The sequence below is a fragment of the Oncorhynchus tshawytscha genome, linkage group LG01 (genome assembly GCF_018296145.1).
Source record: "Oncorhynchus tshawytscha isolate Ot180627B linkage group LG01, Otsh_v2.0, whole genome shotgun sequence".
NCBI classification, from domain to species: domain Eukaryota; kingdom Metazoa; phylum Chordata; class Actinopteri; order Salmoniformes; family Salmonidae; genus Oncorhynchus; species Oncorhynchus tshawytscha.
This window is the reverse complement of record NC_056429.1, coordinates 37,143,203-37,214,825: the sequence shown is the minus strand read 5'-3', so window position 1 is coordinate 37,214,825 and position 71,623 is coordinate 37,143,203. Positions and strand designations below refer to the sequence as shown.

Here is a 71,623-nt window from a genome sequence, read left to right as displayed (position 1 = left end):
GCCACTTCTCCCTCATGGCCTCAGCAGCGGACATCTTATGTTTACACTTGATGTCTTCAAACCCGATGTAGGCCTTCTGGGCGGGCTTCAGCCTGGTAGCCATGTCGTTCTCGATGATCCCCTGGCTGGAGGCCTCCTGGATGGACAGGCGCCGTCCATCGGAAGGGTTTACAATGCCTCCGGTGCAAGCCTGGGCCTCCAGTAGTCTCTGGGCAGAAATGCTGTCCACCAGCCCACGTTTGTGAGCCTCGGAGATGGAGATCTTCTCTAGGGCCTCCATGTCAAAGATGGCGCCGACGGGGCTCTGCTCCCCATCCAAGACCACAGCTTCAGCAGGGCAAGCCAGGGAGACAGAGATACTGGCGATATGCTTCAGAGTGCTGGGAGAGGAAGGGTCATCGGGCTGGGTAAAGGAGCTGCTGGTGGTGGATCTGGTGATGGTGGAGCAGTCGCCAATGGAGGAGGGTCCAATGGTAGAGCTGCCAATGATGGAAGTAGATGATGTTGAAGTGATCCGTGGTGAGTAGGTGGTTGATGAAGACAGCAGGGATGAGTATGCTGCTGCTGATGTTGCTGCTGCTCTGGCTTTGGATGATGATGATGTTGATGAGGAGGAGGAAGACGAGGCAGAGGATCTGTTTGCTTTGGTCTTGCTGGTGACGATGTCAGCAAACTGTGTGAGAGTAATCATCTGCGATCTGTACTGGTCGTACAATGATTGGTTGATCACACTCTTCTCCAGCAGCTCTCTGATATCATACTGGATCTCCGTCTTTCTGTCGAAGATGACCAATCTCTTGGATCCATCCTGGGTGGTGATAGTGATTTCCTCCCACTCACACTCTTGCTGCGACAGCTCCAGGAACATCTCGTGGTCGATCAGCCCATTGTCGTACGCTTCCTTCACCGACATATCCTTATTGGTGTCTGGGTCTACAATCACCACCCTCCTCTTCCTTTGAGTGCTCTTCTGGGTGATGGGCTGAGGCGGTTCCTTCTTCTTCTTGATGGAGAGGAGAACCAGGCCAGTCTTCTGGTCTATGATGCAGCGTTTCTTTAGCTGGAGATAAGTTAGGTTGTCCTGGCTGTTTGGATCGAAGAAGCCCTTGGAGTTGTCCCCTTCGCCTGTCAGGATCTGGTTCATTTCCTTGCTGAAGTAGCCCTTCTTATAGGCAGTCACCACCTCGATGCGGTGGCTGTGTCTGGGGTCGATGATGCCCCCGCTGGCAATCTGAGCCTCGAGTAGATGGATCCCATGTCCCTTCTCGATCAGCCCCTTCTCTATGGCCTGGAACAGGGAGATGATCTTGTCCGTGCCTGGGTCTTTATACCCAGTGACGGCCCTCTCTGCAGACAACAGTTTGTCTTTGAACTCCGGCCCAGCCAGGCCCCTCTTGTAGGCATCGACCACGGTCAGACAGAGGTTGTTGACGGGGTCAATCATGAATCCAGAGGCGGCCTGGGCTTCGAGGAGCTCCAGGGTGGTGCTGGGCTTCAGTAACCCTTCCTTCATGGCCTGGTAGATGGACAAGGTCTTGTCGTTTGCCTCGTTGTAGACCCCCGCAATACAGGTGGAGCCACGGAGGTACGACCTCAACCGGTGCTCGATGTCCTGGCAGGTCAGTTTGCCTTCCTTCAGTTGGTCCATGTCAGATTTCTCCAAGAGGTTAGCACTCATCAGGTCTGTGACAGACACCTCTCCCCTGAGACCATTCACTGTCATGGGCTTCTCTGGAGTGGGGAGGATCAGGAGACCTGTGGTGGGTTCGGCCTTGCATCTCTTCTTCAGGGATACGTAGCTGGCTCCCAGCTGGGTGTCTGGGTCCAAGTAACACTCAGGTCGTTGGTTCAAGGCTCGGTACAGATCCTCGTCGATCAGGTCCCGGTCCATGGCTGCATCTTTCGGGAGGAAGACACTGAGGACAGGGTCTATGATTCCCCCTACTGATTCTTGTGCCTGGAGCATCCGCAGAGCTGTGACTCTATCGATCAGGCCCTTCCTCATAGCCTGGCCTGCTGACAAGAGCTTGGTGGTGTTGGGGTCACGGTACCCCAGACATGCAGCCTCAGCAATCAGCAGCCTCTCTCTGTCCTCCTCGTATACCACTCCTCTCTTGCACGCCTCCTGCACTGTCATCTTCTCGTTGGCTCTGGGATCCACAATGTGGCCTGTGGCAGCTTGGGCCTCTAGCAGCAAGATGGCGCTGTCTTCAGAGAGGATGTTCTCTCTCTTGGCCTCTGTGAGGGACATTTTACCTTGAGGTCCCACAGCCACACCAGAGATACTACCATTCCCTTTAAGATTGAGTTTGATGTCCACAGACACCTCGCGGACGGTCTTCTGACCGTTCAGGAGCTGTCCGTAAGTCACTTTGTTGATGACCCCACAGTCCAGCAGCTGCTTGGCAGTCACCATTTTGCAGACACCATCGAAGACCAGCGTGGCGGGGTCCAGGTCTTTCTTTCCACTCTCGTCCGTCTGTGTGTGTTTGGCGAAGGCGTAGGGCCGCTCCCTGAGTTTACTCAACTCTGCCTCCAGGGAGTCTCTGACGGAGGTGAGTTCAGAGAACTGGGTCTGGGTGATCAGCAGCCTGCTCTTATAACGCTCCTCCACCTCCCTCAGCTCTCTCATCAACCGCTCTATCTCAGTCTTCAGAGAGCTCCTCTCCCGCTCCAGCTTCTCCTTCTCTGAGTTAAACTGCCTCACCTCGCCCTCCTTGGACTCGTACTGGCCCTTCCAGTACAGGAAGTCCTTCTTGACCTGAATGGATGAATAAATGTATTAATTGATGGATGAATAAATAATATAAAATATGATAATAATACAACATTTTAAAAAATATGATAATAATACAAATTCATTTAATATGAATCATAAATGAATGAATCAATGGATGGATGGATAGATAGATAAATAAAGGAATTAATTAATTAATCAAATTTAAAATACATATATAAGATTGACTCCAGACAGCAAAGTGAAATCAACAATACACACCTTCTCATTCTCCTCCTGCAGGCACAGCTTGATGCGTGACTCGGACTCAAGAGAGACTTTCATGTGGTTCAGCTCTTCCTCTAGCTTTTGAGAGCGAGCTCTGTCCTGGTTTGTCTGCTTTAGCTTCAACAGCAGAGCATCTCTCTCCATCTCTATCTCGTTGTACTGGGTCTCAGTGGACTGAATCAGACAGGATGTCTGGATGGGGAGAGACGGGGGGTGGTCACTAACTGGCACAGTTTTTTAAAACCTAACCTTAACCTTAACCATACTGCTAACCCGAATGCCTAGTGGTTCCCCTAACCTTGAATTAAGCTTAGTTTTCATAAATATAGCCCATTTTGATTTTGCAGCTGGCCTATCTAAGGGGAAATCGCTCAGTTCTGCCTCCAGGACAAGATTCATGACAATAAATGTCCACCTGCAAAATATTAGTTGAGTGATTAGTTTTAGAATAATTATGAATTATTTTGTTAGAAAATGTCACAGAATTCGATGATTTGGCATTTACAATAAGAACAGCATGCTCTGTTATTGAAAAACAAAACACAGCTCCAATAACTTACCCACACATTGACAATAAGCAGTTATTATTGGTCAATTAAAATTATATGACTAAAGGAATAAATTACCAGAATTGCCCAACATGGAAACAAGAGTGCAATTGGTTTCCTGTACATTCAAAGGAAATAGACAGATACTGTCAGAGACCAATTACCAGTTTCCTAGACTAGACAAACGAGAATCTATCTACTAATATTACTAGATACATGAACACGACAATAATTACAAGGACAGAGACTAAATTAAGACCAGAGGACAAGATCAGTGATGATGTAGACACTGTGGATCAGTGGAGACAAAACAAGGCAAAGGCAAAAAGCATGATGATTGGTAAATCAACAGAGGAAGTATCTAGTTGTGGGCAGGGGTGTGAGAAAGCAGTATGGTGAAGGCAACCACATTGGATGCACAGATTGCATTTGCATTCGTTTTTTTCTTCTTCAATCTTTCAATTGAAAATGCAAATCACAACACATACAAGGATGCATGCCTTGCATGGGTTTCACAATAAACAAGCAAAGGCAGGCATCTACATGAGGTTTGCCAGCATGCAAGATAAACAGATTGTCTGCAGCCAGCTAAAGCTATTCCACCAACTAACTAAATCAGTATAGTCTGATTTGAAGAAACACAAAACAGTCCGACATGAACCTCTGAGGTTCAAGACAAGTACCTCAAAGACCTGACTCTGGAGTTGCCCTATCTCCATCCTGAGTTTCTCCCTCTCCGAAGAGAGCTCTGCCACCAGGCTCTGGGTATCCAGGCTGCTTCCCGAGCTGCTCTTCAGCTGCAGCTCCAGGACAGTGATCTGGGCCACCAGCTCGTCATCAGCCCCCTGTCTGGTCCTCAGCAGCTCCTCCCTCTCATGTTTCACCCTCCTCAACTCCTCCTCGAGCCGCAGTCGCTCTTTGGTCAGGGTCTGGGTCAGGGTCTGGAGACGCTCGTGTTCTATCGAGTTCTCGTTGAGCACTCGGCTCTTCTCCTCGATGGTCTTGTAGAGTGTTTCGTTACGGAGATTAGCCTCGCGGACCTTGGCCTGCTCCTGGAGGAGATGCTGTTGGAGTGACTTCAGCTCGGAGCTCAGAGACGCCAGACACTCCGTGGAGGCTTTGAACTCCTTCAACCTCCTCTCTAGCTCCTCCTGGAGTTTCCTGTGCTCCTCTTCTCTCCTCCTCCCCACGGTTTTGGCCTCCTCCTGACTGCGGCGTAGGGCGGTGATGGTGCTGGTGTACTCCCGCATGGTGTGGTTGGTTTTCTGGAGCTCTGTCTCCATGTGCCTCCTCTTGATCACCTCCTCCTGGCTGGTTCTCCTCAAAGCCTCCACCTCCCCATCTTTCCTTTCAAGAGTAGCCTGCAGCTCCTTGATGCATCCCTGTAACCTGGCTACACTCTGCTCTGCCTTGTTCTTCTCACCGCTCACCTTCTTAAACTCTGTACAGATACTAACCAGCTCCTCCTCCACCTCCCTCAGCCGGGTCACAACCTGGGAGGAGGAGGCCTGCTTGCCCTGAATCTCCCCCAGGAGCAGCTCCATCCTGGTCCTCTCCTCCTCCAATGCTCTCCTCCTCCTCTGCTCCTCGTCCAGGCTGTGTGTGAGGAGGACCAGCTGGCCGCTACTGTCCTGCAGGGCCTTGGTGAGCTCTGACACCTCATCTCTATACTGACTACTGTCCTCCCCTCTCTGCCTGACTAATATCTCCACCTGCGCCTCCAGCTCCCTTCTCCTCCGCGCCTCCTCTGTGACCACAGATCTCTGAGAATGGGCCTCCTCCTCCGCCATATTCCTCTGCTCCTCGGCCTGACTCAGAGACACATTCAGCCTCCTGAGCTGGTCCTCCTGGTCCCTCCTATCAGCCTCTAGCCGTTCACACTGCAACTTGATGCCCTGGTCCACCTCCTCCCTCTGGGAAGACAGGTGCTGGATGTCCGTCCTGCAGATGGTAATCTGGGACTCGTAGCTGAGCTTTAGGTTACTGATCTCCACACTGCATTGTCTCCTTACCTTAGACAGCTCTTGCTCCAGCTCTTTGAAGCGCTGCTCCTCCTCCTCCAGCTGCTTCCTTAACCGCTCTGCCTCCATCTCCTGGGTCCCCACGCTCTTCTCCACCTCCATCTTTGCCCAGTTGGCCTGCTCCAACTCCTTCTGCCTCCTCCTCAGCACCTGCTCGTGCTCATCCTGCTGCTCCCCGTAGCGCTCATCCGCCATCCTCCTCTTCCTCTTCTCCTCCTCGACGAGGGAGTTGAGGCGGGTCACCTGCTCCTGCAGCTCCTTCAGTTGGCCGCGGGTGGAGGCAAGGGAGTCCTGAGTGGCGCTGCACTGCAGGGCCATGCTCCTCTTCACCTCCTCCACAGAGAGGAGCTGCTCCTGCGACTGGGACAGCTCCAGCCGGTAGCGGACTAACGCCTCCTCCAGAGAACTGTTCTTAGCGTTGTGGTCCTCAATGTCCTCTTTGAGCAGCCGTAGCTCCTCCTCCAACAGGTTGATCCTGGTGTTACGCATCTACAGGTGGAGAAGGAAGGATTAGGGTCAAGTAGAGTGGATAATAATATTTGCAACTTGGCAAATAAACTTGAATCTATAATGAAAGCCCTACTACAAGGTCTAAAACAGGGGTGTCAAACTCAATCAGCACAAGGGCCATATTGAAAAAACACAACAAATTTGCAGGTCAGACATGGCCTATTATGTTTTTGTTTTTTTAAATACAACTGTGACACAAAATATGGCCCTTCATAATGTCCACTTATGTACCATCGTGGCACCCTTGCCCTTTTTTCAAGTAACTCACAATTTTCACAAAAAATATGTTGAAATTTACCAAAATATTTGGTCTCCACAATTCTTTATTTCCCTGTTAATATTACAGAACCTTTTTTTTTACAGAACTTAATATGTCCATTTAAATCAGAAAATAAACAGAAATGGCATTGATAAAATTATTGACACCCTAGACTTAATATTTGGTAGCACATAGTTCTGGACTGGACATCAGAACAGTCCAGTGTTTTATCTTGAACCATCTTGAACAATTCCTGGGTGCTTTTTGAAGTGTGTTTGGGGTCATTGTCCTGCTGGAAGACCTATGACCTTCAATGAGGACCCAGTTTTCTGAAATTGGGTCTGACATCACGCTCTAAAATGCCTTGGTATTCTCCTGATTTCATGATGCCATGCACACGTTCAAGGCACCCAGTGCCAGACAGAGGCAGCAAAGCAACCCCAAAACATCACAGATGTTTGACTGAGGGGAAGGTGATATTTTCTTTGAAGGCTTCATGTTGTTTTCTGTACACATAGAGATGGTGTGCTTTACCAAAAAGCTTTGGTCTCATCGGTCCACAGGACATTCTCCCAGAAGGATTTTGGCATGTTCAGGTGTGTTTGGGCAAATCAGGCTTTATTACGTCTCTTACTCAGCAGTGGGATCCTCTTGTGTCTCCTACCATTTAATTGCCTTTCATTGAGTTAGCGACTGATGGTGCGAGTTGAAACTGTCGTACCTTGTGTCTGAAGGTCAGCTTGAATCTGTGTGGCAGTTGATCGAGGTGTTTTCTCCACCACTCAAACAATCCTTCGCTGCAATCTTCCATCAAGTTCTCTTGCGGCCACGTCCAGGGTGGTTGGCTGGTCCAGGCACAGGCCTTAAACGTCTTGATAACATTACATACGGTGGAAACAGGAACATCAAGGACTCTGGAGATGGACTTGTAGCCTTGAAATTGTCCATCCTTGGCTACAATCTTGTGTCGGACCTCCTCAGATAATTCTCTGGTTTTCTTTCTTTTCTCCATGCTCAGTGCGGTACACACAGTGACACAAAACAGGAGAATGAGTCCTTTTCTCTATACAAACTGTTTGAATGAGTGATATTTATATTGGAGGCACCTGCAACTCACCACAGGTGAGTTCAATTCCAAAGTAAAGAAGAATCACTTGTTCGAAATCAAATTATTTTCTAAATACTTCTAGAAGGTGCTAATAATATTTCCCAGGCCATTTTAGGATTTCATTGCGGAATAAGCTAATAAGCGGTAAACGGGACACACTAAAGCAGCACACTAAAGCAGCACAATTGACCTTGAATTCACCAATGGGAGCACATCAGGCCGTAATTTCATGAAGTAGATCACTCAACTGTTGTTTCATTTATACTCGCTTGTGTATCCTATTGTCCTTTAGTAGTAATTTATACCCGCGTGTAAATCCTTTATCTTATTACGTTTTGACACCCAACATGACATTTTCTGTAGGCTACAGCAATGACGGGTCGGAACCGAAACCTGGCATGGTCATTTAGCCTATAACACCTTCGAACTTTCAGTCCGGGTCAGTGCCATTAGTGATGATAAGATACAGTGCACTGGCTAGCTTGTGTGTAGGTATGTGTGTGTTTGGGAGGAGGGGTGTGTGAATGGCAATGCTATTTGGCATGCAGGACGTTGGTAGTGGTTGCTGTGACATAGTAGTGCGGCGCATCGCGGGCTGTATGGAAGCGGGCCAAAAATGAATTGACAACCCCAAATCATTGTGCGGGGCCGGATGAGACCCCGTGTCACGGGGCGGATTTGGCCACGCGGGCTTTGTGTTTGACACGTGGTCTAAAAGCTCATCGTTGTAAAAACACGAGCGGAACAGATTAAATCTCCAGTTCCGTGTGGTTCCTCTCAGTACCTTGAGCGTCTCCATGTTATTGTGTAGTTCTCCCAGGTATTTGTTGTAGTCACCAGACAGGGTGAGCAGCTCTATGTAACGGGTCTGCAGCAACGTAGTCTGGGAAAGAAAGTCAACAATGCAGCGTTAAATAATAGAGACACACAATGACACGAACCACTAAGAGACAGAGACATACAGTGCCTTCGGAACGTATTCACACCCCTTGAACTTCGAATGGATTACATTGAGATTTTGTGTCACTGTAATATAACAAATCTTCCCGGCGTGAAAATGTTCCCGGTTCAGTAATTGGACATGCATCTCTTTACGTGGATGGCTGAGCTCGTGCGGATGAATCCCTCTCACACTCCCTCGACCTCAAAAAACTATTCTGTGGGCAAGCGCATACGCTTCACACATCTGCCAATCAATGTTGGCCAGGAGACACTGACCAATCAGAAGCTTGTTGAGGCATAAGGTCAGCGATTAAATACCCAGATTTGTGCATCAAAGTGCTGAGGGTTGATGTGAGAAGAGATTTTTTGCGATTGCAAAGACTTGGGCGCTACTTTTTCGATTTACAGTGCATATATTTGTTAGTTAGTTAGATAGCTAAAACAAGGGCGAGGGAGGGTGTGAGAGAAACATCCGCATGAGCTCAGCCATCCACATAAAGAGACGCACATGCAATTATTGAACAGGGAACATTTTCACGCTGTGGAAATTTTACAACATGAAGTCACTATTTCACTCTGGGAAGATTTTTACTTGACACCCGACACACAATACCCCATTCTGTCAAAGTGGAATTGTTTTTCTTTTGTTTTTCTCAAAGGGTTATGTTTAGGGCAGATCCAACCCAACACATCACCGAGTACCACTCTTCATATTTTCAAGCATGGTAGTGTCTACATCATGTCATGGGTATGCTTGTCATTGGCAAGGACTAAGGATTTTTTGGGGATAAAAAATAAACTGAATAGTACTAAACACAGAAAATCAGTTCAGTCTACTTTTTAACAGACACTGGGAGACAAATTCCCCTGTCAGCAGGACAATTACCTAAAACACAAGGCCAACTGGAGTTGCTTACCAAGATGACATTGGTTGCATCACCGCCTGGTATGTCAACTGTTCGGCATCTGACCGTAAAGCGCTATAGAGGGTAGTGAATATGGCCCAGTACATCACTGGGGCCAAGCTTCCTGCCATCCAGGACCTATATAATAGGTGGTGTTAGAGGAAAGCCCATAAAATTGTCAGAGACTCCAGTCACCCAAGTTATAGACTGTTCTCTCTGCTATCGCACGAGAGAGAAGGATTATCACCACAGCAAGTAAGGTACTTGGATTCAAACAGACAGGCCTGGATGAGATCTTTAAGGTCAGGGCCCCCCGCAAGGCGCACAAAATAATTTTAGACCCAAGCCACCCCCTGTACCCGGACTTTGAACTACTCCAGGAAAAACAGAACTAGACAATAATTTGTGCCAGGTGTGATATCCCTCCTAAATAGCTCGGGCTAAATTTCCTAAGGACTCAGTAAGAACAGCAGGTTAGTCTTTAAAAAAAAAATGAAATGGTGTGTGACTGTTCTGAAAGTTTTATTGTCAATTTAGTTTTGTATTTAAACGCCACTTTAAACATGTACATGACACTGCAACAACATGTCCCCATGGGGACAATAAAGTCAGTAAGTAAGTAAGTAAGCAGTACCGGAGCACCAAGTCTAGGACCAAAAGGCTCCTTAACAGCTTCTACTCTGTTGTTGTTTATTATCTATGGATAGTCACTTCACCACTACCTACATGTACAAATTACCTCAACTAACCTGTACCCCCACACACTGACTCGATACCTCAATACATAGCTCGATACATAGCCTCGTTATTGTTATTGTATTACTATTTTTGTTTATTTGGTCATTATTTTCTTAACTCTTCTTGAACTGCACTGTTGGTTAAGGGCTTGTAAGTCAGCATTTCACGGTAAAGTCTACACTTGTCGTATTCGGCGCATGTGACAAATAAAGTTTGATTTGATTTGACATGGAATGTGCCCGAGTGGCCTAGTTTCAGTATTGACTTAAATTGTCTTGAAAATCTATGGCAATGATCAATGATCAACATCCAACTTGACAGAACTTAAATAATTGTTTTAAGAATAATGTGAAAATATTGTACAATACAGGTGTGCAAAGCTTTTAGACACTTACCCAGAAAGGCTCACAGCTGTAATCGCTGCCAAAGGTGATTCTAACATGTATTGTCTTAGGAGGTTGAATACTTATGTAATCAAGATATATGGGTGTTTTATTTTTTTATATTAGATTTTATTTTTAATTTTTTACAAATGTTAAAAATTTTCTTCCACTTTGACGTTACAGAGTATTTTGTTTAGATCGTTAACAAAATAGGAGAATAAAATCCATTTTAATCCCAACTTATAACACAACAAAATGTGTAAAAAGTCAAGGGGTGTGAATACTTTCTGAAGTCACTGTAGATACTGAGTGGGCTGTGTGTGGTTGTGTAACAGAGATATAAACTCAGCAAAAAAATAAACATCCCTTTTTCAGGACCCTGTCTTTCTAAGATAATTCATAAAAATCCAAATAACTTCACAGATCTTCATTGTAAAGGGTTTAAACACTGTTTCCCATGCTTGTTCAATGAACCATAAACAATTAATGAACATGCACCTGTGGAACGGTCGTTAAGACACTAACAGCTTACAGATGGTAGGCAATTAAGGTCACAGTTATGAAAACTTAGGACACTAAAGAGGCCTTTCTACTGACTCTGAAAAACACCAACAGAAAGATGCCCAGGGTCCCTGCTCATCTGTGTGAATGTGCCTTAGACATGCAGCAAGGAGGCATGAGAACTGCAGATGTGGCCAGGGCAATAACTTGCAATGTCCGTACTGTGAGATGCCTAAGACAGCGCTACAGGGAGACAGGACGGACAGTTGATCGTCCTCGCAGTGGCAGACCACGTGTAACAACACCTGCACAGGATTGGTACATCCGAACATCACACCTGCGGGACAGGTACAGTATGGCAGGGACAACTGCCCGAGTTACACCAGGAAAGCACAATCCCTCCAGCAGTGCTCTGACTGTCCGCAATAGGCTGAGAGAGGCTGGATTGAGGGCTTGTAGGCCTGTTGTAAGGCAGGTTCTCACCAGACATCACCGGCACAATGTCGCCTACGGGCACAAACCCACCGTCGCTGGACCAGACAGTAATGGCAAAAAGTGCTCTTATCTGACGAGTCGTGGTTTTGTCTCATCAGGCGTGATGGTCGGATTTGTGTTTATCTTCGAAGGAATGAGTGTTACACCGAGGCCTGTACTCTGGAGCGGGATCAATTTGGAGGTGGAGGGTCCATCATGGTCTGGGGCGGTGTGTCACAGCATCATTGGACTGAGCTTGTTGTCATTGCAGGCAATCTCAAAGCTGTGCATTACAGGGAAGACATCCTCCTCCCTCATGTGGTACCCTTCCTGCAGGCTCATCCTGACCTGACCCTCCAGCATGACAATGCCACCAGCCATACTGCTCGTTCTGTGCATGATTTCCTGCAAGACAGGAATGTCAGTGTTCTGCCATGGCCAGCGAAAAGTCTGGGCCCTTTTGGATTGGAGCGTGAGTGCTAGGGCCATTCCCCCCCAGAAATGTCCGGGAACTTGCAGATGCCTTGGTGGAAGAGTGGGGTAACATCTCACAGCAAGAACTGGCAAATCTGGTGCAGTCCATGAGAAGGAGATGCACTGCAGTATTTAATGCAGCTGGTGGCCACACCAGATACTGACTGTTACTTTTGATTTTGACCCTCCTTTATTCAGGGACACATTATTCAATTTCTGTTAGTCACATGTCTGTGGAACTTGTTCAGTTCATGTCTCAGTTGTTGAATCTTGTTGTGTTCATACAAATATTTACACATGTTAAGTTTGCTGAAAATAAACGCAGTTGACAGTGAGAGGACATTTCTTTTTTTGCTGAGTTTAGACACACATTTTAAAGTATCTTTGTTGACTGGATATTATGATTACTGTTTACCTCCTCAGTGAGTTTAGTAGAAGGAGATTGTAGCATGGTCCTCTTCATAGGGATGTTTAGTAGAGTCTCCAGACCAGCACTGTATGAGGCCAACTCCAGCTCATAGTCCTAAAAACATAAAGTCACATTAAAACAAATGTACAATACAAACATATTTTATTACATCACAGAAATGTTAAAACAGACAGGTACTGTTAGATATAATTTGTCAGAAATGGTCTGTACCTTGATGGAGTTGACGCAGGCGTCAGTGTCTCCAAGAACACTCACCACACTCTCCCTCTTCCCCTTGATCTCAGAGTTCAGCACCTAGACAGACACATACATTCATATGTTGGGTTAAATTGACTCCAATAGACACTGAACAACTGGACTGTTTTTTTTTATTGATTAACCTTCTGCTGGTTGAGGTGTTCATCCAGGGCTGTGATGCTGTCTATCTTGGTGGCCTGCAGCGCGTCATGTTTCTGACGAGTAGCACCAATCCACTCACTGAGGACTGAGCTCGTGGTTGTGTACTGCTGGAGCAGATGGAGGTACCCCTCCAGGTCCCGCAGTCTGAGAGACAGGGGAAGCGAGATACAGTTTTTGTAAATAGATTATTTAAAAGTATGTATTTTTAAGTAATCGAAATGTAAAGGAAGGGCAGATAAAAAAAAGGTGTATTGGTGTGGAGAACAGGAAGTCTGTAAACAAGAATCAGAGGGACGACACACAACAAAACAGATCAAGCTACGGAGTGAGATATACACTATATTTACAAAAGTATGTGGACACCCCTTCAAATGAGTGGATTCGGCTATTTCAGCCACACCCGTTGCTGACAGGTGTATAAAATCTAGCACACAGCCATGCAATCTACATAGACAAACATTAGCAGTAGAAATGCCTTACTGAGGAGCTGAGTGACTTTTAACATGGCACCGTCATAGGATGGCACCTTTCCAACAAGTCAGTTCGTAACATTTCTGCCCTGCTAGAGCTGCCCCGGTCAAGTGCTGTTTTTGTGAAGTGAAAACGTCTAAGAGCAACAACTGCTCAGCCGCGAAGTGGTAGGCCACACATGATCACAGAACGGGACACTTCAGCACTTCAAGTGCTGAAGTGTGTAAAAATCGCTTGTCCTTGGTTGCAGCACTCACTACAGAGTTCCAAACTGCCTCTGGAAGCAACGTTAGCACAAAAAACTCATCAAGAGCTTCATGAAATGGGTGTCCATGGCCGAGCAGCCGCACACAATCCTAATGTCACAATGTGCAATGCTAAGTGTTGGCTGGAGGTGTGTAAAGCTCACCACCATTGGACTCTGGAGCAGTGGAAACGTCTCTGGAGTGATGTATCATTCTTCACCATCTGGCAGTACAACGGACGAATCTGGGTTTGGCGGATGCCAGGAGAACGCTACCTTACACAATGCATTGTGCCAACTGTAAAGCTTGGTGGAGGAGGAATAATGGTCTGGGCTGTTTTTCATGGTTTGGGATATGTCTATTGCAGGTCTATTGTAGTGGGAATGAGATAAGGAACCGAAAAGGTGTAGATAGATAAGGTAAAGATAGGTCCATACCTAGAGTCTAGCTGGCTCTGGATGCGTCTCCAGCGGTCAGACAGCTGGTTGACCTGTTCGCTGTATATGGACAGGTCCACGTCACACCTGTGGAAGGCTCCGCCCACCTGGCCATTCCAGTGGACCGCCTTCCCCAGCTCCGTCTCCATGGAGACCAGGACGGCACTCTTCCCCTCCAGCTCCGCCCTCATACTCTACACACACACACACACACACACACACACACACACACACACACACACACACACACACACACACACACACACACACACACACACACACACACAGACACACACAACAGAACAACCTAGATTTTAATCAGAAAGTTAACTGTCCATTTTAGAGTACATACCGAGAACCCAAATAACCACAAAACTCACAGACTCACAAAACATTTACAAGGGCCCTATAAAATCTATTTTATTTATTGGCAAATTCCGTTTAGTTTTTTCCCAAATTCCGTTTTCTCAGTTTTGTTTTTCCAAGTTTCTTTTTTTTGTCCTGCACTGTAAGAGCTCAGAGCATAAACATTTCACTTAAGCCTGAGATAACATCAGTGACCCTGTGCATGTGACTAATAAACTCATCTAATACAAAAAAATACAACAAATAATCACTTTTTTTTTTTTTTACAGAAAAACAATAAAATTGGATGTTCTAAGTTCACAACAGTGCTTAAACCACATCAGGAGAGCACTTTTGAGGTGTGGGAAAGATCTAAGAAATTATACCCTTTAATTCAAGTGCACACCAGCAAGAGACTTGCTTGGTTAGCAGTGTTTCTGTAGCACACATGTGAGTGCAGAGTTTGCTAAACAAATCACCACTGGATTGATGCAAATAATCATGATATCATTCTGCCAGATAGGCATAGACTACTTTGTAATTGACATTTAATTGAGATCATTTTTTGGAAAGCCTTTCCATCTACCAGAAGACGGTTGTCATTAGTTTCATCGCTTGGGGGTACATCAATAAAATAAAACATAAATTGTTCAATTCCGTTTTAATGTCTGGATTCCGTACTCGTTTTCCACATCACGGATTTCATTGGGCCCTAATTTACAAACAGACCATTTTATCCTAGAAGTACCACATACAGCTAACTGACAGGCTGAATAATTGATGTGACAGACACTGCCATTCCCACATTCTTTGGGCTTGTGTGTCATACAGCAACTGTTACCTTCAGAGTGGACCTGTAGTCCCCCACCTCTGCAGGATTCAAGGATGTGGTCTCCTTCTCTGTCAGTCTGGCCTCATGGACCTTAATGATGTCCTCAGCCCTGGACACACTTTCCAGGAGGACCCTGAGAGCCCGCAGCCTGGGAGGGAGAGAGGGGCGGAGGACAGAGGAGAGAGAGAGAAGAAGGGGGAGAGATGCAAAGAAAGAATGAGAGAGAGATGGAGAGAGAGAATTTGTCAAAACAAATTAGTTACACTTGAGCAATGAGTGGTGAGTGTGTATGGACGAGTTTGTCTGTTATTAGAGCACCACTATGGGTATACTGGCAAGGTAACTTTTTCAGGCTGTGGGTGTATGCTCATACACTACAGTATAATGTTTACCTCTGTAGGTATGCTGCGAAGCACTCGTCCAGACTGCCCAGTCTCTCGTTGATGAGGCCGAGTTGGCTGTGTAGGAACGTGGCTTTGTCAGAGTCAGTCATGTTCTCCAGTTCCTTCAGAACACGCTCATTTAGACGCAGGTACTCCTCACGGATAGAGTCCACGTCCCGCTGTACAGACTGTGGAAAACACACACACTTAGTCACATGCACAAACCCAAACCTACATACGCAGTAGTACTCCTAGTAAAGTACACTCCTAGGTATATTCTATCTGTGTGTGTGTGTGTGTGTGTGAGTACCTCTAGCTGTGTGATCCTCAGGCCACAGTCGTGTGCTCCATCCTCTGCCAGACAGATGTGGATGTGCTGAGTAAGCCCCGCCTCTGCCCCCTCCAGTCTCAGTCTGAGCTCGTGCAGCTCCATCAGGCTCTGTGATGTCACCGACGCCACCTTCTTCTTCACCACTACCTTCCTCACATGATCTTGCTTAGTCCCCACTACCTTGGCTTCCTCTTTCTCGGCCACCAGTATCCTGGCTTCCTCCTCTGCTTTGATCTTCTCCTCGTTGCCGGTCTGCTGTGCAGCTAGGGACAGAGAGATGAAATGCTGGTGTCATTTACTGTGAGGTACAGATCCAATTCAGGCTATTGACATGCACTCAGAGTAGACAGGTGTACATCTTCTCACTGTAAACAGGTAGCTGGACCAGCAGGCGGTCGTAGTGAGCATGGGCTCCAGTGTACTGGCTCTCGATGCTCCGCTTGTCCTCGTCCTTGAACATCTCGGAGCCATGGCAACAGTGGGTGAACTCTGAGTAGTGTGCCTCCAGACTCTTCAGGATGCTGCGGTACTCCTCGGGACGCATACGGGACAGCTGAAAGGACACAATAATGCAGTTATCGTAAAAAAAAATTTCAAAGGGCATACTTATTGAGGTTATATATTGTTATTATCATTTTTAGGTATTTTTGTTGTAATCTTAGTATAAGTAAACCGTGGGCTGTATAGCAAAGTGCAACCCTGACACTTGAGCTAGTGGTCTTCTAAGTAGTTACAAGGATGTGTTTACGGAGATGATGGTGGTGACAATGATAGTGGTTACCGCAGTGACTTATAGACTTACCATGGTGACGGTGAGTGAGTTGATACGTGTGAGGTCCTGGACATAGTACTGCCAGGAGATGAGACTCTTGATGTTGATGTAGAGCTGATTCCACACAGACAGGATGGCCTCATAGTACTGCTCATTCCTGATGGACCACACAACACAGATGGTGATTTAATTCTCACATTGTGTGTGTGTGTGTGTGTGTGTGTGTGTGTGTGTGTGTGTGTGTGTGTGTGTGTGTGTGTGTGTGTGTGTGTGTGTGTGTGTGTGTGTGTGTGTGTGTGTGCGTGTGTGCGCACTGCGTGTCTGCATGTGTGTGTTCTTACTTGTTGGCCATGTTGATGCCAAGGGAGTTGGGTGGTGGCACCAGCAGACAGACAGAGGGCACCAGCATGTCCAGTCCTCCTGGTCCTGTTACCTGCCACTTACTGCGCTGGGAGTTGTCTTTCAGTATGCCCTCGTTGCCCTTCAGAATCACCTTCTATAGAGGGACATGCACAATGTTAGACAGGAGTGTGTGTGTGTGCATGCATGTAAGAGAGAGAGAGCTTGTGTGTGTGTATGTTCATGTCTCGGACCTGGTCTTGTTTGAAGTCACACAGGGCCTGTACCATAACAGGACTACAGCTCTTCTCCTCTTCAGGGTTACGTGGTCTGAGCCTCACGATGCTCTTGGACTTGTTGACCAGGTGCTGCACCTGCCTCTTATTCTCCATGATTCGCTCCTTCTCTTTCTGTTGGAGGTTAAGGGTCAGAGGTCAATATCCCTACCAGAGGAAAGGGGGAGCAATTCTATTCTATCTTCACAAATTACTTCGTATTCCACACGTAGTGAACTAGTCCTTCACCAGAGTGACTACACTCTTAGAAGAAATATGTGATATATAGAACCCTAAAGGGTTCTTTAGCTGTCCCCATTGGAGAACTCTTTGAAGAACCCTTTTTGGTTGCAGGTAGAACCTTTTGTTCCAGGAAGAACCCCTTTGGGTTCCATGTAGAACCCTTTCTACAGAGGGAACCCAAAAATGGTTCTACCTGGAACCAAAAATGGTTATCTTATGGGGACAGCCAAAGAACCCTTTTGGAACCCTTTTTTCCAAGAGTGTACAGTACAGTCTGTAAGTAGTGCACTATAAGCAGAATTGGGTGTTTGAGATATAACATTGTACAGTATATCTGTGGTACCTTCAAAGATGTACATGTCTTACCTCCAGGCCTTTGAGTAGTTCCAGCAAGTTTTCAAGGGGCGTGTTTCTGTCGCTGGTGAACTTCTTACGGATGTTCTCATGCGCCTTCTGCAGCTTATTGTACATCTCATTGGCCTCCTTGAAGAACTCGCTGTAGGCAGCATTCTCCTTCAGGTGGACATGGATACACTTGGTGATCTGGAGGAGCCAGCTCCACTGGGTCTGCAGAGTGTCCATGTAAGCCTGTAAGAAATTTAAAAAGAAGGATAGAGGGATTAAAGAACAAATAAAAGGGGGATTGAAAGGAAGATGAGAACTCATATCAAAATAACCATCCCAGCAAATTAGATAGCTAGACATTGCTAGATATCATGGGCCCCAGGAAGAGTAGCTTTTGCGACTGTAACAGCTAATGGCGATCCAAATAATCAAGTAGATATTCTTCTAGACAGACATCTCCTAACCTCGATCTTGTCAGAGGCAGGGTGGGGGTTCTTCAGAAGGCTGTCCACTTTCAGCTTCAGTTTATTTAGGTCCTTATCCTTCTCCTCCAGGGCACTCATCAGTTTCTGACAGAGAAAAACAACACAGTTTACAGACAACACAGTTAGGGCAAAACTGGAGAGATAGAATGACTGTTTGGCCCTGGGGAACCATTGGGACTGAAAAATGATATGTGGTTTCATTGCACAAGTTTCAGAGGTTTGGCAATTGGCATTATACTTCCCCAGGGTACATAATGCAAAACAGATTAACAACACATAATGATATACAGACACACAATACACTAGACGTCACGGGACTAGAGACTGCCAAACATCACCAATGAACAGGAACAATTACAGCTAGTCTGCGTCCCAAATGTCACCCTATTCCCTACATTAGTGCAGAGCCCTGGTTAAAAGTAGTGCACTATATAGGGAATAGGGTTCCATTTGGGATGCAGTCAGCCTGTATTGCCTCTATGGGAATCATCAATTAGCCTCTCCACCCTCCCACTGTGACACTTCCCCCTCTGACGCTTGATCTTTAACCCTTGACCCAGTCCTTACCGAGTAGCTCTCCTGCTTCTTGGGGATGTAGAGGTCGATGTTCTTGTCCCCCCAGTCGAACACCAGCTCCTCCTCCTCTCTCACGTTCACCCACATGATCTGTCTACTGATTGCCTCAATGATCTGCTGCATCTCCCTCAGCTGGTTGCTACGACCATGAGACATTTTCTGACAGAGCGATAAACATGGTGAGACGCATCAGTAGTTAGGTACAATCAATAAAGTCACAAATCCATTGTGGCATGACGAACATAGACAGACAAATGAAAACAAACATGTTCAGTACAACACAAACCTAAAGAAAGATGATATAATAGTACAACAACCGTATTATACAGTAATGCAGGGGTGTGTATGTGTGTTTTCCCCAGAGCCTCTGTCACCTGCAGCGTGTCCCATTCCTGATCCAGAGCATACTGGTTGGCCTTGTTTCCTTTCTTAATCTGTAGGGAGGAACACACAAACACTGAGAGAGAATCAGACACACTTAGTCAGAATCAGACACAAACACAATCCCAGAAATAGAATGTGTATGAGAGACAGTGTGAAAGTAACTGTGTCTGTGTTTGTGACAGGTGTGTGTGTGTGTGTGTGTGTGTGTGTGTGTGTGTGTGTGTGTGTGTGTATATGTGGGTACCCACCAGTTCAACCTTGGCCTTGTCCACCTCGGGGCTTCTCTGTATCGAGCTGTGGAACTTGCTGTGGCTGATCAGCTGCTGCTCAATGTCTGCAGAGTTATCTCTCCACTGAGCGGTCTCTATCAGATGCTGGAATACAAACACATTACGATCACATTATAACTGCATCTCAAATACATTAGAACTACATTTCAAATATATTATAACTGCATGTCAAATACATTATAACTACATGTCAAATACATTATAACTACATGTCAAATACATTATAACTACATGTCAAATACATAACTACATGTTAAATACATTATAACTACATGTCAAATACATTATAACTACATGTCAAATACATTATAACTACATGTCAAATACATTATAACTATGTGTCAAATACATTATAACTACATTATAACTACATGTCAACTACATTATAACTACATGTCAAATACATTATAACTACATGTCAAATACATTATAACTACATGTCAACTACATTATAACTACATGTCAAATACATTATAACTACATGTCAAATACATTATAACGACATTTCAAATACATCATAACTACATGTCAAATACATTGTAATTACATTTCAAATACATTATAACTACATTTCAAATACATTATAACTACATGTCAAATACTTTTTAAACTACATGTCAAATACATTATAACTACATTTCAAATACATTTTAAACTACATGTCAAATACATTAAAACTACATGTCAAATACATTATAACTACATGTCAAATACATTTTAAACTACATGTCAAATACATTATAACTACATGTCAAATACATTTTAAACTACATGTCAAATACATTAAAACTACATGTCAAATACATTTTAAACTACATCTCAAATACATTATAACTACATGTCAAATACATTTTAAACTACATCTCAAATACATTATAGCTACATCTCAAATACATTATAACTACATCTCAAATACATTATAACTACATCTCAAATACATTGTAACCTCACAACCACAACACACACCTTAACCTTAACACAAATACACATCTTTAACCACACACACACACACACACACACACACACACACATAGCTCAACCACAACACGCACCTTAACCATAACACAAATACACATCTCAACACACACCTTAACCATAACACAAATACACCTTCGACCACAACACACACTCACACACAGATCAACCATAGGGAGTAGGCTCCCATGCTAGAACACTGCCACTAGGTGGTGATAGAGTAGTGTGAAGTACGGTAAACGCTTACCCTCTGTAAGCCTAACACTAAAAACCAACCAAGAAGAAAATGTGGTATGTCAGGAATTCACCAATAGACAGGGAGTCTGGGCCACTAACACCAGAACATAGCCTAGCTTTCACCTAGGTTTGTGCAAAGGGGGTGCATAGTATGAGTGTGTGTGTGTACAAAGTATTCTACTTGGTACAATGCTTAACATACAGTTACACTACGTCTAGCCTCTAGCGTGACTTCTGCATGTGTGTACAAGTGTCAAAGCAGGCATAACCGCCAACACAACCTGCTCTATCCTTTCTGTTCGTTCTCCAGTTTGCAAAAAAGCTGGAGAAAGTTCAGCACTGTTGCTACTCTCCCCAGGTGTGGCCGTCCTGCAAAGATGACTGCAAGAGCAGCGAGCAGAATGCTCAATGAGCTTAAGAAGAATCCTAGAGTGTCAGCTAAAGCCTTACAGAAATCTCTGGAACATGCTAACATCTCTGTTGACGAGTCGACGACACGTAAATCACTAAACAAGAATAGTGTTTATGGGAGGACACCACGGAAGAAGCCACTACTGTCCAAAAAAGAAAATGCAGCACGTCTGAAGTTTGCAAAAGAGCATCCGAATGTCCCACTGTATTACTGGCAAAATATTCTGTGGACAGATGAAACTACAGTTGAGTTGTTTGGAAGGAACACACAACACTATGTGTGGAGAAAAAAAGGCACAGCACACCAACATCAAAACTTCCTCCCAACTGTAAAGTACGGTGGAGGGAGCATCATGGTTTGGGGCTGCTTTGCTGCCTCAGGGCCTGGACAGCTTGCTATCATCAATGGAAAAATGAATTTACAAGTTCATCAAGACATTTAGCATAATAATGTTAGGCTATCTGTCTGCCAATTGAAGCTCAACAGAAGTTGGGTGATGCAACAGGACAACGACCTAAAACACAGAAGTAAATCAACAACAGAATGGCTTCAATAGAAGAAAATACGCCTTCTGGAGTGGCCCAGTCAGTCCTGACCTCAACCCAATTGAGATGCTGTGACCTCAAGAGAGCGGTTCACAACAGACATCCCAAGAATCTTGCTGAACTGAAACAGCTTTGTAAAGTGGAATGGTCCAAAATTCCTCCTGACCATTGGGCAGGTCTGATCCGCAACTACAGAAAACATTTGGTTGAGGTTATTGCTGCCAAAGGAGAGTCAACCAGTTAAATCCAAGGGTTCACATACTTTTTTCCACCCTGCACTGTGAATGTTTACACTGTGTGTTCAATAAAGACATGGAAAGGTATAATCGTTTGTGTGTTATTAGTTTAAGCAGACTGTGTTTGTCTATTGTTGTGACTTAAATGACGATCGGAACAAATTTTATGACCAATTTATGCAGAAGTCCAGGTAATTCCAAAGGGTTTACATACTTTTTCTTGCCACTGTAAGTGTGGGGGAATGGAGAAAATTCCCAAAAGTGTCAAAGGTTCAAGTGTTTCAAAATGATGACTTTAATACTATATGAACTGGGGGTGTTTTGCAACACATTGTCAGAACCCTTTTTGGCTCACACTAAAAAATATATCTACCGGTAAATGCAACATGTAATATGTTAATGTCCATATAGAGTATTGAAAAATACTAAAAACAAATATATTACATCTTCCTGGCAGGTTGCAGGTACACAACATTGACGTTGTGCAATCATATGTAACTCATATGTATCATACGCTTTCCTGCACTGGCATTACACATTTACTGCAGGCAGTTCATCTGAAGGGGAACAGGTGGCAGCAATAATATTATGCAATCCTGTAGCATATGCCTTCCTACACGGGCGTGACACATCTGTCCTGTAGGGTGTGGTTCTCCTTACCTTCTGGTGTCCAATCCAGGCCATGGCCTCGTTGAAGCTCCACCCAGCTTCCTCCCAAGCGCCACTCCCTCTGCTCCCCCGGCTCCGCCTCTGCATGGTTCCGTTTATGGCCATGTGGACTCCCATCAACTGGTCCCGACACATCTCCACACTATGGGGGGGGTAGGGGGAGCGGGGGGAGAAGGGGGAGCGAATGTCAATGTTAAACTCTTCCCGAAACTCTTCCCCAGGTCGTTGCTGTAAAATACAATTTGTCCTCGGTCAACTTACCTGGTAAAATAAGATGACATAAATAATAAACGAAACACACGAACACCTGCGTAACCATAACAGTGTAGAGGAAAAAGGGAAAGAGAGAGAAGTGAAGGAGAGGTATATTGTGCGGAGCAATATTAGTCATCTGTTTTGCATGTCTGACCTCAAACAGTGAGAGGGAACGGGCAATAGAGAGAGAAACAAGGAGAATGGATATTGGTTTATCTGTATGCGGTAGTGGTGGTCATCTCATAGTGTGTCTAACCTTCGGACCACGTTGTCATTGGGTTGTCCCATCTGTCTGAGGTCCAGAGCACAGGCCTTCAGCTGCTCTATGGTCTCTCTGGCAAGGGCCATGTAGTGATCTGCCTCCACTGTGCCGCGCCCAGAATCGCTGCCCTGCAGGACACACGGGGAAATGTCAGACACACGTTATGACTTTGTACATCAGGTTCAGTCTAGCCTCAACTTGCCGTTCTGGGTTTCTCAAACGGGAATACGGTAGACCATATTCAGTCAGGTAAATCCTTCAGTTCAAGACCCAGTCAAAGATAGGACCATAATGTATAGATCATGAGGATGCCATGCATGATCTTTCTGTCCAGATAGCTTCTATTTGTAGGCTAACTGACTGTTGGTACAGTAGTGTACTTTAATAGTTAAAAGAGTACATTCTGTGACAGGTCACGGCCAAATGAACACTTTCCCTGGGTTTGTTTTCATTGTTGGTGTGTGTTTAAAGATAATTCCTGGGTTTACTGCTGACTGTGTGCCAGACACACGCTGAGATGCACTTCTTGTTTTCACTTCATGCGTGACCAAAACGCACACACATGCTGAGTCGACGATGCCTGCAACGAACATGCTGAACATGCCAAATATGGCAGAGACAGGTGAGAAATATAATCTGACAGGACGTGGCTTGACAGGCTGAAAGTATTTAAAAGCTGTTTGAAGATCTTTTGCGCGCATGAAGCGGAAGGGCGGAGTCACACCTGACAGAGCATATTTCACAAATGCCTCAGCCAACCACAGACACACAGTTGCGAGGACTCGTCATCAGAGTGAGTGTGTCCAGTCTAATGACCTGTTATGGATCATCTCATTATTATAAGATAATAGACCTGACATTTAAAGGGATAGCGCGAGACTTTGGCCATACTACCTGTACCGGTAGACTTCCCAGTCATTTCGCTAACTCTAGTTAGCTTTGGCTCACAAAACGACCTGTAACCTCTTTCAATGCTGCACGTAGAGACATGCAAATGACATCCTCGAGTTCATCTGATTCTGGGTAACGAGGCAAATGCCTAAGTTGAAAATCTCGCAGTTGAAGAAACCTAACAGTCATGTTCCTTTGCTAATTAAATGCATAGGCCTACTTGTACTAACACACCACAATTCCCCTAAAGCAAGTCAGGGGGGGGGCTTGGTTGCAGGACTGGTATAGTAATCTCAGCGTTCATACCTCAGTCTACAGGTGCAGTACATGTCTTAGTCAGAGTGTCTGATTACATTTACTGTTGCCAGACATGAGACTAAGTGTACTTAGACTAACATCATGACCAAAGCCAGTATCTCAAAGCAGACAGGACATGAAGTGACTCAGACTGTAGGTAGTACAGAATGAAACAGAACACTGCTGTTATATATCTACGGTGGGTAGTGACTTACAGCCTGTAGGTAGTGTTCTGCTTTCCTCAGGTTGTCCTGACACTGGCCCTGCAGGATGTACGCCTTCTGGTGGAGGCCACTGAGGGGGAACTGTCTGTAGGAGACATGGAGGGGAGGGTTATAATCAACATCTTCCTGTAATCCAACCGGTCAATGTTAGGGTACCAGTCTATGCAGAGTTCACATTCAACAGGCTTCCACCAAAATCAAAATCGATCAAAGAATATTTAGCAAACCGGTCGTGTTGTTGCTGTTGCGTTATAGGCTACCTGAGGCCTAGGACCTGCATGTAACAGGGTTTAGCCTGGAGCAGTTTAAGTCAGAGGTAGAAGCATATCAAATATGGCCGTTTCTGTTGCATTCTCAGATACTGGTCCCCTCATTCTCAGATACTGGTCCCCTCATTCTCAGATACTGGTCCCCTCATTCTCAGATACTGGTCCCCTCATTCTTAGATACTGGTCCCCTCATTCTCAGATACTGGTCCCCTCATTCTCAGATACTGGTCCCCTCATTCTCAGATACTGGTCCCCTCATTCTCAGATACTGGTCCCCTCATTCTCAGATACTGGTCCCCTCATTCTCAGATACTGGTCCCCTCATTCTCAGATACTGGTCCCCTCATTCTCAGATACTGGTCCCCTCATTCTCAGATACTGGTCCCCTCATTCTCAGATACTGGTCCCCTCATTCTCAGATACTGGTCTCCTCATTCTCAGAGACTGCTCCCCTTAGGTGTTTTTAAAACAAAAACTTTGTTAACTGTTACTTGTTATCTTGGCATTTAAAGTAGTTTCATGACTATCATTATTGTTCTCAGTATATATGTCAACATCATCGATAATATAAACATCGTTATCATGATCATCTTCATCCTCAAACAACAACATTGTAGTCAGCATCATCATCAATATCCCCATCATCAATTACACTTTCTGCTATGTACATCAATGATCCCAAAGGTTTACTCTAATGAGTTATTATCTTAGTGTAGCAATTAGCAAGTCGTTAGTTATCCGAGGATGATTCCGCTATGCCCTAGTTGAATTGAGCATGAGTGCAGGGATAGACAAATGGGAAATGTGAGTCAAGAGAACTGTCACATTTTCCCTATGCCAGTTGCAACACAACAACACACAGGCTGCATTTACACAGGGAGCCCAATTCTGATCTTTTTTTCCCCCACTAATTGGTCTTTTGACCAATCAGATCAGCTCTGAAAAAAATCTGATGTGAAGAGCTGATGTGACTGTCAAAAAGACCAATTAGTGGGGGAAAATATCAGAATTGGGCTGCCTGTGTCATCACAGACATATTCACCATTCATATTCATATTCAACTGTAACCATGACCTCCATACTGTAGACTCTATAGAATTGTATAGGTTGATATCAATAAAACGTCACAATACGGTGCAGAGTGTTCAATTTGGCTGCTGGGGGGAGCAAGGAGACGACCCCCTAGGTCCACTAAAACCATTGACAATTACTTGGTTTTAATATCACCTCTTGAAGAGCATAGTCAAAAACACATTACCGATTATTCCACATTTAGCTCTGTCATTAGAGTTATTCAGCAAGTAACTGCACGCTGTTTATGATCATAGCCCGTTAACTAGCCATATTGACGTGATCTGTTATTTGTTTGCTAGCCAATTTGACATGCAATATTTATGCATTAGTTCTAACATTATATGACATGTATTTATTTAATGGGCGAAATTTCAGTCCATAGGACTGGAAATGTATGAATTCAACAAGCATGTCTCTGTCACTAACAAATACAGTCATGGGGTGGTAAAATCAACAATTCACTCAAAAAGGCAAGGCACACCGGGGAAATTATATTGGAGCTGTGGCTTGGTGGGGATGTGACTTTCAATTCATTGTTTTTGACCACATGCAAGTCGAAGTGTTGTAGCAGTTGAAGGGCTCTTTAGTTATGCTAATTCAAGTTTGAGCATGTCCGCTACCAAGTCTTTGCACATGCTTATATAAGAGTGTGTGGCACTAAAGACTCGTAAACATTATTGTAATGTCCTTAATCCAACACGGGTGACCTTGTCAAGAGATACAGACCTACATTGTCTTCAGAAGGTATTCATATCCTGGGATTTATTCCACATTTTGTTGTGTTACAGCCGGAGTAGAAAAATGTATTAAATCTATGTTTTGTCTCACCCATCTTTCACACAGTACCCAATAATGACAAAGTGAAAACATGTTTTTAGAAATGTTTGCTCATTTATTCAAAATGAAGTACAGAGGTATCTAATTTGCATACAGTACCAGTCAAAAGTTTGGACACATACTCGTTCAAGGGTTTTTCTTTGTTTTTACTAAGACATCACAATTATGACATAACACATATGTAATCAATTAGTAACCAAAAAAAGTGTTAAACAAATCAAAATATGTTTTATATTTGAGATTCTACAAAGCAGCCACCCTTTGCCTTGATGACAGCTTTGGACATTCTTCACATTCTCTCAACCAGCTTCACCTGGAATGCATTTCCAACAGTCTTGAAGGAGTTCCCACATACTGAGCACTTGTTGGCTGCTTTTCCTTCACTCTGCAGTCCAACTCTTCCCAAACCATCTCAATTGGGTGGTCAGGTGATTGTGGAGGCCAGGTAATCTGATGCAGCACTCCATCACTCTCCTTCTTGGTAAATCTGCCCTTACACAGCCTGGAGGTGCATTGGGTCAGTGTCCTGTTGAAAAACAAATTATAGTCCCACTAAGCCCAAACTAGATGGGATAGCGTATCGCTGCAAAATGTTGTGGTAGCCATGCTGCTTAAGTGTGCCTTGAATTCTAAATACATCACAGACAGTGATACCAGCAAACACACCCCCACACACCCCCCAACCCTACTCTGCGTCTCACAAAGACATGGTGGTTGGAACCAAAAATCTCCAATTTGGACTCATCAGACCAAAGGACAGATTTCCACCGGGTCTAATGTCCATTGCACGTGTATCTTGGCCAAAACAAGTCTCTTCTTTCTATTGATGTCGTTTAGTAGAGGTTTCTTTGAAGCAATTCGACCATGAAGGCCTGATTAACGGAGTCTCCTCTGAACAGTTGATGTTGAGATGTGTATGTTACTTGAACTCCGTGAAGCATTTATTTGGTGTGCAATATTTTCTGAGGTTGGTAACTCTAATGAACTTACCCTCTGCAGCAGAGGTAACTCTGGGCCTTCCATTCCTGTGGCGGCCCTCATAAGAGCCAGTTTCATCATAGCGCTTAATGGTTTTTGCGACTGCACTTGAAGAAACGTTCAAAGTTCTTGAGATTTTCTTCATAGACTGACCTTTATAACCTCAATAGAGTAGGGGGCACTATTTTCACCTCCGGATGAAAAGCATGCCCAAAGTAAACTGCCTGTTTCTCAGGTCCAGAAGCTAGGATATGCATATAATTGGTAGATTTGGATAGAAAACCCTCTAAAGTTTCCACAACTGTTACAACAATGTCTGTGAGTATAACAGAACTGATATGGCAGGTGAAAACCTGAGAAAAGTCCATCCAGGAAGTGGGATTTTTATTTTATTTGTAGTTTTCCATTGACTGCCTATTCAGATTCCATTGATTTAGGACTCAAGTTGCACTTCCTATGGCTTCCACTAGATGTCAACAGTCTTTAGAAATTGTTTCAGGCTTGTATTCTGAAGAATGAGGGAGTAAGACCTCAATGAGTAAGTGGACCCTGCAGTGTCCCATAGGTTTTTCATGCGCACGACCGAGGATGCGCCTTTCTTGTTTTCCTTTTATATTGATGAAACTTTTGTCCGGTTGAAATATTATTGATTATTATGACTAAAAACAACCTGAGGATTGATTATAAACATTGTTTGACATGTTTCTACAAACTTTACTGATACTTTTCGGATTTTTCGTCTGCCTGTTGTGACTGCCTTTGAGCCAGTGGATTACTGAACAAAACGTGCAAACAAAAGAGGTTTTTGGATATAAAGAGGGACTTTAACAAACAAAACAAACATTTCCTGAGTAAATGGGAGTCTTGTGAGTGCAACCATATGAAGATCATCAAAGGTAAGTGATTAATTTTAGCGCTATTTCTGACTTGTGTAACTCCTCTACTTGGCTGGTAACTGTTTGTAATTTTTTGTCTGCTGGGCGCTGTTCTCAGATAATCGCATGGTATGCTTTCGCCGTAAAGCCTATTTGAAATCTGACACCGTGGTTGGATTAACAAGAAGTTCATCTTTAAACCGACGTATAACACTTTCTTTTTGCTTATTTGAGCTGTTCTTGCCATAATAAGGACTTGGTCTTTTACCAAATAGGGTTATTTGCTGTATACCACCCCTACCTTGTCATGACACATCTGATTGGCTCAAACACATTAAAAAGGAAAGAAACTCCAGAAATGTACATTTTACAAGGCACACCTTGTAAAATTTAAATGCATTCCAGATGACTACCTCATGAAGCTGGTTAAGAGAATGCCAAGAGTGTGCAAAGCTGTCATCAAGGCAAAGGGTGGCTTCTTTGAAGAATCTCAAATATAAAATATTTTTAACTTTCTTGGTTACTACATGATTTCATATTTTTTTATTTCCTAGTTTTGACTTCTTCACTATTATTCTACAATGCAGAAAATAGTGAAAATAAAGAAAAACCCCGGAATGAGTAGGTGTGTCCAAACTTTTGACTGGTACTGTAAGTATTCACACCCCAGAGTCAATACATCTTAGAATCACCTTGCAGCGATTACAGCTGTAAGTCTTTCTGGTAAGACTCACAGAGCTTTGCACACTTGGATTGTACAATATTTGCACTTTATTCTTTTTTAAATTCTTCAAGCTCTGTCAAGTTGATAGTTTATCATTGCTAGACAGACATTTTCAGGTCTTGCCATAGATTTGAGCAGATTTAAGTCAAAACTGTAACTAGGCCACTCAGGAACATTCAGTGTTGTCTTGGTGAGCAACTCAGTGTTTATTTGGCCTTGAGTTTAAGGTTGTTGCCCTGCTAAAATGTGAATTTGTCTCCCACTGTCTGTTGGAAAGCAGACCACCAAGTTTTCCTCCTGGATTTTGCCTGTGCTTAACTTTATTCTGTTTATTTTTATCCTAAAAAAACAACCTAGTCCTTACCGATGACAAGCATACCCAGAACATGATGCAGCCACCACCATGCTTGAAAATATGAAGAGCGTTATTCAGTGATGTGTTGTGTTGGATTTGCTCCCAACATAACACATTGTATTCAGGACTTTAAGCTCATTTCTTTGTCACATTTTTTGTACTTTTACTTCAGTGCCTTGTTGCAAACAGGATGGATGTTTTGGAAAAAATATATTGTGTACAGACTTCCTTCTGTTCACTTTGTCATTTAGGTTAGTATTGTGGAGTAACTACAATGTTGTTGATCCATCCTGAATTTTCTCCTATAACAGCCATTCAAATCTGCATGTCTCAACATGCAATTGGCCTCCCCCGGCAACTGAGTTAGGAAGTACGCCTGTATCTTTGTAGTGATTAGGTGTATCGATACACCCTCCCAAGTGTAATTAATAACTTCACCATGCTCAAAGGTATATTAAATGTCTGCTTTTTTATGTGGGAAAAGTCAAGGGGTACTTTCTGAAGGCACTGCATTTGCATAATGGTTCAAATACTATGAGGTGTTATTGCACAACACCATTGGTGCAAACTATACACACATCCTAGTGTTATTTTGTAAAATTAAGTTATGTAATGTGTATTATGTTGATTACGTTCTGTAAAAAACATATTAATTGCATAACACCATTGGTGTAAACTATATACACTTCCTAGTGTTACAAATACTATATGAGGTGGTATTGCATAACCCTAAAAGTGTTCATTCCTTAACACTGAAAAAGTGTAACAGTGTCAGCTCTAAGCACCGTTTTAATTTAACACTGAAAAGGGTGGACCCATTTAGACACTGGCCCATAGTTCAATGTAACACTAAATGTCAGTGTTGATTTAACGCTGAAGAATTTGCTGTGTGGTTCATTTTCTGTATTTTTTGGGGTTGTCACATGGTTCAAGACAGCAGGTCGTTATTCTTGGAAACAAAGACCTCTCAATGATGCCTAATAAATTATTAACTGGGTCGGCACTCACAGATAATATTCGCCCCTGCCATAGCCTAGGCTATATATATACGACAACGACACATAGGCCTATAATTATCCCCCCGACAAAATCAAGACCTTGACATAAAAAAATAATGAACTAGATTGAAATAATGTGTTAGATGACACGGTTATATAGTGCATTGTATTTATCTTCAGTGGCAATGGAGTTGTAGCGTAGTTCAAATGTATACGGGCAAGTGAACGCAATTGCGTAACACAGTACCCTACAGCAGAATAGGGGCCTTTTGAAGAAAAACAATTCTTACCCCTGTCCTCCACCTCCACCTCGCATGGAAGCGTTTGAGTAGCTGTAAGTATTATCGTCCATGTACTCCTGTCCGTATCCACTACCACCGTGCACTTCGCTCTGGGCATATTGTCCAGTTCCGCAGCTCAGGTCGGGCCTGGACCCGATACTGCGGCTGACATAAACCACCTTCTGGGACCCGTATAGACTCATCTCTGGATCCAAAAAGTTATAAAACTCCGCTGGAGAAAAATGGTGGACGAAGAGTTTGCAATCCTGGCTGCAGTGCGCAAAAGCTGTCAGAGGGGACTGTCTGAAGCGGTTGATGTGATCCCTCCTGCACCTGTCTGCGGAGCAGAGTCCCAAGGCAGCACCGACTTGATCTGCAACACGGAAAAGTGTCGTTTTTGGTCAAACAAAACAGACCACACCTTTCATCAACCTACTTGCCTAGAAAAATATTTTAATTTAGTGTTTTTTTCTTTCCACGTCCCCGGCCCTCCTCTATCTCAACCTGTACTCAGGGGGAGATGTATCATAGTAAACGTAAATCTGTTGTCTTCCATTTAGTATGATATGTATGTTCTGTAGCCCAGCCTAGGTGGATAAGTGGTATGTGTGTTTGGTTTGGTTCTTCAATTCTTGTGGGCACCTAAAATCCCCCAAAGTCCCCACAAGGTAGTAAAAACAAGGAAAAATCTACCTCGTGGGGACATGTCCCCATGAGGACAAAGGATATTTTAAGTTTATGGGTTAGGGTTACAATTAGGGTTAGGGTAAGGGGTTATCAATTAGGGTTAGGAGTTAGGTTTAGGGTTTGGGTTAGAGTTAAGGTTAGGGTAAGTGTTAGGTTTAGGGGTTAGGGAAATACGATTTTGAATGTCCACACTGAGGATAGAAGAACAAAACGTGTGTGTGTGTGTGTGTGTGTGTGTGTGTGTGTGTGTGTGTGTGTGTGCGTACATGCCTGTGTTTTCTGTGGGAGGGTAGGCTAATTATCTCTCAGTGTTTCAGTCTATTGTTGAAGGTCAAACTGAAGAAGTCTTGACACTGAAATGTTTACTGTTTCTTTCCAACAGATCACTATTGAGGAAATTAATGTAGTAAGAGACTATCAGAAAAGGAAAGGCCCCCTGGCTAATGAACATATCGAAGGCGATCCAATATTGGTAATCTTTAAAAAACAGTTATGTAAGTTGCAGACAATTGTGACAGTTCATCTCTAATGAGACATTCATTACAACAGCATTCATAACAGTATTCATTATAACAGTTTTTGGTAACACTTTACTTGATACCCAGCATCATAACATGTTATGACACAGATATAACTATGTCATAACAACTGACATAACGTGTCATAACCTGTTATAATATAGTCATAACACTGTCATGACACATATTTAGACCTGTGTGACATATATTGCGTTATTTTATGGCTGGTTATGACACCTACATAAGCGTGTCAAAACGCACAAAACCTACCACACAAGGCAAAACATTCCATTACACCATTACATGTCAACAGCATGTTTATGTTAAAATATATATATATATTATTACCATAATCAATTGTCCTTGTAATTGTGCACACATTGATGTCAGACATGCACCTACCCCAATGCTCTGTTGCTGGTGATGGGGATGAATGCAGGAGCAGGACAAGACACCCTCTTTTTGACTGATGACTGATATAGGTGTACATAATAGGCCTATCTGGCATATATGATTACGATGGTCATAATGCTTCTTGACAGTGTCATAAAGTGTATTTTCTTAGTCCAAGTAAAGTGACACAGGATGGTCATAATGCTTCATGACAGTGTTGTAGTTGTAATAAATTCTCTACAGTCATTTGTTTTCATCATATTGTAAATAACTTGTGGAAAATGCACTTTATGACAAAGGATGTGAGAAACAAACTTTCAAACGAAAGGGAACTTCTTGGCAGGAAAAACAAACAAACTCAAGCTCATGTAGGTCATAACCAACCATAAAGTAACGCAATATATGTCACAACAGGTGTAAATATATGGGTTATGACAGGTTATGACATGTTATGTCAGCTGTTATGACATATTATGACATGGTTATGAGCATGAGCATGTGTTAAAGGCACTGGGTGTCAAGTAAAGTGTTACCTAGTTTGGTAAATACTTTTATCACTGTAACACACATGCCTAGACACTAACAATATGCAGATCCCTCATCCAAGACAATGGGTGGTGTCCACAGGAAAAACAAGTTTGACAGCACTCTGTCTCTTGTAGAGAGAACCTGGAAGTCAATCTTACTGATTTTAATCAGCACAATAAAGAATGAGTTATACCTATTTCCATCTTATCATCTCACAGTATCTTTAAAGCGGCAATCAGCAGTAGAAACAATAACAAGGCGTTTCCCTGCCCCTGGTTCAGTAGAAAGCTGAGGGATGGGGCTGGAGAAATGTACACTCTCTCAAATTCATAGACAAAGCTTTGGATGCAAGGACTGACCATCCATGATGTCACAATTATAGTTTTAACCATGTTTTAAGACTATATAGTGTTTGTTAACATTTTCTTTGTTTACAAAGTGTTGGAGTAAGACAAGCTTATATTTTGGGTTCTGATGGTGTCTGGTGTCTGTATGTAGCCTCGCTACTGTATATAGCCTCGCTACTGTTTTTCACTGTTGTTTTTATTTCTTTACTTACCTATTGTTCACCTAAATACCTGTTTTGCACTATTGGTTAGAGCCTGTAAGTAAGCATTTCACTGTTGTATTCGGCGTACGTGGCAAATAAACTTTGATTTAATGGAGTAAGACAGTTTAACTAAGTTCATTAGGCATTTATATGTTGTATTCTTCAAGAATCAATGGGTAATTATCATTCATTTACATGTCCAAAAATGGATGTAGCAACTGCTGAATGCCCCTTTAAAGATAATATAAAGATAATATGAAGACATTCAATCTTCACCACTAGGCATGAGCTCTTCTAAAAGCTTAACAGTAATGTGTCTTGGTCTCAAATGTTGTCAATTCTGAATATAATGTTGCAGTAATGTGTTGTTTACCATGTGGGGTAGCCAATCCTGTACACTGTACACAGACTGAACAGCCATGGCCTCTGTACTTGACATTGACCAGAACGACTCTACCCCAACGAACTCAGCAGGCTCTGAGGAATCTCACAGCTCTTTCTGTGTGTGTGTGTCTGTGTGTGTGTGAGTGAGTGTGTGCATGAGAGTGTGCGTGTGTGCTTGCTTGCACAAGTGAGTGTTTATGATGATTGACTGTCAGCGTACAGTGTGTGTGCATAATTCATTTATTGCAAGACTGTGTGTGTCTCACATTAGCTCAAACATGTAACTGCAGAATGTTGCTCCTATGTGTGTGAGGTAGGCCTATTGTTGGAGACCTGGGTTATGACCCCTATGCTTGTTGTCATGGAAATGCAGAGCAACATACGCATAAACCACCCTTTCTTTATCAACCCGAATCCTTCCTTCCATTTCCAGAAGTGTCAAACTTTTAATAGCAGCAGTGTGGGTGGATTGATTTGTGTAAGCTATATCGAGTCTTGGAGTTTTTTCATGTAGAAGACCAATTCAGTACCGCCCTTATAATCACTAGGCGATAGAAAGGGTTGGTTGTTAAGCAGCGAAACCAACATGTGTGCAACTATGGGGTAAAACAGACGGGGTTGGCTTAGATTGTTGACTACATGTAAACTATACTTCATCTCCAATTTTTATTGAAAACATACAGTGGGGCAAAAAAGTATTTAGTCAGCCACCAATTGTGCAAGTTCTCCCGCTTAAAAGATGAGAGAGGCCTGTAATTTTCATCATAGGTACACTTCAACTATGACAGACAAAATGAGAAAAAAAATCCAGAAAATCACATTGTAGGATTTTTAATGAATTTATTTGCAAATTATGGTGGAAAATAAGGATTGACATTTGTATTCAGTAGACTCACCAAGTCCTCAAATGATTTCTCTCCTGGCTTTGCCGGGCTCAGTAAATTCCTCATCAAGCTGTAGGTTTGCACGCCCACACAGCTCAGTAGAATGGCCCTTTGCTTTGCTGCGTTGGCGATCTCATTTGCATTTTAAAAAATGGTTGAAAACTTCGCAATATTCTTCCCACAACTGTGTCTTGTAGTCAAATGGTGCCACCAATCCTACTGTGCCTGCCATCCTTTCTGTCTTCCAGTCACTGCTTCCAAAAAGAAGGCAAAGTATTTGCTAGCTTCCCCATGTCGCTAGCTCTCACTCGCTTAGCCTTTCCTAGCTAACTAGCATGCTAATATTCACTCACGGTAGTTTCACCGTTCATAACTCATAAAACTCTGTAGTCTCACCGAAAACTTCTTTCCCGATTTTGTCTCGTCGCCAAATGTAGTTTTTTGATTAGACCAACATATAATTTGAGGACACAGGATGTAATCTTTACTTGTAATTTATTAGGAACTGATTTACACCACTATCTATCATGGAGACCAATACTCAACTAAGTAACTCTATTGCTCACAGAACAGTTACCAACCTAGGACCGGTGATAGCGCCGCCTATTGGTTAGATGAGCCAGCATAATTTTTCACTCTAACAAAAACAAAAATCCACCCTTGTTGAACTGATAAAAATGTAATTGATCTTTAGAAAAAGTCTTCATCTATATGTAACAGTATAACTTTGGACCGTTCCCTCGCCCACACCCAGGGGCGAACCAGGGACCCTCTGCACACATCAACAACGGTCACCCACGAAGCATCGTTACCCATCGTGAAGCCGCGGCTCTTGCAGAGCGAGGGGAACCACTACTTCAAGGTCTCAGAGAAAGTGACGTCACCGATTGAACCGCTATTTAGCGCGCACCACCGCTGACTAGCTAGCTATTTCACATCCGTTACATATATCTGCCGACTTTTGTCCGTGCAGCGTTTAAGGTGATGTGAGCTGTAGCTGTTGTGAAGGAAGTTGTCAATTGAGATTTGTTTTATACGGGAACTCCTGCCCCCTCCTACCAGTCATGTCAATGTGGAGCAATACGGCGCTATACGGAGCTCAATTCGGCCTCTGCATGCCGACAGGGGCTCCGCCATTGCGTCACACCCTCCATAGGCGCCTGCGATCACATTTCCAAGCAAGCATAAATTGGCTTTAAACGTGGGTCAATGGAACCTGCCTACTGTCAAACATTAGGCAATGCATTATACCAGAGAGGAAGAGGCGAAGAGAAAGGTTTCACTCTTGCCAAAATCTGTCAAATATAAGCCCAATTCGGTTTCTATCGGCTTATTTTGGACCTAAACGTTTCGCCTACCTTCCCGCCTTTAGAAAAACGACTCCCATTGTCAGGGCGGAGACACGAGTATCTCGTTATTATGTACTGATCTCTGATTGCACTCGCCCTTTAGTTTGTGATCATTTGGCGCCCTCTGGCGTCATACTATCCACACATCACCTTGCGGAGGCGACAATGTGATAATTGTACAGTAGGCTGCAGCTGCAACCCACCTGAGTGAGAGGCTATTGTCATCTCCAGAAATGCAAACGTTATTATCTATTTATGAGTCAGACATTCTGACATGGATATTATAATCAACTGAGCCATATGGGGGGGTTCGGTAGACTGTGATTGGGAGCCCCTCGCTCGCTTTAGTTGACACAAATCATTATAGCTTCCAACACATCTTCAGTTAATCTACCCTCATCGACAATAAACAGTAATTGTAGTATTTCTCATAAACTCATCTTATTATTTTATGGGAAATGGGACATGGGCTAAACAAAGGAGATCTTTGTTGCCGTTTGGTAGGCCTGGGTTACGGCACCGATGCCCAATTGCGCGTGAGTGGTGCAATCGCCCCGTAAACACTGACCAATCACAGCGCGGTGCACGACCAGGGCGGGCGGGGCTTGATTCTATCTCAGAGACTGGGTGTGGGATCGAATTGTTCAGGACTGGAGACCCAGACGAATAGAGAAATAGGCTACCTGTTCATGGAAATCAAACGGTGATCTCTTATTGTTAGAGAGCCGGACGAGATGTAGGATAACGGTTGGATTTGTCTGTAAACTGGAGCAATGACCACCACCACCACAATACCTGCGAGGGGTCAAGGATTGGACAGGTGTGTTACCTGTGGAGCGCGTGGAGGGCCTAGCAGATGTGCAGACTCGAGTTTAGACTGATCGGTCACCCACACCTCTTTGCCTGTGTGTTAGCCCCACATGGATGCTATACCTGGTTGGAACACAAAGCACATGGTAAGCATGCCTGCCTCTCCGAGCCACCACCTTGCCTGTGTCCTCACCTCGGCTTCCCCCTGAGACCCAGGCTCCACCTGAAACTGTTATTCGGTCGGCCCATTCTAACCGGAGCACCATGGTGAGATGACCAACCGCTCGGTAATCTGCCAGACCTCATTCTATGCGTCTTTGTTGGACACACAAGATTGGTCTGCCTGCGCTCGGGGTTTCCTTTGTAACAAAGGGTTTACGCAGAGCGGTGTGGACAGGGCAGCAGAGCGCCCGGAGTTTGGCTGTGGGGTTTGGCACCTCTTTGTTGTATAGATGGCAGCGGGACCAGAGCGGCCGGTGGCGGAGGCGCAGCCTCGGGACCGGGAACAACCGCCACCGGAAAACGGCTTCATGCCGCTGGAGCAGACACAGGCACCTAGGCTCTTGCCGCACGTCGACGGCTCGGTACTACCGTCCCTCGGGGGATTTGGGAAACACCAAAAACAGCTCGTTGTTCTGACGTGGATACCGGCTTTATTTATCGGATTTAGCCAGTTTTCGGATTATTTCCTTTTGGCGCAACCAAAAGGCACGTGCGTGCAGCCTCTTGTTAACGGAAGTAATTGGACCGTTGGTTCTTCAAAGTTACCGGTGACCGCCACGAACGGAGACATTGGTAAGCCCGTGCCTTACAGCGGTGGCATGGAGTGCGAGTGCAAGGAGTGGAAACTCGAGCTGCAGACGGGACTCAGTCAGAACGTGGTTACCAAGGTAACGTGTGCTCCATATACCATACCTTCCTTCTGATGATTTCTGCGTCTGAAAATAAATAATAGGCCTAATCATCAGAATCACCAACACTGCATCCTATGCAACTATAGGGCGGGCACAAGCTAATTCTCAAAGAAATGTAGCCTACCCAGCACCATGGACAGCGCATGCACTCTGTCCAGTGTTCCATTCTGTGCCATAGGCCTACTGTAAAACAGATCACAGTTTGCTCTCAGAGCACACAGTAACTCATTTTCAAACCACTTTAATTTATCCTGTGACCTGAATTGGCATGATCAAAAACACACTGCACTCTGGAGTATAATTATCCATGCAAGCTAATTTAGTTATTCAGTGTTTAATGTGATATATGTGGCAGTGTAGCCTCTGTGGTGCTAATGAGAGCAGGGAATGTGGTTATTCCACGATCCATCATAGAAGAAGAGTAGGTGTACGCTGTCTCTTGTTACCCCAACACATGAACCAGCATATGAGCAGGTTTGACAAACAATCAATTGAATCTTAAACTTCTATGAGATATGGTTTCAGTGTGTGTGTTGTTAGTGTGTGTGATCCTTTATGAGTGTTTTACTGTGTTTGTGTGTGTGTGTGTGTGCGTGTGTGTGTGTGTGTACAGTGCCAGACATCTGCTTTCTCTGATAATGCTGAGTTTAAATAGCCATTAGATACACCTATTACAGACTGTGTCTTTCTTTATCTCACACTGCCCAGGCCACTGCAGACTTATCACTCATACCCAATAATCATCTCTTTCCTTCTTATCCTCTTTCTCTCTTTCCCTCTCTCTCTCTCTCCTTCCCTCCCGCTCTCTCCTCTCTTTCCTCTCCCCCTCCATCTATCTCCATCTCTCTCTTTCTCTTCATCTCTCTCAATCCCTGTATTGCTCTTTATCATCCCTCTCTCTGCTCCCTCTCCCATCCTGCTCTCTCTCTCTCTTCCATTTCTCCCTCCAACTCTCTATCCCTCTCTTCTCTCTCTCTGTCCCCCTCCCTCTATCTTTCCCTCCATTCCCCCCCCCTCTTCTCTCACTCCCTCTGCTCTGGAACAAAGCTGGGGTCTCAGCAGGGTGTGAGTCACTGTTAAACAGCCATACGCTTTCACTAACAGCTGCTTGACATCACACACACACCAAAACGCACACATTGAAAGTAAGCACAGACACAGACACACACCACACCCCCCCACACACCTTCACAGGCCACTGTTCCCAAAAGCTGTTTTAAATGAACTACACCATTGTGTGCATTGACACAAAACATAGATGTTCTTATTATCTGATACTCATGAACACAGACAGGCTCTTTGTGACTTCAAACAAGACCAGGTCCGAGACATGGACATACACACTAAAGCTCTCTCACTCTCAATCTATAATTTCATATATCACTCTCCCTCACATGCACACACGCACACGCACACACACACACACACACACACACACACACACACACACACACACACACACACACACACACACACACACACACACACACACACACACACACACACAATCTCTGGTTTCCTTGTGGGGCATGTTTGAATGGTACACATGAGATTACAACATGTTTGCACACTCAAAACTCCAAATCGCCCTTCATGAATAATCAACACATTCAGAGCATAACAGAGGGAAAGAAAAAAAGAGCGAGAGGGAGGGAGAGTGCGAGAGCAAGGGATAGAAAGAGATAGAGAAAGAGTGTGTGAGAGACAAAGGGAGGATTAGAGAGAGAGAGATAGAGCGAGGAAGAAAGAGAGACAGACAGTGTTGATAAATCACACCACTCTGTGCTGTCTGTGCCTTCCATCTGCACACAGGTTCTCAGGGTAAAAAAACTCCAACCAAATTGTGCATAGGGATCTTTTAGGTTTTTTTTTCTCTATTCTCTAACGAATGACTCATTACTCTTCCTGTTGTGGTGTTTGCTGTGGGATATAATGCTGTTGATAGATATATGGTGTATGTTTGTCCCTCTCTTTCTTTCACCACCAAATAAATTTACCATGAAAATATAGATTTTTGTTGCATTAGGAACTAGTGGAATTATAAGAGGGGTTGGGGGTAAAAGGTGATACAAAATACTCATAACCAATAAGGATGCTTGAGGTATTATTTCATATTGTTAACAATATATTTAATTTCCTCTCTCTCTCTCTCTCTCTCTCTCTCTGCAGTGGAACTTGGTGTGTGATTCAGCCTGGAAGGTTCACATCGCTAAGTTCTCTTTCCTAGTGGGATCTATCTTCGGCTACCTGGTGATGGGAGTCGTAGCCGACTGGTACACTACCCTGCACTGTCCCCTTCTTTCATTTCACATCTGTGGCTGCATCCCCTTCTCCCATACATCTCAGAATAGAGCATCGTCTTGTGTTGAAACACCCACTGCTCTCCGTGTTGAGGTTGTCTGTAGGCAACAGAGGCTATAGCAACAGAGGCTATAGAATAACTGGTTCACAACTCTGACCCAATGACCTGCTGACCTCTGAACCAAACAGACTGTAGAGGATCGGAATGTTCTCTTCCAGACCAAAATACTAATTTCTTCCTCTCCACTTCCATTTCACGCCATTTCTCTCACTTTTGCTCTGTTTCTCTGTCTGCCCCCTCTCTCTCTCTCTCTATGTCTGCCCCCCTCTCTCTCTCTCTCTGTCTGCCCCCTCTCTCTCTCTATGTCTGCCCCCTCTCTCTCTCTCTCTCTCTCCCACTGTCTCCCCCTCTCTCTCAGGTTCGGTCGTCAACCTGTTCTGATCGTCTCGGTGCTGTTCATGTTGGTGTTTGGTTTGAGCGTAGCGTTCTCCTTCAACGTGACTATGTTCAGCACACTGCGTTTCTTTGAGGGTTTCTGTCTAGCTGGCCTCACTCTCTCCCTCTACATACTGAGTAAGTAGGGCACCTCCACTTCCTGGTATCTACTTCATACTTCCTGCTCTAGACGTTCTGCTTCCTGTTTCCTACCTGTATCAGATTGATAGATGTGCTTTGGTAAATTAGAGCTTGGTTGGTCCCTTGTTCAAGAAGGACCTCATAGACTGGGGGGGGGGTGTAAATTCGTTTTAAACCTCAATGGTCTCTGAGAAGGCATCAACAATGTCTAATTCGATTAAATACACAGCATGAATAATATGATTAGCATGAACTATCACTTAAAGGTCTTTGATGGGGGGACCTTGACAAAGTCTGGCATACTGACACCCCACCCCTTGATGGGGACATCAGTGTTGTCTATCTTGTCCTTTATCTACAGCGATGCCTGGGATTCTATCCTACTACCCCCTACACCATATACCACCTAACCTCCAACCCCCCACTCATCTCCCTTGCCCCCTAGGCCTTTTATCACCAGAGAGATTAGTCAGTCAGTTTGAGGTTGGGGCTAAGGGGGGGGTCTATGAAGGTGGTCTTGGGAAGATGGTTTTGAGGCTAAAATGTGATGAATATAGGATTTCTAGTTGAAATAGTTTTGTTGTGTACTATGCATGTGTTTGTGAATGTGTAGAGTCTCGCATTCGCAAAGAGGATGCTGTCTTTAGATTGGTGTTGTTTGTGTGTTTGTCTCAGAAGGCATCAAACAAGGGACTGTCTAAAACCTCTAAGTCATGTTTTTTGTGTGTGTGTGTGTGTGTGTGTGTGTGTGTGTGTGTGTGTGTGTGTGTGTGTGTGTGTGTGTGTGTGTGTGTGTGGTCGTTGATAACAGGCCATACTAGAAGGGAGGCTGACAAAGCGTTTTTTCCCCCCTCCATCATGACTTCTGCTAAAAACTCTGCCATTACATTTTTTCACCTGATCAGGTTTTTTCTCTAATATCAGCATTTCTTACCCTTTTAAACTCTTGTTTGGGCCCTGCAAGAAAATAGAAAGTTACATATAATTTGAAAGCTACAGCCCTTGTCTTTTTGGAAATGTTATTCAAATCTTAGAGTTAGCAACTTCTCAACATCATGTGATCTCCTACTGATATCTAGTGGACAAACTGTGAATTGGACAGGGGATATATATTTACATCAAGGAGAGACAAAAAATGAAGGCATGGCAAGTTGCAGAAAGGTAAAAGATCAAACCTTTTTACGAACAGTAAAATGGGGATAAAAAAAGAGGTACATTTTAGGTTTCTTTGGACCGGCTGTATCTCAGACTCGTATCATTGGCTCCACAGTTCTTACGCTTCTAACAGTACTAAGCATGTGTTTGTAGAACATACAGTGCCTTCGGGGGAAAGTATTCAGACACATAGACTTTTTCCACATTTTGTTACGTTACAGCCTTATTCTAAAATTGATATAAAAAATGTCCCCCTCATCAATGTACACACAATACCCCATAATGACAAAGCAAAAATAGTTTTTAGAAATGTTTGCAAATGTATATAAAAACCTCCAGAAATATCACATTTATATAAGTATTCAGACCCTTTACTCAGTGCTTTGTTGAAGCACCTTCGGCAGCGATTACAGCATGGAGTAAAAATAATATTTAAAAAACTCAGTAATCTACATACAATACACCATAATGACATGGCAAAACAGTTATATTGACATTTTTACAAAAGTATTACAGATAATTAACAGAAATACCCTAGTTTAAAAAGTATTCAGACCCTTTGCTATGAGACTCAAAATTGAACTCATGCGCATCCTGTTTCCATTGATCATATTTGAGATGTTTCTGCAACTTGCAGTCCACCTGTGGTAAATTCAATTGATTGGACATGATTTGGAAAGGCACACACCTGTCTATATAAGGTCCCACAGTTGACAGTGCATTTCAGAGCAAAAACCAAGCCATGAAGTCGAAGGAATTGCCCGTAGAGCTCCGAGACAAAATTGTGTCGAGGCACAGATCTGGGGAAGGGTACCAAAACATTTTTGCAGCATTGAAGGTCCCCAAGAACACAGTGGCCTCCATCATTCTTAAATGGAAGAAGTTTGGAACCACCGAGACTCTTCCTAGAGCTGGCTACCGGCCCAAATTGAGCAATTGGGTGAGAAGGGCCTTGGTAAGGGAGGTGACCAAGAACCCGATGGTCACTCTGACAGAGCTCTAGAGTTCCTCTGTGGAGATGGGAGAACCTTCCAGAAGGACAATCATCTCTGCAGCACTGCACCAATCAGGCCTTTATGGTAGTGGCCAGACGGAAGCCACTCCTCAGTAAAAGGCACATGACAGCCCGCTTGGAGTTTGCCAAAAGGCACCTAAAGGAATCTCAAACCATGGGATACAAGAAAAAGGAACCTTTTTTGGTCCGAGACTTGGCGCTCCGGTACGGCTTGCCGTGCGGGGCAGAGAAAATAGTCTATGACTTGGGTGACTGGAGTCTCTGACAATTTTATGGGCTTTCCTCTGACTCCGCCTATTATATAGGTTCTAGATTGCGGGAAGCTTGGCCCCAGTGATGTACTCTATAGCGCCTTACGGTCAGATGGCAAGCAGTTGCCATACCAGGCGGTGATGGAACCAGTCAGGATGCTCTCGATGGTGCAGCTGTAGAACTTTTTGATGATTTGGGGATCCATGCCAAATCTTTTCAGTCTCCTGAGGAGTAAAAAGGTTTTGTCGTGCCCTCTTCACGACTGTCTTTAGTTTGTTTGGACCATGATAGTTCGTTGGTGACATGGACACCAAGGAACTTGAAAACTCTCAACCCGCTCCACTACAGCCCCATTGATGTTAATGGGGGCCTATTTGGCCCGCCTTTTCATGTAGTCTACGATCAGCTCCTTTGTCTTGCTCACATTGAGTGAGAGGTTGTTGTCCTGGCACCACACTGACAGTTCTCTGACTTCCTCCCTATAGGCTGTCTCGTCGTTGACAGTGATCAGGCCTACCACCGTGGTGTCATGGGCAAACGTAATGATCGTATTGGAGTCATGCTTGGCCGCGCAGTCGTTGATGACAGGGAGTACAGGAGGCGACTAAGCACACACCCGAGGAGCCCCCGTGTTGATGATCAGTGTGGCAGATTTGTTGTTGCCTACCCTTACCACCTGGGGGCGGCCCGTCAGGAAGTACAAGATCCAGTTGCAGAGGAAGGTGTTTAGTCCCAAGGTCCTTAGCTTAGTGATGAGCTTTGTTGGCACTATGGTGTTGAACGCAGAGCTGTAGTTAATGAACAGCATTCTTACATAGGTGTTCCTTTTGTCCAGGTGGGAAAGGGCAGTGTGGAGCGCAATTTAGATTGTATCATCTGTGGATCTGTTGGGGCGGTATGTGAATTGGAGTGGGTCTAGGGTTTCTGGGAGGATGCTGTTGATGTGAGCCATGACCAGCCTTTTAAAGCACTTCATGCCTACAGATGTGAGTGCTACTGGCGGTAGTCATTTAGGCAGGTTACCTTGGTGTTCTTGGGCACAGGGACTATGGGGGTCTGCTTGAAGCATGTAGGTATTACAGCCTCGTTTCAGGAAGAGGTTGAAAATGTCAGTGAAGACACTTATCAGCTGGTCCGCGCATGCGGAGTACACGTCCTGCTAATCTGTCTGGCCCCGCGACCTTGTGAATGTTGACCTGTTTAAAGGTCTTACTCACATAGGCTACATGAGCACACAGTCTCCCGGAACAGCTGGTGCTCTCATGCATACTTCAGTGTTGCTGGCCTCGAAGCGAGCATAGAAGGCATTTAGCTCGTCTGGTAGGCTTGCATCACTGGGCAGCTCACGGCTGTGTTTCCCTTTGTAATCCTTAATTAGTAGGATTCAATCTTAGTCCTGTATTGACGCTTTGCCTGTTTGATGGTTCGTTTGAGGGCATAGCGGGATTTCTTATAAGCGTCTGGATTAGTGTCCCGCTCCTTGAAAGCGACAGCTCCAGCCTTTAGCTCAATGCGAATGTTGACAGTAATCCATGGCTTTTGGTTAGGATATGTACATATGGTCACTGTGGGGATGACGTCATTGATGCATTTATTGATGAAGCCGGTAACTGATGTGATATACTCCTCAGTGCCATTGGATGAACCCTGGAACATATTCCAGTCTGTGCTAGCGAAACAGTTCTGTAGCTTAGCATCTATGTCACCTGACCACTTCCGTATTGAGCGAGTCACTGGTAATTCCTGCTTTAGTTTTTGCTTGTAAGCTGGAATCAGGAGGATAGAATTATGGTCAGATTTGCCAAAAGAAGGGCTAGACAGAGCTTTGTATGCATTTCTGTATGGAGTAAAGGTGGTCTAGAGTTTTCCTGTGTTAAATTCTCCGGCTTCAAGGAGTGCCGCTTCTGGATGAGCATTTTCTTCTTTGCTTATGGCCTTATGCAGCTCGTTGAGTGCGGTCTTAGTGCCAGCATTGGTTTGTGGTGGTAAATAGACAGCTACGAAAAATATAGATAGTGTGGTCTACAGCTTATCATGAGCTAATCTACCTCGGGTGAGCAAAACCTCAAGACTTCCTTAATATTAGAGATCGCGCACCAGCTGGTATTGACAAATAGACACACACCACCATCCCTCGCCTTACCGGAGGTAGCTGTTCTCTCTTATCGATGCACAGAAAACCCAGCGAGCTGAATATTATCATGTCGTCATTCAGCCACGACTAGGTGAAACAAGATATTACAGTTATTAATGTCCCGTTGGTAGGATAGGCTCAAACGGCGCTCATCAAGTTTATTCTCCAGTGATTGCATGTTGGTCAATAGGACAGATGGTAGAGGTGGGTTACCCATTCGCCAACAAATTCTCAAAAGGCACCTGGATCTGCTGGGATTTGGGCCTGGTCCGCGAGCAGCAGTACATTCTTAGCGTCAGACTTAATGAAAAAATCTTTGTCCGGGTGAGTAATCACTGTTCTGATATCCAGAAGCTCTTTTTGGTCATAAGAGACGGTAGCAGAAACATTATTTACTAAATAAGTCATTCATTTTAAAGTTTTTGCTTTAGAGCTTTAAGCTTTTTTAATTCATTATTATTATTATTAATTATTATTATTTATTTTTTATTCATTTAAGATGTTTGGTGCAGTATTTTTCACAAAAAAATGTGCATGAAAACAAGTCGTCTATCAACAAAGACTCTATTGAAAAATCCCTACTTTTGACCAATTACCGACAGAGGGGCAAACACTTTGGCTCCGAACTTCGGCTTGCCTCCAGAAAAAAATGTGTGTACCCGAACAACCCAAAGAAACCTCTCCAGAGTCTAATATATGCACAACTGCTTCGGCTGGGAAGCATGCAGATGCCTTTAGGGCCTAGGCGAAGGTGAACACTGCTGCTTTGTAGAGGAGGACCTGGTCATAAAGGCTGTGCAAGTCCAGGGTTGAGTGGTGGGCCAGGTAGACTTTGGGTTTTTGAGGCACAGTCATGGGAATGCTTGCATTTACCCGCTGTATGGTAGCAGGGTGGAAGTCTTTTCATAGGTCTCTCTCTTCTCTCTGCAGGTGATCACTTTCCGCCTTAGTCAGAGGTTTGCCTCCTTGTGATGGAGTAGGAGGGGAACAAGGCCAGGGGGTGGGGGAAGAGGACAGGGCAGGAGTGGGAGCTTTTGAGGGTAGAGCCACTTCAGCTGAGAAGAGAGAAGTGGGGGAGGGAGGGAGAGAGAGGGATCAGCCTTGGGAAGTGCAGAGGAGGGGAGGGAGAGCAGAGGAGATTAGGAGAGGAGGGGAGGAGAGGAAGGAGAGAAGGGGGGTCAGTGAGGTAATCGAAACAAGAGGAGTCTTTCTCCCTTTAAGCTGGAACAAAAGTCCCTGCCTGACTCACAGTGCTGTGTGTTTGTGTGTGTGTGTGCCATATCAAATTGTATTTGTCACATGCTTCGTGAAAAACAGTGAAATGCTTACTTACGGGTCCTTTTCTAACAATAAACAGTTAAAGATAAAGATTTTTTTTTAATAAATACAAATTGAAATAATGACACCTCCCTAAGGGGTTACATTTTTGGGGAGGCAGCAGGGGTTACTGCTATATTTAGCAAGTAATTATATACCAGGCTCTTCTAGAGACATCTTTATTGTGAGCAGTACATGAAACTAGTGTCATACAGACTGCTACAGTATCTGTCTAATGAGGAGGTGGTTTGGACTTGGGCTCTGGGTCTGATTCTGTTTGAACAGAGGGGGCTGTGCTGAGTGGGCAGACTTTCATCACACACACACACACACACAGAAAGAGAGAGCGAGAGAGAGAACTTTGTGTTTGGGTTCCAGGGGAGAGGAGTGGGTGTTCTCAATCTTCAGGTATCAGCTGACTCCTAGCTCTCCTCCCTAGTGTAGTTAGAGAGAGAAAATGACAGGGGGAGGAGGAAGGGGAGATATTCCCCTGCTGCAATACACTTCTCCCCCTTTTTCAGTCTCTATGGCATTTTCTCAATTAAACTCCTGGGTCCACTCTCACCTCCTTTTGAAAAGGTCAAAGGTAATCGATGAGAGGTGACAAGGAGAGTGAACATGGACGAAAATGCTCTTGTATGAAATGAGAAGCTTCTCTCTCTCTCTCTCTCTCTCTCTCTCTCTCTGGTTTATTATTATTCAACCAGTGATCGAGCTGATGAATGGAGGAAGTTCTCCTCACCTCTTAAGAGAGGGACTTATTTGTGTTCTGCAACCTCTGCATTCTTTCCTTTCTCCCTCCTCTCCGTCATCTCTGCTATGGGAAGTGACATTACATGAGCACTGGTTAGTGAGCATACAGCATAGAACCCCCCCTCTCCTAAACCCCCCTACTGGTCGCATTTAAATAGACCTGGCCATCTGGAGTGGACCATCTGGTCTGTACCACAGGGTAGACGGTAGAGGGATGAGATGACAGCCCAATCAGGGAAGAGATGGGCGGTGACTGTGAAATGGCTCACTGACTGAACTGACTGAACCCTTGAGAATGGCCATAGTGTGGATTTCTGACAGAAAGGCGAGCTCATGGTTCACTGGTTCTTAACTGGTTGTTAACGGTTGGCTGCCGGCTTCTGAGGGAATTTTGTGACACAGATAGGTATTCAATTATTAATTGAGGGAATTAGCTGTAGGTTGAACACCTAAGCTACATCAGAGACCTACAGCACTATACCTCAGTAATGTATGCCATTATACCCTACCCCTTTCACACTATCGTGGCTACCCGAACATAACTGTTCTTATCCCCCCACATTGTCCTTTTCAGCACTGTTTCAGCAACAATGGTGGATTTGTAACCAGGACAGCTCAGTACAGTTTGAATTGGGCTCAGCTAGGTTCGTCTCAGTAGGATGAAAAGCCCTTAATAGCAAAAACATACAAAAAGCTCCGAGACTGAACTCACTGAACTCGCCCAATTTATCTGGCTGTAACTTCTGTCCCGCTCCCTCTCTCTCTCTCTATGGAGATTGGACTGTGCCTGCCAAGCTGGCATTTGTCCATGGCCATGGTGGCTATATGTCTAACTTCTCTCCCCTCTCTCTCTCCTCACCCCCTCCCCCATAGGGATTGAGCTGTGCCTGCCAGGCTGGCGTTTTTCCATGACCATGGTGGCCAGTTTCCTCATGGTGGGCGGTCAGCTGGTGATGCCCGGGGTGGCGGCTCTGTGTCGTGATTGGCCGGACCAGGATGACTGGCAGGTCCTGCAGATCATGATCATCTGCCCCTTCATCCTGATGCTGCCCTACGTCTGGTAAAGAGCCCCGCCCAAATGTCTTACATGTTACCACCATTCTGTTGAGACAATCCTCCTAGAGTTAGAGGTTGAAATTAGATGTACCATGGAGTCCTTCCCACTGAGGGGATTGCCACACCCACTTAGGGAGTGGCTCCTCCCACTCATGAAGTAGCTCAGCACACTGAGGGGTCTTTTATCAATTAGATTTGCTTACCTCATGCGTCCTCTCTCCTCCGTCCCCTCTCGAACTCCTTTTTTTTAAATATCTAAGTTAACCGAGAAGAGTGAATGTGGTTGGAAATGTGTTTTCTTCAAATGAGACTGTCCTACTCCACTCTCGCGTCAATTAAGCAAATTACCTCAAATAAATGTGTAAAGTGCTTAAAAACATTCTTTGTTGGTAATGCAAGACAGTTCATAGATAAAATAATAAGTAGCATATTGTTTTTAAATGTGTGCATGTTTTTCTCCTTTGACAAAACAAAAGCTGATTCAGAGGGGGTGTGGCAGATTTCAAAACTATTCATTGGTATGATACACATGAGTAGTCTATCCTCGATGGAAGGTGGCTATCAAGGAGGGGAGGACCCTCTTCCGTTTGCCTAATAACTAATTGACACTCTCCTCGACCACTCAGAAGAGAGAGGAGAGGACGAAACAAAGAGGACGGAGGACAGACTTTTGCTCAAACGAGAATTGTATTTCACATTTCTGCAATGTCAGAGCTTGCAATGTAACCCAATATTGCAAGCTCTGACATTGCAGAAATGTGAAATACAATACACTACATTAACAAAAAACAGCATTAGGATATCTTAATGCATCTTGGAAATATAGACCTGTAAACACAGAGATATAATAGGCGTAAATATCTATCTATGAATATTTATGATGAATGCAAGCTTTACTTTTTGGTAGCAGATTAATAGGCAACATTCCAAGTCAAAGTTGCTCTCATTCACTGTTGTATGGTCCTGACAAAAATACGTATGTTTACGTTTTCTTAAAGTTGTGGCTATTGTGATCAATTTTTTTTATTTACATTTTTTTTAACCTTTATTTAACTAGGCAAGTCAGTTAAGAACAAATTCTTACTTACAATGACGGCCTACCAAAAGGCAAAAGGCATCCTGCGGGAGTTTGGGGTCACTTAGAAATGTCCTTGTTTTCCATGAAAACAGACATGAAATGAGTTGCAAAATATAATCAAGACATTGACAAGGTTTTTAATAATGATTTTTAATTGAAATAATAATTGTGTCCTTCAAACTTAGCTTTCGTCAGAGAATCCTCCATTTGCAGCAATTACAGCCTTGCAGACCTTTGGCATTCTAGTTGTCAATTTATTGAGGTAGTCTGAAGAGATTTCACCGCATGCTTCCTGAAGCACCACCCACAAGTTGGATTGGCTTGATGGGCACTTCTTACGTACAATATGGTCAAGCTGCTCCCACAACAGCTCAATAGGGTTGAGATCTGGTGACTGTGCTGGCCACTCCATTATAGACAGAATACCAGCTGACTGCTTCTTCCCTGAATAGTTCTTGCATAGTTTGGAGCTGTGATTTGGGTCATTGTTCTGTTGTAGGAGGAAATTGGCTCCAATTAAGTGCCGTCCACAGGGTATGACATGGCGTTGCAAAATGGAGTGACAGCCTTCCTTCTTCGAGATCCCTTGAACCCTGTACAAATCTCCCACTTTACCACCACCAAAGCACCCCCAGACCATCCCATCAAGCATTCCTCCAGCATCTTTTCGTTTTTTCTGCGCCTCACAAATGTTCTTCTTTGTGATCCGAACACCTCAAACTTTAGATTTGTCTGTCCATAACACTTTCTTCCAATCTTCCTCTGTCCAGTGTCTGTGTTCTTTTGCCCATCTTAATATTTTATTTTTATTGGCCAGTCTGAGATATGACTTTTTCTTTGCAACTCTGCCTAGAAGGCCAGCATCCCGAAGTCGCCTCTTTACTGTTGATATTGATACTGGTGTTAGGTGGGTACTATTTAATGAAGCTGCCAGTTGAGGACTTGTGAGGCGTCTGTTTCTCAAACTAGACCCTCTAATGTACTTGCCCTCTTGCTCAGTTGTGCACCGGGGCCTCCCACTCCCTTTTCTATTCCGGCAAAGCCAGTTTGCGCTGTTCTGTGAAGAGAGTAGTCAAAGCAAATCAAATTTTATTTGTCACATACACATGGTTAGCAGATGTTAATGCAAGTGTAGCGAAATGCTTGTGCTTCTAGTTCCGGCCATGCAGTAATATCTAACAAGTAATCTAACAATTTCACAACAACTACCTTATACACACAAGTGTAAAGGAATTAATAAGAATATGTACATAAACATTAATGAATGAGCGATGTCCGAACGGCATAGGCAAGATGTAGTAGATGGTATAGAGTACAGAATATACATATGAGATGAGTAATGTAGAGTATGTAAACATTATATAAAGTGGCATTGTTTAAAGTGGCTAGTGATACATTTATTACATACATTTTTCATTATAAAAAGTGGCTAGAGATGAGTCAGTATGTTGGCAGCAGCCACTCAAAGTTAGTGATGGCTGTTTAACAGTCTGATGGCCAGTCTGATAGAAGCTGTTTTTCAGTCTCTCTGTCCCCACTTTGATGCACCTGTACTGACCTCGCCTTCTGGATGATAGCGGGGTGAACAGGCAGTGGCTCGGGTGGTTGTTGTCTTTGATGATCTTTTTGGCCTTCCTGTGACATCGGGTGGTGTAGGTGTCCTGGAGGGCAGGTAGTTTGCCCCCGGTGATGCGTTGTGCAGACCTCACTACCCTCTGGAGAGCCTTATGGTTGTGGGTGGAGCAGTTGCCGTACCAGGCGGTGATACAGCCTGACAGGATGCTCTTGATTGTGCATCTGTAGAGGTTTGAGTGTTTTTGGTGACAAGCCGAATTTCTTCAGCCTCCTGAGGTTGAAGAGGCGCTGCTGCGCCTTCTTCACCACGCTGTCTGTGTGGGTGGACCATTTCAGTTTGTCCGTGATGTGTACGCCGAGGAACTTAAAACAATCCACCCTCTCCACTACTGTCCCGTCGATGTGGATAGGGGGCTGCTCCCTCTGCTGTTTCCTGAAGTCCACGATCATCTCCTTTGTTTTGTTGACATTGAGTGTGAGGTTATTTTCCTGACACCACACTCCGAGGGCCCTCACCTCCTCCCTGTAGGCCGTCTCGTCATTGTTGGTAATCAAGCCTACCACTGTAGTGTCGTCTGTAAATGCCACGCAGTCATGGGTGAACAGGGAGTACAGGAGAGCGCCGAGAATGCACCCTTGTGGGGCTACAGTGTTGAGGATCAGCAGGGTGGAGATGTTGTTTCCTACCCTCACCACTTGGGAGAGGCCCGCCAGGAAGTCCAGGACCCAGTTGCACAGGGCGGGGTCGAGACCCAGGGTCTCGAGCTTAATGACATGTTTGGAGGGTACTATGGTGTTAAATGCTGAGCTGTAGTCGATGAACAGCATTCCTACATAGGTATTCCTCTTGTCCAGATGGGTGAGAGCAGTGTGACTGTGTCATCTGTGGACCTATTGGGGCGGTATGCAAATTGGAATGGGTCTAGGGTGTCAGGTAGGGTGGAGGTGATATGGTCCTTGACTAGTCTCTCAAAGCACTTCATGATGACGGAAGTGAGTGCTACGGGCCAAAAATCTACTCCAACAAGTCAAAATACATTTCTATTTACTCCTCAGACACCCTAAAATGTAATCAAACTATAATATTTATTTCGGAAAGAAGTATGTTCAAAAGGGAAACGATTTTAGCAGGTGCGCAACTTTGCCAAAAACACGGATTTCCAAGACTGTGTCCTCATACAAAAACTGTAATTTCCTATTTGTTTTTGAAGTTTCAAGCCTGAAACCTTGAACATAGACTGCTGACACCCTGTGGAAGCCATAGGAATTGCATCCAGGGAGCTATTTTACAATATGACCTTTCTCTTGCAATTCCGGTTGGTTTTTCTTTTGATTTTCTCCCACCATATCTATTGTGTTATATTCTCCTGTATTATTTTAACATATCTACAAACTTCAAAGTGTTTTCTTTCCAATGGTACCAATTATATGCATATCCTGGCTTCAGGCCCTGAGTTGCAGGCAGTTTACTTTGGCATGTCATTCAGGCAGAAATTGAGGAAAAAGGGGCCAATCCCTAAGAAGTTTTAACAATGTCTACACGGTATTTCTGATTAATTTTACATTAATTTAATGGACAATTTTTTAAAAATTTCTTTATAAAACAAGGACATTTCTAAGTGACCCCAAATGTTTCAATGGTAGTGTATATAAATATAGGACAAAACACACATCACGACAAGAGAGACAACAACACTAAATAAAGAGAGACCTAAGACAATAACTTAGCAAGGCACATGACAACACAGCATGGTAGCAACACAACATGGTAGCAGCCCAAAACATGCTACAAACATTATTGGGCACTGACAACAGCATAAAGGGCAAGAAGGTAGAGACAACAATACATCATGCAAAGCAGCCATAACTGTCCGTAAGAGTGTCCATGATTGAGTCTTTGAATGAAGAGATTGAGATAAAGCAGCTTGTTTCAGTCACTAGCTGCATCGAACTGAAAAGAGGAGCAACCCAGGGATGTGTGTGCTTTAGGGATCGTTAACAGAATGTGACTGGCAGAACGTATGTTGTATGTGGAAGATAAGGGCTGCAGTAGATATCTCAGATACGGGGCAATGAGGCCTAAGAGGGTTTAAAAAATAAGCATCAACCAGTGGGTCTTGCAACGGGTATAATTGGCTCTAAGAAAAACAAGTGGGCTCAGACACTGAAAACGGTAATTTTCTTTTCAGTTCAAATTTCCTCTTGTACATTAGGGGGGCTCACTAGATTTGACTAATCCAATATGACACCCAAAATCCAATATGGCTGCCACAATAGCATTAAATGGTGGGTAAATCATCTGTATGTAGAAAGCTTTCAGATTTGTGTCCTGTTCTTATGACCTTAACTCAGTACTATTTCTGTGCAATTCTACTTTGTTGGAAATCCAATATGCCTGCCAGAATTACACTCGAAACACGTTTGTCTGGGCATATACTGACCAAAAATATGAACACAACCATTTCAAAGATTTTACTGTTACAGAATGTGGAAATCAGTCAATTGAAATACATGGTATTAGGCCCTAATCTATGGAATTCACATGACTGGGAATACAGATATGCATCTGTTGGTCACAGATATCTTTAAAAAAAATTGGTCTCAGGATCTCGTTACGGTATTTCTGTGTCATTGATACAAATGCAATTGTGTTCGTTGCCTGTAGCTTATGTCTGCCTATACTATAACCCCACCGCCACCACGGGGCACTCTGTACACAACCCTGACATCAGCAAACCGCTCACCCCACACAATGCCATACACGTGGTCTGCGGTTTTGAGGCTAGTTGGACGTACTGCCAAATTGTCTAAAAACGACGTTGGAAGCGGCTTATGGTGGAGAAATGAACGTTCAATTCTCTAGCAACAGCTCTGGTGGACATTCCTGCAGTCAGTATGCCAATTGCACGCTCCCTCAAAACTTGAGACACCTGTGGCATTGTGTTGTGTGACAAAACTGCACATTTTAGAGTTTCCTTTTATTGTCCCCAGCACAAGTAATGATCAGCTTCTTGATATGCCACATCTGTCAGGTGGATGGATTATCTTGGCAAAGGAGAAATATGCACAAACAGGGATGTAAAATGTGTGCACAAAATTTGAGAGAAATAATAATTTTTGTGTGTATGGAACATTTCTTCAATCTTTTATTTCAGCTCATGAAACATGGGACCAACACTTTACATGTTGCGTTTATATTTTTGTTCAGTGAAGAAAAGGCAACAGACTGCTTGGCATGGCAACATACATTTTTCAAAGTTTACAAGCCTCTTTGAGGATCAATGAGGCAACTCAGAGGCTCCAGCGTAAGGAGAGCAAATCCAACCCTGGGCTCTTGACACCCTCTCCCTAACTTTACATCTTTCCCCAACTGTTGGTATAACTTGTGCCTCCAGAATTGAGCTCTTTAAGTCACCTCCTTATCATTTAGAAGGGAGCTTTGATTCACAACTAGTCCATTACGGCTTCCTGAATCCAACATGACTTTCCGCTGGCTCACTGCATTAGTGGTCCACATTGGGATGTTCGGGGGGGGCACTCTAATGCTATTCAGGTTGAGCTGGCACATTTCTTTTTCCAGAAAACCATGTCCCCCATCCTGTCTGTCTGCCATGGAGGTGCTGTATGTTAACTTGGTGACATTATGGAGTGTGTGTAGAATGCAACCACACATGATGAGAAGCACATAAGGCAGGTGTTCACTATAATGAACCAACACAACCTGACACTCATTGACAAGAAATGCCATCAACTTACGAGGCCTTCACATATTATGGTAGGAATTGCACCTCTCCAATGTCAAGGCCTGAATGTTCAGGCCTGAAGGTCCTGAATCTCCCAGAACTGTTCTCAATAGGCCCACTCCACAATAATTCCTCCCCTCTGGCAGTTACTAATGACAGAGACACCATGGAACTGGACTGCCAAAGGTCAGGAGGCCATTCGACCCTGACTAAATTACAAGAGTAGGGCCTTAAATAACAAAATCCTTCAACCCACTGAGCACACACTTGTTGAATCAATGTTGTTTCCACATCATTTCAATGAAATGACGTTGAATTGACGTCTATGCCCACTGGGAAGGAACCTTGAATCCCAAAAAATCGAATTACGATGTCTGAACCCACTTGATATCTTTATAGCAGATTACCATAGCCACAACATCAAAAAACATGTGTAACTGTATGTATTCTTGTCAGGCAGGACCACACAGCAGTGAATGAGAGCAAATCTGACTTGGAAGGTTGTCTATTAACCAGTTAACAAAAAGTAAAGCATACATTAATCTTAAATATTCATAGTTGACATTTCCGCCTGTTGTGTCTGTGGGGGGACAGGCCTATGCAAGATACCCTAATGCTGTTTTGTTTGTGTATGTAGGTTACATTAGCTTTTGGTGTCCTTCCCACCTCCAGCCAGGCATTATTCTGCACTTTTTGAATTTAGGGGTTGTGGCACAATATCTATCAATTTAACCACTTTTGCAGTAAAATATTTTTACACAACCATCCATTTCATAAATGGGAGACATTAGGGATGTGAAAATACATGGTCGTGTATTGTTCTACTTTGGGTAGGGGTATCTAAAAATATGGTGGACCTTGCCACTAGCCTATAAAGACTTGCTCATCAGGACCAGGTTTTGGCTTGAACAGTACACTGCACACTGCAGTCTCAGACAATACGATCTTTCTCTCACTTTCCTTCTGGCATTCTCTCTCTCTCTCTTTCTCATGTTTACCCCCCCTCCTCCTCTTCTCTCTGTAGGATCTTCCCAGAGTCCCTGCGTTGGCTCCTGGCCACCCAGCACTACGGCTGCTCTAAAGCCATGATGCTCCGCATCGCCAGGAAGAACCAGGTCGACATGACAACTGAACCCAGCGGTATTCTAGCAGGTGAGGAAGATGGAGAGACAGGGAAATGTAGACAGACATCAAAAAAGAAGAGAGATGGAGAGATAGAGACGTGGTAGGTGATGATACACAGATGGGAGAGGTGGAGAGAACGAGGGGATATGGAGAAGTAGAGAGAAAGAGGAGAGATGGAGAGGCAGGAGAAACCCTGAGTTAAACAGAACCACACTTATTCCATCAGTGTCTACACACACCTCTGGTTTGTAGTTGGCCATGCAGAAGATACAGTTGAAATCGGAAGTATACACTTAGGTTGGAGTCATTAAAACTCGTTTTTCAACCACTCCACAAATTTCTTGTTAACAAACTATAGTTTTGGCAAGCCGGTTAGGACATCTACTTTGTGCATGACACAAGTCATTTTTCCAACAATTGTTTACAGACAGATTATTTCACTTATAATTCACTGTATCACAATTCCAGTGGGTCAGAAGTTTACATACACTAAGTTGACTGTGCCTTTAAACAGCTTGGAAAATTCCAGAAAATGATGTCATGGCTTTAGAAACTTCTGATAGGCTAATTGACATAATTTGAGTCAATTGGAGGTGTACCTGTGGATGTATTTCAAGGCCTACTTTCAAACTCAGTGCCTCTTTGCTTGACATCATGGGGAAATCAAAAGAAATCAGCCAAGACCTCAGAACAAAAACAATGTAGACCTCCACAAGTCTGGTTCATCCTTTGGAGCAATTTCCAAACGCCTGAAGGTACCACTTTGATCTGTACAAACAATAGTACGCAAGTATAAACACCATGAGACCACGCAGCCATCATACCGCTCAGGAAGGACACTTGTTCTGTCTCCATGAATGTACTTTGGTGCGAAAAGTGCAAATCAATCCCAGAACAACAGCAAAGGACCTTGTGAACATGCTGGAGGAAACAGGAACAAAAGTATCTATAGCCACAGTAAAACGAGACCTATATTGACATAACCTGAAAGGCCGCTCAGCAAGGAAAAAGCCACTGCTCCAAAACCACCATAAAAAAAGCCAGACTAAGGTTTGCAACTGCACATGGGGACAAAGATCGTACTTTTTGGAGAAATGTCTGGTCTGATGAAACAAAAATAGAACTGTTTGGCCATAATGACCATCGTTATGTTTGGAGGGAAAAGGGGGAGGTTTGCAAGCCGAAGAACACCATCCCAACCGTGAAGCACGGGGGTGGCAGCATCATGTTGTGGGGGTGCTTTGCTGCAGGAGGAACTGGTGCACTTCACAAAATAGATGGCATCATGAGGATGGAAAATTATGTGCATATATTGAAGCAACATCTCAAGACATCAGTCAGGAAGTTAAAGCTTTGTTGCAATTGGGTCTTCCAAATGGACAATGCCCCCAAGCATACTTCCAAAGTTGTGGCAAAATGGCTTAAGGACACAAAGTCAGGGTATTGGAGTGGCCATCACAAAGCCCTGACCTCAATCCCATAGAAAATCTGTGGGCAGAACTGAAAAAGCGTGTGCGAGCAAGGAGGCCAACAAACCTGACTCAGTTACACCAGCTCTGTCAGGAGGAATGGGCCAAAATTCACCCAACTTATTGTGAGAAGCTTGTGGAAGGCTACCCGAAACGTTTGACCCAAATTAAACAATTTAAAGGCAATGCTAACAAATAAAAATTGAGTGTATGTAAACTTCTGACCCACTGGGAATGTGATGAAAGAAATAAAAGCTTAAATAAATAATTTTCTCTGCTATTATTCTAACATTTCACATTCTTAAAATAAAGTGTTGATCCTAACTGACTTTAAACAGGTCATTTTTTACTTGGAATAAAATTGTATTTAATGTCAGGAATTGTGAAAAACTGAGTTTAAATGTATTTGGCTAAGGTGTATGTAAACTTCCGACTTCAACCGTACGTATGGGATGTCACACGTAGACTCACAACAACACATTGTCAATTGCATTTGCACGGATTGTATTGTGGTTATACACAACATGCAGCAGCAGGTCTCTGATTTCAGTTATGAAATGTGTATGCAATGGATTCAGTCATTCAGACACAGTGACACACACGGACTATGCAGGTACACGTTCATTTTAACATGTGCAACTGCAGGACTCTAGTTAAATTTGATGAAATATCTGCACAGCTTAATCCCAGACACACACACAGATATAAAATCTGAGAAAATATTTTAAAGCTGGGAGCAGATTAATAGGTACTGCTTGATCAATAAAATAAAGTGTTTTATTTCAGATCTCATACACACACATCCACCCACAGAAGAACATTACTAAAGAGTCTGTTTGGTGTGGATTTCCCGAGGTGCTGGCTGGCTCTGGCTCTGTCTCTGTCTCTCTGTGTGTGTGTGTGTGTGTGTGTGTGTGTGTGTGTGTGTGTGTGTGTGTGTGTGTGTGTGTGTGTGTGTGTGTGTGTGTGTGTGTGTGTGTGTGTGTGTGTGTGTGTGTGTGTGTGTGTGTGTGTGTGTGTGTGTGTGTGTGTGTGTGTGCGTGCGTGCGTGCGTGTGTATTGCCCTGCCAGTGGGAAGGTCTTACAGCATGTTGTGTCTCACCACCAGAACTGGAACATGAGCTGCATAAGAAGCCAAAGAGGACCTGCATCATCAAGATGACTAGCACCAGAAACTTTTGGAAGAACATTGTGGTGCTCTGTGTCAACTCGTAAGTCTCTCTCTCTCTCTCTCTGTGTGTGCAGCTGAGCAAAATCAAGTCAAATCTTGTTTTTCTTGGCAAACAATTGGTGTAGACCAGGTATTCCCAAACTGCCATCGGGGGTACGCCAAATAAGATACAAACAAGTGTACTTTTTTTCCCTTCACATTTTCAAACAGTCCATTAATATTTTCCAACAGGGGTATACATTTGAGTGAATTTTTTTCCCTCGCCTGAGTAGCCTCGTTTCACTGCCAAAAATAAAACGAAACCATCTAGTGTTCAGCGAAATACCAACACAATGTCAAATACAGGTAGCCTCGTTAAATAATTAACATCCAATCACATTAACCGTTACTCTCTCACGGGAATTCCACTAACGGTCCGTAAGTAGCCAAATGTAGCTGCTGCTAATGTTGGTATCTGTACTGATGGAGCAAAAGCCATGAAAGGGAGACATAGTGGAGGAATTATCCACCTGCTAAGGAACTGATTTTGCTCTTACCAAGAATGTGTTTATGCATGTAAATCAGGCACAGACTGTGTGTGGAAAATGATTTAAGACAGACTCTCTCCAATACCACCAACATTGTTTTGCATCCTTTCAAGCAATTCTCATTAACCTGTGGTGAGTTATTCACATTTCTGATTAGCAAATAAAGTTGTACATGTAAGATGGTTAAATAAAGAGCAAAATTTTGATTATCAATAATGTTTTATTTGTGCCCTGGTCCTATCTCTTTGTCAGATTGACGAGCCGGGTTGTGACAAAAACCACCACTCATTCTTATGTTCAATAAATGTGTTTAATGTGTGTATCTGCTGATGACCCTGGTGCTAGAGGGGTATCCACCACTGGAGGTTTGAAGAGTTACGGGACTAAAATGTTTATGTGGAACCACTGATTAGGCTAACAGTGAAATCCACCACTCTTTTCCAGCAATGCAGAGTTAAAGATAAAAAATAATATTAAATAGTGATCTGCTGAATAAATACACAGTAAATGATGAATAACAACCACTGTTTTGCATTTACCAAGGGCAATGTGTTTATGTGTTTATCTGCTGGTTCCCCATGAAGAAGACAAGGTATCCACCACTGTTTTGCTCTACCAATAATGTGTTTATGTGTGTAACTGCTGGTTGAACCTGGGTCTCCCACTTGGAAAACCAATGTCATAACCCTGAGACCAAGAGGAGGGTGACACTGATTTTAAGTTACTTCATCGCACTAGCGTCAATCCCACTCACCTCCGCTACATGTGTCTCTCTCTCTCTCTCTGCTGATTGACGGGGTACGGTATCCACCACTGTTTTGCTCTTACCAATAATGTGTTTATGTGTGTATCTGCTGGTTGACGGGGTACGGTATCCACCACTGTTTTGCTCTTACCAATAATGTGTTTATGTGTGTATCTGCTGGTTGACGGGGTACGGTATCCACCACTGTTTTGCTCTTACCAATAATGTGTTTATGTGTGTATCTGCTGGTTGACGGGGTACGGTATCCACCACTGTTTTGCTCTTACCAATAATGTGTTTATGTGTGTATCTCTGTAGATTGACGGGGTACGGTATCCACCACTGTTTTGCCCGCAGTATGATGGACCCAGAGGCCCCTGTGTCGGCCATGTTCAATGCCGACTACTACACCATGGCCGGCATCGCCGTAGCAACCTGCCTGGCGCTGTGCCCGGCCGTGGCGTTCATGGGACGTCGGGGCGGACTCCTCACCTTCATGATCATCACCGCCCTGGCATCACTGCTGCAGCTGGGCCTGCTAAACTGTGAGTAGAGTACAGACAAGTGTTGTGCATTTAACACACGTGAAACACACACACACACACACACACACACACGGAAATTCGATGTCCAAGAAATAAACCTTTAGGTCAACCGCCGGCCTTTGAAAGCCCACGTTTTGTCAGATGTTTTAATGAGTGAGCAATGTGGGCATCCCCCTCATAGTCATCATCCACAAAGAGTTGTTTACATGGAAATTACAAAGCCACAACATCTCATTATATCCCGAACCTGTTACACACAAAGGACTGTACTCTGATAATGGAGTTATTTCAGTGATTCAGAGGAGTCACTACCAGAATGCCCTTTTCCGGATCATTGCCTCTGTTGTCCTCATATCAGATCTGTATCGGTCAGAAAAATCATGAGATTCTCTCATGGCTGTACTCATTTTCACTGTTTTTCTTCCCCCACCCTTGACCTTGCCTTGAATGCAGTGATTGGGAAGTACAGCCTTCGCCATGACACAGGTACACTTTGACTTTATAAAATTCACAGATGGAAAAAATATGCCAATCAGGTGCTCTGGGTTGCAGCTCCACAGGCCAGGCTCATGTTCCATCTGTTGATGTTGTGTGGTAGAATCAACAAAACAGTCGTTAAACAAAATGAAAGGCTGGCCAGTACACCAACTGTTTTCCGTGATCAGTTCTCTGTTATGACTAGACCCAGTAATTGACATTTGTATATTTATGATGTACAGTATGTGTCTCACCTCCTCTCTCATGATTCTCATCCTTCTCGCCTGGTTAGTTCTGAGGGACACACTAAACAGGAAGTTCTCGGTGGCATTCTCCATCATCGGAATGTTCTCCTCTCACGCCGTCAGCACCCTCAGCATCTTCTTCTGCGCTGAGATCACTCCCACCGTCATCAGGTAACACACACACACACACACTATGTATGGTCTGACCGCACCCACACCAACAGTTATTGGATTCCTATAACACACTTATTTGGTAAAATGATGTCCCGCCAAGTACGTTTGTGTTAGAATGGCTTACTAGCGCCATCTTGTGGTGTAGTCTGTATGTGTCATATAAATGCAATTTGACCGACTATTGTTCAGGAATATCAGCCTGGTCTCGTAGACTAGACTGGTAATATAGTAAAGATACGTCTGAGACACTCAAATGAGTATGATATGTTACGTTTGCTATGGTTACATAAGACAGAAGGTTACTTAAGGCAAAAACGATGGTAGAGTGGTTGCATGTTCATATCTCATCACGGACAACTTTAGCATTTTAGCTAATCAGCAACTTTGTAACTACATACTACTTTTTAACTACTTTGCAACTACTTAGCATGTTAGCTAACCCTTCCCCTAACCTTAACCCCTAGCCTAGAAATTGTTAGCCACAAGAAATTTAAATTCGTAACATATATGTTTTGCAAATTCGTAACAAATTGGAATTCGTAACATATCATATGAATTATACTTCTTAACATTTCATAGGACAAACGGATGATGGACATCCACAAATGAATACATACCATACGAAACGTAACATATCATACTAATTGGAGTGTGCCGATTTACTATTACAATGTTACTTGTACCCGATTCCCGGTTGATAATCTTTTTTTATGTTGTCTGGTTTCAGTGTTTGGCTAGTCGTTTCTGAAACTAGACTCTCCCTCTTTGTCTCCCTCTCTCGTCAGGGGTGGTGGTCTGGGTCTGGTCCTGGCCAGTGCTGGTTTCGGCATGCTGACGGCCCCTATCATGGAGCTCCACAACCAGAAGGGCTACTTCCTGCACCACATGATCTTCGCCGCCTGCACCCTGCTGTGTATCATCTGCCTGCTACTGCTGCCTGAGCCGCGCAACCAACCCCTGCCAGAGAGCCTCGTGGACGGGGAGAGCTACACCCGCCAGCCCCTGCTCACCCACCGGCCTGGAGAACAGCACCTCCTTCTCACTAAGCCTGGGGATAGGGACTTCTACTCCCGCGTCCATGATACGCCGCTGCGTCTTACGGCCACCGGGGGCGCCACAGCAGCAGCGGCTACTGCTCTTGCAGCAGTGCCTACGTCTTTTGCGTACGCTACCGGAGGAGAGGTGATCAGTAATAGTATGGTGGTAAATGGCGTAGGAGGGTCATTGTAGCAGCAAACACACACTCCCCCCCGACACACACAGACAGAGGATAGGACAAGACTGTGCTGTGGGGATAGCTTGAACTGTCCCACTCCTGGTCACTATTATGACTGGTCTGATTCATTCAGTCCTGCTGGTAAGATTCTTCCATGAGGAACTCTTTCATTTTTAAAACTTTAAAAAACCTTCCGTTTGGTTTAATCAAGAAATGATGGCCCTCTCATTATCACCCTCAGACACTCAATATGATTTATTAATATGATTTATTAAGTATTTGAGGGCCTGCAATAGAACAGGATATTCTTGAAACAAACAATGGGAGTTATTCACACACCTGTGTATGTCTTTGCAATGAACAGAAACTCATTACAATGACTTACATCTATTTGTGCCCATAGGGTAGTTGTTGCCACGGGTTGGCGGTGTGTCTATGGGTACCATGGTCCCAGCATGGGACTGGGGAGGGATGTCATGGTGTCGGTTGTACGTTATAAGCAGAGTGGTGTACTCTAAACACATAGAGAGACACATATAGAGCAGCAGAGCAGACATGTTTCATTTGAAATGTCTTTCAACAGTGATGTGTGCTCTATGCATTTCAAATTCTATTAGCGTAACTTTTTGCACTAAAATTCAAAGTTCAATCAAATGTAATCAAAATGTGTCAGTCAGCTCGTTTGAGACACTGGTTTTGGGTGAAACTGCTGCAATCTAAATGTAATAAAAGGAGAGGTCAGGCCTATATACTGAAGCCTACTTGATGGGTTCAATTGTGAATTTCTGCCTCCCACCCACCTGTCAAAAGTCCAAGTTGGCACTTTATCCTTAGTAGTAGTATAATCAATGTAAATACTTAAGAAAACTGAGTACTGCAACCCCTATTAAATGTTGGTGAATGACAGCCCAAAACCTAAAGAAACTGTGATGGCTTAGGAAATTAGTTTGGACTTTGAATCTTTTTGTGTTTTTATTTCCATATTCTATGGAAAAATCAAAGGCATCGAGTGTTGAGTGGACAATGCTAATGTCCAGTTAGTTACTAGTATGTCTGCGTCCCAAATAGCAGTCTATTCCTTACATAGTTCACTACTTTTGAGCTTTGACCAGAGCACTATGGGCCCTGGTCAAAAGCAGTGTACTACATAGGGAGTTGAGTGCCATTTGGGATGCAGGCTGTCTACTGCTACCACTATGAAACATCTCAGTTATTGAATGGCTTTATCACAATGGTTGTTCAGTTTTAAAAATCCTCTGATTTCAACTGGACAGGTGACTGAAAATAATCTATAAGTAATTCAGTATTTATTTTTTGTCATGTTGCCAAGGGGATTATTGTCGCTCGACATACCTCTAGTTTAAGCTAATTTTCACCTGGTAAAAAATGTTAGTTGTATATTGCTGTTTTTAGTACTTGTTTAAACCGCTCTCTAGCACGGTTAAATGTCTGGCCATGCCATGAATCACAATGTCTATAGGGGTTTTGAAATGGTTAGTGTCTAGAATAGATTAAGTTATAATGCAATAGAGTGATCTAGTTAGAATAGCTGTGGCTGACAGTGTTTGTATACAAACTTTATACTCTTACAAATGATTGAATACCAAATGTAAGGTATGTATTAATGTGCCATCCATTGACAATGCATGGACTATCATACGTTTTATGTACTATGCATATCAAATAGTTTTCATAGCACATTTTGTCACACGTATAGCTGACCTTAAAAAGGCCAAGTATACTCTATACATTTCTACCATGAACTATATTTGAAGCAAATGGCACATATTTTGACACCTTGTATGGTTTATTTGTAAATGTTTTCGGCAATGAAATGTGGTAAATAAAATGAATTTCCATGAGTGATCGATTGTGAACCACTAATATTTTGTACGTGTTTATTTTTTATATATGATGCATTTGCTATATTAAAGCCATAAATGTTGTTTTGATAATACACTTGTTGATAATGTCAAATAAATGAACTAATGAGGTGATACATGTCTAGACTGAGTTTGTGGGCAGTGGGCACAGAAAATATAGTGTGTCTGCAGCCTCTACACAGAGACGTCTCTGGTTAGATCTCACTCATGAGTGCTAAAACAGCCATCGACAGAACATTCCAGACAGGTAATGTTGTTTTTCTTTACATTGTTTTATTTTGGTACAAAACAATTAAACTAGTAAAAAAAAGAAGGGGGGAAAGGTTAAAACTTGTCAGGGTGAACTTCCATCTCTTTCTTTATCCTGTTCTCTACCAGCAGAGACAGGTTGGAGTCAGTCATGGGCAGGCCGTAGCTCACATACACCTGTTTCTTAGTCCTTTTAGCTGAAACACAAAGGAGACGGAGGACAGCTGGGTTAGTGGTGTTTCAGATGGTGAAAGCTGACACCAACAATAGAACATAATACTGGTTAGTAGTTTAAGCATCTAGCGTTCGGTTATTGTTCTGAAGAACATATAGCTATCAACGAAATCACTATATAATTGATGGATAGACAGATTTGACTGTATAAACAACGTTGTGGCAGCCTAAAATTGCCATCAGATCATTTTGATGTTAGTAGCCTCGTGTTGGGTAACAATAGAGGCGTCAGGGATCAAATATCTAGCTTCCCATTCTTTACTTGGATGAGTTCGAGCAAACTAACTCAGCAAATACCAAAATCTAGAAATTCATGACATACAGAGACTGTGCTTGTGTGTATTTATATATGAATTGGTGGTTTGTTGTCCCCCATAATGAAATTGAGGAGGACTATCGATCTGTCTGTCTCCGTATGTACACGTTAGTACATATGTAAGTCACACACAATCTCAGACACCACTGGCCTGATACTGACTAAATGTGGGTGATATATATAGATATATACATGTGTGTGTATATATAGATATATACATGTGTGTGTATATATAGATATATACATGTGTGTGTATATATATGTATGTGTGTGTATACACACACACACACACAGGTAGATTAATCGGTATCTGCTTTTTTTTGGTCCTCCAATAATTGGTATCTGCATTGAAAAATCATAATCTGTTGACCTCAAGTTAAGTTCCCAAAATGCCACGTGCATTCACTTAAATCAGTAGATTCATATCAACCTAACCATCACGAACGTTTAATTTGATCAAATAGCTATAACATTTTTTGTTGACCAAATTCGACACACATTGACCTCCATACAAAAATTCGTGGCCAGATTTGGAGCAGAGTAAAAACCTCTTGCTCTCTGAGAGAACAAATACCCATGAGAGAGAGATGATATTGACAGGATGAAAGGGTGCTTACTCAATCTCTGCGCCAGTGAATTTGGAGTGGTGTCCGATGGGTCCCCCAGGACTAACGTAGACAGCGGCATCGAATCCTGAATATATATATATATAAATAAACACAGATACGTAGGTTAGCTAAATTACAAATAGCACATAGCATCATCAGCCGTTAGAATAACGTTACAGTAGCGTAGCTAGCTAACAACATTGCACGGTGAAGCTAACTAACAATCCATCTGTTAGCTAGTCTGCTTTAAAACAATACATTTACAGTAGACTACTCACAAATTTACTTTCCATTGAAACAGCCAAGTTGGACAAGACGGGGTTCGAGCCCACCCAAAGGAAAAATCCTCCATTGAGTTTTATGACGTGAAAGTGAACCGTTTGCTCGAGAATCTTCTCGGAGAAATCGTGCACTGTAATGGCATCGCCTACTGCTCCACTTTCTGCTATGTTCATATTGAATAGATGTTTATATGAAGACAATGAAACCAGACCATTATTCAAACATTTCAACCACCTCATGTGCGTTCATAAACAACAAGTCACTTCCTTGTTTTCTTCGTCGTTGGTATTCTTTTTAGGTTGGGTTTATCGTTGGTTAGCATCCAACGTTAAGGTGCAATACCGCCACCTACTGTAGTGGAGTGTAGGCCAGAGACAGGGAGAAACTAAATAACAAAATATACTCGATATACTCTTTAAACTAATTTCCTGTATCCCCTTCTCCCTCATACTAGATCTCAGCCTCTCTCTTTCCCTCTGATACTGCCCACACTGTAGCAATACATGCCCCAAGGTCTCTGTTTCCAAGCAATAATCACACTTTCCTGTTGGAAGCTTTTCTATCACATTTAAGGACTTATTCAACTGGTTGTGTTCCACCCTTAATCTTGTAAAAATAGCCTCCTCTCTTCTGTCTCTTCCTGCCGTCCTCCCCTCCCCGACTTTCCTCTGTACTTGAAATAAATGACTGCTCTTAGTATCTCTATTCCACTGCTCCTGCCATCTCTGCATCATCACTGTCCATATCAGGCTTTTTGCCCCTGCCTTGCTCATCGAAACTAAAACATTAACATCCCCACTTCTAAGTGCTTGTACATCAGCCAGCACATCAACTGCCTCGTTCCCCTCCACCTCCACATGGGCTGGGACCCAAGTAAAACTTATCTGTATACCCATCTGTCCAATCCTGCCATGGGTTTGTAGCACCTCATAAAACAGGTCTTGTTTGCTACGTAACCTAAAGGACTGGAGACTCATTAACACTGCACATGAATCAGAACAAATAACTACTATGTCTGGCTTGACTTCCTCCACTCACTGCAAGGTCAACGGTAATCTGCAATGGCATATCCCCCATCTCCACCTGTAGTGCAGCCACTGGGGACGTCCGAAATGCCCCACTACATATTCTGAGTCCTTGCCCCTGTATGACATCTAGCCTTTCCAATGATGTCCGGGCTGCCGAACCATACGGTATACTGCCATAGTCTATTACAGGTCGGATCAATGCAACGTACATGGTCCACAATGAGGAACGGCCAGCCCCCCCACTCCTTCCCCATCAGACAGTGCATCACATTTAGCACCTTCTTACACTTTCCCACAACTCTCACAATGTGTTCTGCCCAGGTCAGTCTAGTGTCAAAGTATACCCCAAGGAACCTGAAGGCCCCCACCCTCTCCAAGTTTCTCACATATACCCTAAAGCATATCTCATCATCCACCTTCCTCCAGGTAAAGAACACTGTCTGAGTTTTCTCTACAGAGAACCTGAATCCCCACATTAATGCCTACCACATCAATTGCTTCCTGTACCTTCCTGACTATGTTTGGCACATTTCTTCCCCTCTTCCATAAGGCCCCGTCATCTGCAAATAACAACCTCCCAATATCCGGCTGTACCTGAGAGTAAACATCATTGACCATGATTGAGAACAACAGAGGACTAATCACGCTCCCCTGTGGTGTACCATTATCCACATTTTTTGGTATCGTAGCGTTCACACATTTTGTTAGTGCATGCCGCCATCCTACTGTGCGGTAGTGTGTGATCGATCACGTTACATTTGTGATACAAAAATAAAAAGGAAGAAAAAAATATATCTAATAATTGCACCACCAACCAACCCTACACCGATATACCACTATTTCATAAAAATCTGAGAACCATCTTATAACTCTTCTGCAGTAAAATCTCATACACCCAGGTACTTCTCTGCAGCTGGCACTTACACTCATTAAAATCCCACTACCCCATTCCACTACTACTTTCACCCTATCTGCTCCTGCACCATACCAATGGCCTGCCTGGAACACCACCACTCAACACACTCTGTAACTCTTAACTCAATTCTCGTATACCCAAATATGTCTCTGCAGCTGCCACCACAACATCTATTTAATGTGATTTACGATACATTTCTGCGGTACAGTTGATAACCATTGCTATCAGTGGTGCCTGCTGAGGGGAGGATGGCTCATAATAATGTCTGGAATGGAGTAAAATGGATGGACCGGAGTGAATGGAATGGTATCAAACACTTGAAAACCATGTTTTTGATACCATTCCATTTACTCCATTCCAGACATTGTTATGAGCCGTTCTCCCCTCAGCAGCCTCCACTGATTGCTATGAATGCTAAGAAGCCAACCTTACTGAAGCATATGTAACAGGTAAGAAATAGCGTTTAGCTCAGTTCAGCCTTGGGAGGTTGAGCAACAAACAGAAATGGGTCTCTGTTGGCCAACACATTTAACCTCACCACAGTACTTAGTAGTAGTGGCACCTTTCCTATGAGTATATGGTGAAAAGTTACAAATAACTCACCATATGCAGCTTGAATACAACCAACGAAACCATAGCAAAGAGTTTAGCAGTCTTACAGCATTTATATCATCCCAATAACAAACAAACAAATAAAAAATAAAGAATGACACCCATTACTGTGTACATGGAGTCTGTATGAGGGCTGGAAGGGACAAAAATAATAGAAGTAGTCTGCGGTAATATAATTCTCCTACGAATGGCTAATTAGGCCTAGATGTTCATTATTAACAGCGTCTATGCTTATGTCAAACAACTGAAAAGTCCACACTTTAGACGTCCTCTTCTTGTAGGACATAAACAGACATTGATGTTACTTCCGTGGGAATCTTTTATAACTAAATCACTACAACTCACGGCTATCTTCTGGTTTCGGTAACAATGTCAAGTCGGTAGCGGACTCGTACAATATGACACTGGTTACACAATATGGAGATTTAAAGAAAGAGAGAAAGAGAAATAACACTTGGATACATTTGTAACTAAGCTTAGTTTATCCCTAATAACTTGCCCTGAATTGCTATTATGGGTAAGAAGTAGTGAAGTAGTGAAGGTCTTCATCGTATATCTCTGCTGGGCCCAGGCCTTCGTGGGCCAGGTGCACTTGGTAATAAGGGTTCGATGGAGGCCTTGTTCTTCAGATGGCCCTCTCCTTCATTCTCGGGTGTAAGTCTCTGATTGTCCACAAGATGTCGCACTGTCCTTCTTAGTTGTCTGTTTAATTGCACTCATTCTGGAAGAGTGGTCTGCTGAGGACCGTGTCGATGATCCCAGAGTGGTGATGAAAGCCGCGTAGACAAACAATGATTTGAAGAGAATAACCAGATGGTCCTGCTTAAATTCACCTTCTTAGATACAGTATAGCTACTCAACCATAGCATGGATTCCTTTGTCTTCTTCAACCTTGTGTTGCATTTCGGGGTCGACTAATCATAGACCTCAGCTGCAGCTTGTGGCCCTTCTAGTCTGATATGTCAATTCTTAACTAAAAAGGGGGCGTTTACGTCACATTGACATGCTCTCTGGGTTCCCTGAGGCGTGTCTAGTTACGAGGCAAGGTATCACAATTTACAATGATCTCAGTCAGAGAACTAAAATCACAGTCTTATCATCAGAAAAACATTCTCTTTATCCTGGATATTATGTAAACATGATATACCCTTCAACATGAAAACCCTTCAAGTTACAATGTTTCCATTATGACATTACTTTTAATGATCTCACAAAATAGACAATAATCTTTCACATTCCATTTCTCATCATTTCTAAGTTCTTGGGCAGTAAACTCTTCATAAGGCACACAGAAATTCCGATCACCCAAACTAGGCACCAAAAGGAATCGTCTGCTGCCTATGGTTTATGATCGAGTGAGGTGTCATAAAACCCCCACATCCACCCCCCATTGTGTTCCTGATAAGCTACGACTGGGGGTGTGGCAATTTTCACATGGGTGCTGTCGTGCCAAAATCCTACATTTAGAACCCTTTTCAATCTATAGATATTCTCCAGTTCAACAACCGGCAACGTCAGTAAAAATACACCCTCTGTGTGTGTACTCTGCAGTTGGTTATAAGGAGTCCTAAATTATCGCGGAGAACGATTCCCTTTGGGGGTCCACTCGTGAGTACATCTGCTGGGTTGGTTTTGACTAGGGCGCAGTGTCAGGATCAGCCAAAGGAACTCCATCCTACAAAAACGCTTAATTAGAGATATTGTTTGATTATTTCAGTGGTTTTGGTTTTTGTAAACGAAAACGTTATGACACAACAAATGTTGCTGATTTCCCTATTTCAAACAGCACAGGGCAGTACAATATCAACAGTGACAACGAACGTATATCTTGTAGCTGGGAAGAGAAGGTAAGGTGTAAACTTATTGATCTCCTTGAAGGGATCAGCTGAGGACACTTAACAATTTTCTTAGTACCTCTGACTTTGCTAGGTTTCTATCTATTCGGTGCTGGCTTGCACCCCTTCTATTCCCATGGGGGGAGTGTACAACTTCATTTGATTCCTGTGGGACCACTTGAACGTGTTGTTTGCTGATTCTGATTTGATAAAGCTACAGGTGACAGTTTCACCAAAATCTCGTGTGGCCCCGTCCAGTGAGGCAGGAACTTTGTCGTGACGCCCACAGGTTTGGTGTATATAACGTACCACACCTTATCCCCAACCTCGAACACGTGGTGTGAGCCCTTTTTGTCGTAATGGGTCGTGTCACCTTTTGAACTTCTTTCCAACTTTCCTTGAGCGTGCGCAAAGGAAGTCTGGAGGTGGGTTCACAAGTCCATCACGTATTGATGAGTCGTGTAGGTGGTGGCTGCGGCGACATGTCCCTGTTGGTACAGAAGATGCAGTGGAAGTATCATTTGTTGGCCTGTCATCATCTCGAATGGTGTTATTCTCACAGACCTGTTGCCTGTGGCTCTGATCGCCATCAGTACCAGTGGGAGTTTGACGTCCTAATCTCTGTGGTTGGCTGCCATGTATTTCCTCAGGATTCTGATGATTGTCTGGGGGACCTTTCTACCCTGCCGGAGCTCCTAGGGTGGTCCATGATGTGGAGGTTAACTCTGACTCCCAGGAGCCGCCACAGTTCGGTCATTACAGCTCCCGAAAAGTGGGTTCCTCTGTTGCAGTCCACGGTTTCTCCTGGCAGGCCGAAACGGCTGAAAATGTGGTTTCCGCTGTGTCATTGGTTGCGGGCAGGCACTCCACCCATTCGGTGAATGTGCACGTCACTGTGAGGAGATACTATTTGCCTCTTGCCCGACCTAGCAACTGGGCCAACCCAGTCGATCTGGATCGAGCTCCAGGGGTAAGACGCAATGGTGCTCTGTGAAGTGGGTTGAAGGAGGGTTGAAACTGGCAGCAAACTAGAGACCCCTTCACGGATTGTGCCACGTCTTGTTCCATGTGAGGCCAGTGGGCCACCCGTTGCAATGTTTCACATGTAGCCTTGACCCCCTATGGCCTCCACATGGCTCATTGTGGGCAT

The 71,623-nt window shown here is 43.7% G+C and overlaps 3 protein-coding genes across 4 annotated transcripts in view; 1 reads left to right on the top strand and 2 right to left on the bottom strand.

The window, feature by feature from the left end:
• Positions 1-31,271, bottom strand: part of LOC112250196 (desmoplakin) — a 32,352-nt gene extending 1,081 nt beyond the window's left edge. The window contains exons 1-24 of one of the 2 annotated variants that reach the window (XM_024420141.2): positions 30,853-31,271; positions 24,444-24,537; positions 23,035-23,168; positions 22,515-22,665; positions 19,408-19,533; positions 19,150-19,209; positions 18,767-18,934; positions 18,179-18,283; positions 17,736-17,957; positions 17,106-17,261; positions 16,854-17,008; positions 16,543-16,669; positions 16,107-16,293; positions 15,720-16,003; positions 15,419-15,597; positions 15,036-15,174; positions 13,850-14,043; positions 12,678-12,840; positions 12,508-12,591; positions 12,283-12,390; positions 8,235-8,333; positions 4,236-6,062; positions 2,999-3,196; positions 1-2,761 (exon numbers count right to left, since the gene is read on the bottom strand). The exon at positions 1-2,761 is cut by the window's left edge and continues 1,081 nt beyond it. In XM_024420141.2, the coding sequence (XP_024275909.1) occupies positions 1-2,761; positions 2,999-3,196; positions 4,236-6,062; positions 8,235-8,333; positions 12,283-12,390; positions 12,508-12,591; positions 12,678-12,840; positions 13,850-14,043; positions 15,036-15,174; positions 15,419-15,597; positions 15,720-16,003; positions 16,107-16,293; positions 16,543-16,669; positions 16,854-17,008; positions 17,106-17,261; positions 17,736-17,957; positions 18,179-18,283; positions 18,767-18,934; positions 19,150-19,209; positions 19,408-19,533; positions 22,515-22,665; positions 23,035-23,168; positions 24,444-24,537; positions 30,853-31,046 (7,915 nt within the window). In that variant the 5' untranslated portion in view covers positions 31,047-31,271. The remainder of the gene's footprint in view (positions 2,762-2,998; positions 3,197-4,235; positions 6,063-8,234; positions 8,334-12,282; positions 12,391-12,507; positions 12,592-12,677; positions 12,841-13,849; positions 14,044-15,035; positions 15,175-15,418; positions 15,598-15,719; positions 16,004-16,106; positions 16,294-16,542; positions 16,670-16,853; positions 17,009-17,105; positions 17,262-17,735; positions 17,958-18,178; positions 18,284-18,766; positions 18,935-19,149; positions 19,210-19,407; positions 19,534-22,514; positions 22,666-23,034; positions 23,169-24,443; positions 24,538-30,852) is intronic. The other variant, XM_024420150.2, reaches the window with a different exon arrangement.
• Positions 31,272-36,757: 5,486 nt separating this feature from the next.
• Positions 36,758-64,507, top strand: LOC112260428 (solute carrier family 22 member 23). Its single transcript, XM_042320907.1, has 10 exons — positions 36,758-37,836; positions 40,030-40,133; positions 40,581-40,735; positions 48,238-48,424; positions 55,841-55,968; positions 58,519-58,621; positions 60,172-60,398; positions 60,852-60,884; positions 61,168-61,291; positions 62,080-64,507. Exons 1-10 carry the CDS (start codon positions 37,399-37,401, stop codon positions 62,522-62,524), a joined length of 1,944 nt encoding a protein of 647 aa, XP_042176841.1. The 5' UTR covers positions 36,758-37,398; the 3' UTR covers positions 62,525-64,507.
• Positions 64,508-64,644: 137 nt separating this feature from the next.
• Positions 64,645-66,375, bottom strand: psmg4 (proteasome (prosome, macropain) assembly chaperone 4). The gene is made up of 3 exons (XM_024420128.2): positions 66,079-66,375; positions 65,810-65,885; positions 64,645-64,839 (listed from the first exon to the last, which is right to left on the bottom strand). The coding sequence occupies exons 1-3, from the start codon at positions 66,319-66,321 to the stop codon at positions 64,718-64,720; spliced, it is 441 nt and encodes a 146-aa protein (XP_024275896.1). The 5' UTR covers positions 66,322-66,375; the 3' UTR covers positions 64,645-64,717.
• Positions 66,376-71,623: the final 5,248 nt, after the last annotated feature.

Bases quoted from the DNA above. Each gene is read 5' to 3' on its own strand.
- LOC112260428 (XM_042320907.1), top strand. From the start codon at position 37,399: ATGGCAGCGGGACCAGAGCGGCCGGTGGCGGAGGCGCAGCCTCGGGAC. The intron at 55,969-58,518 runs GTGAGGAAGATG...TCTCACCACCAG, and splicing joins ACCCAGCGGTATTCTAGCAG to AACTGGAACATGAGCTGCAT. The intron at 60,399-60,851 runs GTGAGTAGAGTA...CCTTGAATGCAG, and splicing joins GCAGCTGGGCCTGCTAAACT to TGATTGGGAAGTACAGCCTT.
- psmg4 (XM_024420128.2), bottom strand. From the start codon at position 66,321: ATGAGGTGGTTGAAATGTTTGAATAATGGTCTGGTTTCATTGTCTTCA. The intron at 65,886-66,078 runs GTGAGTAGTCTA...ATATATATTCAG, and splicing joins TTTCAATGGAAAGTAAATTT to GATTCGATGCCGCTGTCTAC. The intron at 64,840-65,809 runs GTAAGCACCCTT...TTTGTGTTTCAG, and splicing joins TTCACTGGCGCAGAGATTGA to CTAAAAGGACTAAGAAACAG.